Consider the following 72,089-nt stretch of genomic DNA (forward strand, 5'->3'; position numbering starts at 1 on the left):
ATTCAAGAATCTCGAATTCAAATTTGTTTAAGTATTGCGAACAGTGATTCCCTTGCAAGGCATCTTCATTGCCCTTTTGCCAAAGGGGAATGGCTGGGTCTTTGTTAGAAGTACAAATTGCTTTTTAATGCAAGGGATAAAGCCAAGCCTGGGCACCTCCTTAGAAATTCCTCCCCGCTTCCAGGAACACCGCTGCATGTCAATTTTAATTTTTGAAATTTAAACCGAGGGCTTTGTGTCTAAGCTCCATCTCATCGGAGGAAGCGGAGGAATAAGTCAAAAAGGATTAGGGACCCAGTGGGGATTGCAGATCCATAGCAATTAGACTTCATTTGGGTCTCAGACATTTGGTTTTAATCTCATTTCTGAATGATACAATTGACAAAGCATCGGAGATTGATAAGTGTATAACACATGTACTTGTTTATGGACTCCCCTCCCTGCACCCATTCCCACTTCCCTCTCACGTTCTCATTAGCAGGCTGGGCTGACTTTGAGGGTTTGGCTTGGGTGGTTCTTTTTGTTTCCTTTTCTTTAGCTCTCTGTGAGGTTTCCAGCTCAGGATTCAAAAAGGATGCAATCATCACTCATATTCAAGTGAGTGACAATAAAAACATTATTGAAATAAACCAGGACCGTAAAAAGGAATGTCAACAGGAAACTAGGCAGGGGGCATAATTGTCTTTCAAATGGGAATCACAGCTTTTAGCATCCTCCTGGAATTAATATATGCCAAAATAGGGACATCAGGCAGAGAAGCTGCAATGAAAATATATGTGTGCATCTGTGCGCATGCGTATATATATATATATATATATATATATGGACAAGGTTGTGACCATAATGACAGATTTTCCTAAGGCACTCAAGAAAATCAAGTCCATCGCTTTAGGGTTGCTCCACATCTACATACATTTGGTGTTCATGCTTGTCTACTTACAGACCACAAGCATACACTTTTGCATTTTCTGCACCAGGACCACAAATATTTGGGGGTATCTGCAGATGCTGTCCTAAAAAATCCTGGTCCCTCCCTCTCTTCTCCCCATCCCCCACCTTCAGCTCTCCTGTACATTCAAGAGACATGGAACTATTTCTGGGACTCATAAGGATTGATACAAAGTACCTACACCAAACCTCTAATCTGTACACATTTTTTTGTAAATTGAGAATTCAATCAAACTGATTGGTTTGAAAACAACTAAATGAATTCAGTTAAGCAAGTATGGACAAGTTATGAAAAGGTTATTTTCCAAATAACATGATGCTTGACTGAATTCAACCATTACAAGAAAAAATAATAATAAAACTCTGTATTGGAAGTTGGAGTTTGCTCTCAAATTCCCCTGTGCCAACATAACCCTAACAGGTTAATGGTTTCTGAGCTTACTCCTACATTTTACACATTCTGGAACAGATACACTGTGTCAGAGAATGGACTTGTGTCCACAAAACTCCCTATTAAAAGTGAAAAGGAAGATGAAAGCAATTATCTTCAACAGTAACACACAAAAAAAATGTCTAATTTACATAGCTGAGATCTTTGAGATAAAATGTTTTGGGGAGAATCTTACCCTGGTTAACATCTTGAAGCAAAACTAGTGTTGGGCTGTGTGAGTGAGTGTGTGTGTGTGTGTGTGTGTGTGTGTGTGTGTGTGTGTGTGTTATTCTAGGTAAGTGATAGACTTTCCTTTTCTACCCAAGTCACTAAAAAAAAAACCTACCCACAAGTACTCTACTATTGCCCCTGTTTTGCAGAGGGAAACCAGTTTTCCTAATTCCCTTCTTGATCATGTCACAAGCCAGCTATTTTTCCCTTTTACTCTCTCTCACTCTTTCCCAAGGAATAAGAAGGTAATCCCAGGCAAGATGACAAAGGTAGGGTCAAGTTGACAAAGACTGGAAACAATCCAGGCTGGCTACTCTTTCCTGGATTCCACAGTTATCTCAAATCTGTCATTCACACCCAGCAGGCCTCAGGAGCTTAATAGTATAGTTTATGGCGTAAAAATCCCTACTACATTCCATAGAATCACAGATTTAAAGCTGAGAGGGACCTTAGAAAACATGCCGTCCCACTCCCTCCTAAGATGGATTTCAAATAGTCACCTATTTGGAGAAATCGATTAAAAACAGGTGTTGAGGTAAGCATCCAAGAGACCCAGGAAGGTAGGACGAAACTCATCCCATCCTCTCTGACTTGCCTCTATCCCTGCCCTGTGGATCCGTTCCTCTCCTCTATAGCTCACATCACCTCCTCCTAAAAAAGAGGAGAAACAGTTGTGGGGTGGGGTGCAGTGGGCAAAACAGAGGTTGTTCTGGAGCCATGGCCTCTGTCCATGGATGAATACTGGAGTTCTGAGAATGGGGGCTAGCTAAATAATTCTGACAGAGACACAAAGGAGGCTGTTGTCTAAAAACACAATTTAATGTTTCACAGTTTGAGTGAGGCGCGGTTTGTTTGTAGGCTGAGTTTCTGTTGGTGTTTGTTTGGTTTGGTTTTGCGGACAAACACGGACATTCGCACAAGTATTTCATTTCACAAAGAATGACGCCTTGCAGAGCTCCTTACAAATAATTGTCGGTTTAGGCCCGTATCCCAGGCAAGGGGTCCCAGGAGATTCCACTTCCGAAGGATTTCAGAAACAAGTAAAGAAGGGGGAAAGAAGTTCCCTTTGCCGGAACTTGTCCAGTCTCAGCCATTTCTTTTACAGTTTCTGTAAGTACGTAGGTAGGTACCTTTGGATCCTACATTCCATCCCGGTCCCTTTTGTCTCCCTCCCCCTCCCGCAGCGACGAAGATCGAATCCTGAGCCAGAACTCTGGGGCCCCAGCAGAGCGAGCGAGTGAGTTTACAGACACTGATGGCAGGCAGGGGAGTGGGCACTGACTGACTAGGTGGAGAAGGAATGTGGTTTGGTTTCTGTCCCAACTGAAAAGTGACGAGTTCCCATGAAGTGAGAGGGTCCTGCAGAAAAGAGCTGCACCCCGAGCTCCTGCCGAAGAGGGAGAAGGGGGTGGGGTGCGCCGGTCCCCTCTACCCCTCCCTAATCGGGGTACAAAAGAAAGCCAGAGAAAGTGCTGTATTTATTGTTGTTACCACCATGCGCTTTGCCCCCGTCCAGCTTCACGTAGACCTCGTCCCCGGAGTCCAGGTGCAGCACCACGCTGTTGCTAGCGTAGTCGTAGTTCTGGTCCGCATCTTGGGCGATGGCGCTGGCACGGACCTGGGGAGACCGAGCCGGCGGGGGCTGCTGGAGTGAGGGGCCCCTTTGCCCTTCTCCCCGCCTCTGTAGCCCTCTCCCATTGCCCGTTTCTCTTACCCTGCGGTGCCCGCGGCTCCCCCTCCTACAAAAGACCTTCCCACGTCCCAGTCCTTAGTAGATTTTCCCCAAAACTTTGCCAACTCTTTCCGGGCCTCTTCTGCTTAGTTGGGCGTTTCGGGGATGGGTGTTGGAGGAGGAAAGGCGAGGGAAGCTCTGGGGTTCTAGGGGAAAGAGAGTAGAGAGCCCCGGACTAGAGGAAAAAGGAACCCTGCAGAGAAGGACTTCGGGACGGGAGGACTTAGTTGACCATTTCGCCAAGTCTAGTGACCTCAAGACGAAAGGGTTTCCCGACCACAGGGTATGGAGTTGGGGCAGAAGAAGGGTAGGAGGCGCCCAGCCCGCAAAGTTGCTTCATATAGGGGGATCATGGGTGTGCAGGGGCTCCAGGCACCCGCAAATCTTAGACTTACTGGAGACCCAAGCCAAAACCGTCTGACTGGCAAAATAGGGATCCCAAATAAGCGTCCCCTTACTGACCAAGGTCCAGGGCGGAGGCGGGCTTCACAATCCGAGGAACCGGGAAGGATGGGGCAAAGACCCCGGGAAGGGAGAAAAGGGAAGAGAGAAGAAAGTGGGTGGCAAGGGAGGGAGACTGACCTGCCCGTTCTTGCAGAGGTCTGCCCACATGCTGGTACCATCCCCTCCTCGCATGAGAATGTGGTAAGTGAAGAAGTAGATCCCTCGCACTTGGCAGCTGAACTTGCCCGTAGTTGGGTCGTAATGGTTGCCCAGGTTGGTGACCACGTCGTCAAACTTGAGTACTTCATAACCCTCGTGGGGGCTCTTCAGGCCCACGTAGAAAGCTATCTTAGGGCCACTGAACGCTGCGCTCAGTGCCCCGGTCACCTCGCCCACGTCCCCGCCGCCTCCTACTCCCCCACCAATGGCCCCGACGCTACCCGCGCCTGCCCCGCCCGCAGCCAGCTGCAGCCCGGGCATCCCGGGTTTTCCTGAGTCTCCCTTCTCTCCCGGGGGTCCTCTCGGTCCAGGGGGTCCTGGCTCTCCCTGGGGACCTCGTGGGCCCGGTTTCCCCGGCCGACCGGGCTCTCCTTTGGGCCCCTGGATGAACGGGGGAGGAGGATTGGCGCTGAGGTCCTGCATGACTTCCAGGGCAGCTGTGCTGGGACCTGGGGCCGCTTTGCCGCCTGGACTCCCAGGCCCTCCCCCGGGTCCCCCGCTGTAGGGGTCACATATCATGCGGCAAGTTCCCATCATCTCGTAGTGCGCCGAACTGGGAGGTGCAGCCTGCAGCAGTAGCAGGGGCACGGCGATAAGTAGCACCAGGGCCATGGTCAGCAGTACGCCGACGGCGGCCAGGCAGGCGCGCCTCCGCCTCTGCCAAAGCCGGGAGGCGACAGCGACCAGGTCCTCTTTTCCCGGAGAAGTAATGGTGAGGCGGCGCGGGTCACCCCGCTCCCCGCAAAGAGGGGCCGGCTGAGCTGAGTCGGGGCCGCCTCCCCGACGTGCGGATTCCCACGCTCCCCCTCCAGCACCGAGCCGCCCCGCTGAACTTCAGCGGGAGCGCTCCGGCCGGGAGCAACCTGACCGGCCGCACTGGAGATGCTTCAGAGACCTTTGGAGCCCAGCGGGCATGATGAGGGCATCGTGATAGGCGGCCGCAAGCCGGAGACGCGCCCCTAGCACACAGCGATCGAGGTTCAGGCTTCAAGTGTTTGCACTGGAGTCTGACGGGTGCTCCGAGGCTCTGCTTCAGCCCCTCTGCCTCTGCCACTGTACCACTGTACCTGCTCCCGCTCCTGGTGTGTGTGTATTTCCCAGTTGCTCTCTCTCCGTTACTCCTTTTTGTGTGTGTTTCTCTGCGCGCGCTCTCTCTCTCTCTCTCTCTCTCTCTCTCTCTCTCTCTCTCTCTCTCTCTCTCTCTCTCTCTCTGTGAAAGGGGGAGGGGGGGCGGGGACGACCCAGCCAGCCTGACGTAAGGAGTCTGGAGGTAGGCAGGCTGCAGAAGCTCCAAGGCGGCAGCAGCAGCATCACAAGGGAGATGGGTGTCTCATCATCACCACCACCGTCGTCAAGAACACCATCATCCATCCTATTCATAGGAAAAGGAGCTCTGTTTCTGACTCGGTCAACTTTGCCCAGCAGTGTAGACATGCCACAAGTGAGTATACTCCGCGAATGCATAGACTTACCAAATAATGCACTAAGAAGAGTATTATTCATTCATGCTCATCCATACACATTCACATACACCCATAGACAAATAGATGATAGTAGTCATCAGACCTGGATTCAAATTTTGACTCAGCTGATGACCAGGTTGTGACCCTGAGCAAGTCACTTCACTTCCAGGTTCACAATTCAGTTTCTCCATCTGTAAATTAGGGATAATAGTACTTAGACTGCCACTAATAGAGAAAAACATCTATTATTAATAAGTACATACAGTTAGGTGGCTCATTGGATAGAGTGCTGGGCCTGAAGTCAGGAAGACTTATCTTACTGAGTTTAAATCTGGACTCAGATGTCTACTAGCTGTGTGTCCCTGGGCAAGTTGCTAAACCCTGTTTATCTCAGTTTCTTTATCTGTAAAATGAGCTGGAGAAGGAAATGGCAAACCACTCCAGTATTTGTGCAAGAAAACCCCAAATGAAATAGAAAACAGTCAGGCATCTCTGAACAATTAGAAAACAGTCAGGTATCTCTGAACAATTGTTATGTCAAATGAGTTGTTAGTAGTGGTAGTGGCAGCAACTACCTGGACCCTAATCCATTGTGCTTACACCACACTCCAGTGACTCTCATCTCCACAGGGTTATGTTTCTAATTCAGGAAGGATGAAAGTGGTCTCCTGGCTCCACCAGCTGGTCCAAAAAAAAAAAAAAAGACAAAGATTTATACATAAAATCAGACTATAAACCTTTGTCAGTCTCTCCCCTGCCACCCCCCTCCCTAAAACATAAACACATCACTAAAGCTAAGAAATTGGAATTTTTTTTCTCTATAAGACTGTCTTTGGTATTCATTTTAAACTAGGATTTGTAGTTGGAAGAGATCTTACAGGTCGTCTATTCCAACTTCTTCATTTGAAAGATGAGGAAGGCCTAGAAAAAAGGTGTGGCTTACTGGAGGTCCCACAGTTAAGGGAGCCAAGCTGGGATTTGAAGTTGGGTCTGCTCATTACCATCTCAGAATGCTCCCAGTAAGGGTAGCCTTTGAGAAGGTCCATACTTCTCCCCACATCCCCAGGATGAGTCTTCTTTTCTAACTCCAAAGCCAAGAGTGATTTGTTCCCAGGAAAACATGGGAAAGAGAGAATAAGGTGAAGAAGGTTTAATTAAAAAGTACTGCCCTTTCACAAGAGTCCCTTTCCTCAGGTGCAGTAGAATACTCAAAAGATTTGTAAACAAAATTTGAAGATTTGAATGCAAATCTTGACTCTGCGGTTTACTACCTTTGTGACTTTGAGTGAGCCCTCCCTCACTCAAAACAAAGTCAAGTGCAAGTCATGTCATTATTTCTGTGATGGCATGGTCTTCTTCGGCAACGAAGGATGAACACACACACTTTGGGTGAATCACTTGAACTCTCTGAGACTCAGTTTGATCAGCTGTAAAAAATGAAGTCATTGGACTGGATGACTGACAATCCCTCTGAATGCTGATTCTGTGATCCTATGTGAACATTGTGGTTTTGGTTTCAATTTGAGAATTAACTTTTCCAAACTAGGCTGGTGATGATTTTCTTTTTCACTCCAGCTTTAAGAGAGAAAGACTGGTAGCATCTCTGACTGAGGGGGCTTCTGAAGCACCTCCTGGGAAGCTCTTCTAGCTTCCTCTATCTGACAAACAAATGAGCAGCCACCTCTGCCGGCACAGGCTACTCATCACGCAGTTAAGCCAAAGAGAAGGAAAGTGACACACATTGAGCTCATTCCCTGAGTCATAATGTTTGTTTCCCCTGCCTCCTCCACCATGTTCTGCCAGCATGGAATGCTTGACACACACACCCATCACCAGTGAAGCCTTTACCTTCTGCTAAGTTATCCACCATGAAAATCCCCTTCCTCTCAAAGCCTAGGATATTGGGATATTGTTTTTCATCAATGGAAATAACAATAATTATACCACCCCACATGGTGCTGTATATACATATGTGTACACACACATGCACGTATAATTTTATATAACATATATATGATGACATAGGAAAGATACAAACAAAGTGATATGAGAGATTTATCCAGTTAAAAGTCATTTATAGTTGGGGTGAACAGTGAAGATTTCATAGACGAAATTATGCCTGAGCTGGCCCAAAGGGAAGAAGGAAGGAAAATAATTTAGCAGATATATCCTATATGAGAGGTATGGGGTACTCAAAGAGACTAGCCCTTCTGATGTGAGAGCCTGCAGAGTCATTTCCAGCTGCTCATCCACTTGCCACCAAGTTCCAAGAAGCTGTCGTATGGGCAGTGGCTATATACCCTAGTAAAAACCTTCTTGGCAGACAGGCTAAACCAGGTTAAGAGTAACCTCAAACCTGTTGGTGAATTAGGGGGATGTCTACCCCACACATGTGAAGACTTCCCCCAATGGAATGGGGAATGAGTAAATGAGAACAATTTGTTACAATGGCCAGAAAGGCAGTTGAAATAGATGCTGTGGAGCACTTAGAGCTTGGTCAGGCATCAGAGACACCAAGGTCATCCGCTGCATTCTGGTATATCACCAGTTGTTGTCTTCTCACTGGACTTTGATGACTCTAGAAGAGAGTGAGGCTAATGTCTTCATGCAACTCTGTCTCACTTAAATCCAATTCACTCACAAGTCAAGACATCATTTGTGATGTCCTTGGTCCTCTTCGAAGGATGAACAACACGAACAACATCTCCAGAGTACAGTATAAACTCCATGAGGACAAGGACTGGATTTCTTGCAGGGGAGGGGAGGGTTGGTTGTTTTGGTTTTGTCTTTGTATTCACAATGACTAGCACATAGCAAATGCTTAATAAATGCATACAGGATTTTATTAGACTGGTTGTGTGGGTAAGTGGTAGGTCCTTAATAAAATTTGAATGGATAAATGAAGAAATCCAGTGAAGGATCCTTCTCAATTTTGTATGTCTAATAAGCAGCATGGTGCAATAGAAAGAAATAGAAGACTTGGGTTTAACTCTGAACTCTGCCCATTGTTATACACCAGGGGCAAGTTCCTTAACTTCTCTGAGCGTCAGTTCCTTCATTTGTGAAAGAGAGATAAAAAGCATATTCTACAGGGTTGTTGTCAGAAAAGTACTTTGTAAACCTTAGAACTTTTTAGAAATACAACCTTTTAATTTAAAATTTTAACTTATTTTTCTTAATTACATGTAAATAAAAATTGTTACTTTTTAAATTTTGAGTTCCATATTCTCTCCTTCCCTCCCTTTCCCCTCCTTGAAAAGGCAAGCAATTTGATATATATTATACATATACAGTTGTGCAAAACACAGAAAGACAACCTTAATAGCTTAAAACTATACTAAGAGTTTTGAACCACTCATATATGCTGCCATTTTCTCTTTTAATCCACATTTGTGATTTAATTCAACTCCTCAGTGAGGAAATTTCCCCTACTAGTGCAAATCAACGCCTTCTCTGAAACATCAAGTTTTAGAGATTTGTCCTACGGTACTGAGAGGCTTAGAGACTTGCCTGGACACAAAGTAATAGGTGTGTGTTTGAGGCCGGACTTGAACTTGGCCCTTACAAACCATTCCACTGTTATTATTCTCTGCAAATTTGTTGAGCATGCCTATTATTTTTTTCATACAGGTCATTTAAGGCTGGACCTGGAATTAAGAAGACCTGAATTGAAATACGGCCTTAGACACTTACTAGCTGAATGACCCTGGACAAGTCACTTAACCCTACTGGCCTCAATTTCCTCATCTATCAAATGAGCTGAAGAAGGAAATGGCACACCATTCCAGTTTCTTTGCCAAGAAAATCCCAAAATGAGGTCATGAAGAGTTGAACATGACTGTAACACCTGAATAATAGCAAACAAAAGTGTTTCCATGGATAGAGCAATGGACCTGGAGTCAGGAAGACTTGAGTTCAAATTTGACTTCAAATGCTTAACTAAGTGTACAACCCTGAGCAAGACACTTAATCATTTTTACCTCAGTTTCTCTTTCAATAAAATGAGGATAATCATAACATTTATCTTTCGGGGCTATTATGGGGATAAAAATGAAATAATATTTGTAAACTTTAAAGCACTATTAGCTATTATGATGATGATGATGATAAAGATAAAGATGATGGAGATGATAATGATGATGATGTAATGAGGATATAAGACAAAAATGAAATAGTTCCTGCCCTTAAGGAGTTTAAATTCTACTGGACACACCTAAGGACTTATTAGACCACACAGGAGATTGGATAAAATTAGATGAAATTGAGCTGGCCCTCAACTAAAATCATGAAGGAGGTGAAGTTTGCCTGATGCTCAGGTCTTGCCCTTTGAGTTCAACTCACCAGACCAACAGTGCAATAGACTGACATTTTTCTCGTCTATCAAACATTGCTTTCCAAGGGGCTGATAAACTAAACTTACACTGAAGTATCAATAACTGGTAAAGTTTAGTAATATTCCTCTATAGGAAGATTGGCATTCTAACTCTGGCCAAGCCTGAAGCTAAAGGAATAAAGTGTGTTATGGTATAACTTCAGGCATGAGCTGGAGCAGGGTGGGGAAGTTACCTTTTAGAGGCAATGGATGGAACTGGTTCTTTTGGAATCATGATCACTCTGACTGGAATGGGCCCACTCCTGGATGAAACAAATGACAATGGGCAATGTCACTTTAGGAGACTCTGATAATGAAACAAACTCCTTATTACTTTGGATCTGAATAGGAACAGAGCATTATAAATATTAAGGAGGAAGAGGTCTAAAAGACAATTAAATCCAGTGCTCTCATTTTACAGATGAGGAAACTGAGGCACAAAAAGGTTAACGTGCCTATGGTCACTATTAGTCATTAGCTAGTGGATAGAATGTTGGGACTGAATTCAAGAAGACTCATCCTGAGTTCAAATCTGGCCTCAGACACTTATTTCCTATGTGAAACTGAGCAAGTTACTTAATCCCGTTGGCTTCAGTTTCCTCATCTGTCACATGAGCTGGAGAAGAAAATAGAAAACCACTACAGTATTTTTGCCAAGAAGAATCCAAATGGGGTCACAAAGAGTCTGAAAGACAACTGAACAACAACAAATAAGTATCTGAGGCAGGATTTTAACCCAGGTATTTCTGACTCCAAGTTCAGGGCCCTATCCATTTCAGAATTCTGCCTGGTACTGAGCCATGAATAGTTTTCTCCTTACTGTTAGGAGATTTATGCTTGTCCCCTAGAAGAAAAGGAAATGAAATTCTATTAGAAGAGAGGGATTCAGGTGATACCTAAGAAAGAACATCCCTTTCAAGGTGAGAGATGTGGGAATGTACCTTGCTCTGACTCTTGATGGATTATCCAAAGCCTGTAGTGGTAGGATACAAAGAGTTCAGGTCAAGCCTATTTCAGCATGCCTGCCAGAGTATTCTCATTGGCCCTTCTCCTTCCCCTCAGGATTGCCACACCCAATTGTGCTCTGGGTCCACATAGGCCTCTGACTCTCCATCATATGCTATGATGAATTAATAACCCATGATACATGAGAGAGCACCCAGTTGCCTCGAATGCTTCTTAGACTTCAGACATAGAACACTGATGTCCCAGCGTAATGAAAGAACTTTTGTAGGTGATTTTGACCCTGTTGTCAATGACCTCTGATGAACTGTGGGAACAGGAGAGTTGCCAGAAGAGAGAGTGAGAGAGAGATTCTGTCCCAATTTGCAAAAATAGGAGGAAAATGGGCTCTTAAAACTATAAACTGATGAGCTTAACATTGATTACTGGAAGAATTCTAAAAAGGATCATTAAAGGAAGAGTAAGCACTTAGAAAGGGAAATGACCACAGTAAGCCTATATGGGTTCACTAAGAATGAGTCATTCCAAATGGTTCTTTTTTCATAGTTACTAGAGTAGTAGAGACATGGACTGGACCTGAGATTTAATTAGTTGATGGAATTCCCAGGTGAAGAAACTCCCTTTTCTGATATAAGTAGGTACCTTCTCTTCAACTGATAGTCCTGAAAAAATGCCTAGAGCCTAGAAGGACTTGCCCAGGGACAAAAAACTAGTAGGTATCAGAGACAGAACCTGAAGAAGCAGGAAGGCCTCCTGAGGGAGAGACAGGAGGCAGCTTGTGCTGGGCATGGGAAACCATGACCACCACCTTTCCTCTAACCCTGAGGAAAATAACCTCAGACCTTGTACCCAACAGCCTCAGAACAGTCAAATAGTTCAATATCAGAAACTGACAGGATTTTATCAGTGGAAATGTAATTAACTCAATGCATGTGTATGTTTTACAATTGCACCCTGAAGACCATGGGATATTTCTTTCTGCCTAAAACCTAGATGAGCTGTCTCCTTTAACAGGTTGTGAGCTCCTTGAAAATGAGGACTGTCTTACTTTTCTATTTGTATCCCCACTGCTTAGCACAATACACACACTAAACACTTACTGCACACTTTTTCATTTATTCATTCCTGGCTTTGTAGCTGGATCTGTATTCACGACATCATGAGGCTTCTTAGAGTGGTTGATGTAGTATGTTTGGATTTAGTGTAGACATGGTGTAAATGTAGTGTAATTAGATTTAAGAAGGGTCTCATAAAGTCTTTTATAATATACTTGGGGACAAGACAGAGAAATATGGTATGAATCATAGTATAGTGAGGTTATCTTGTTGAGTAACTGCATGCAGCAAGTGCTGATTAATGGATCAGGATTATCATGGAAGGATATCTCCATTAGTGACATTTGATTCAATTCAACAAACCCTTTTTTAGTCCCTAAATGGCCAAAACACTACCATAAGGATCTTTTCCTAAATTATCTTGTTTAGACTTCATGTGTTTACAGGTTGTAGTATGTAACCCCCTTAAGGGTAGGGATTGTTTTCCTTCCTTCACTCCTTCTCTTTCTCCTTTTCTCTTTCTTTTTCTTTCCCTCCCTTCTTCCCTCACTTTCTTTTTTCTTCCTTCCTTTCTCCCTCCCTTTCTTTTCTTCTTTCTTTCTCCTAGGACTTAATATTGTTCCTTGCACATTTATTTTGGTTGTTCAAACATTTCAGTAATGTCTAACTCCACCCCTCCCACTCCCACTCCCACTCCCCACTCCAGTCAGAGGCTGGACAAGGTTTGGATCTTTGCTTAAAACCCAGTTGGGATTTTCTTGGCAAAAATCCTAGAGTGGTTTGTCATTTCCTTTCCTATTTCATTTGACAGATGAGGAAACTGAGGCCAACAGGGTTAAGTAACTTGCACAGGGTCACACAGATCGCAAGTATATGAGACCCGATTTGAACTCAGGTCTTCTTAATTCCAGGCCCTACACTCTATCACACTGTGCCACCTAGCTGCCCATCTTTGCACATAGTAGTCACTTAAATACTTGCTGGATTGTCCTCTCTCTGCTGATTATTTCTAATTTATTTGTTACATAGTTTTTATACGTAGATGTTTACAAATTGTCTTCCCCAACAGATTGTGATAAGACAGCCCATCAATTTGTTGTCTTCCTAAATTGTAGTTTGCCCAGTGTCCCATTGTCAGTATTTATCTGAGGCAGGCCTTGAACTCAGAGCTTACTGACTGGGAAGCTACCCCTCTGAATCCACTACAAGAAGTAGCCTAGCACATTATAGCTTAAATGCTTAGGAAACTTAGTTGAATTGTCCCAGACTAAAAAACTCCTTGCCTAACTCCTACCCCCACCCCCAAAAAGAATTCCTCTCATTTTGATATAAGTAAAAGGAAAAAAAGTGATGGAACTCAGAATATTGCTGAATTCCTTATCCCCTCCCATCTCCTCCTTCTGGTCTCCATTCAAGGACCTTATATCATGAGAAAAGGCCTTTCCTCCTTCCAAAGAGCATCCTATTAGCAAAGATCAAGCCTTGTCCAGCCTCCAACTGGAGTGGGGAGTGGGAGTGAGAGGGATGGAGAAACAGATTCTTATCCGTGTCGGCAGGGACACAGTGACCTAAGGGGCCTGGCTTGGTTTCCTGATTCACCTGAGCCACCTCCACTCTTCAGGGAAATGAGAAAGCTCAGAGCTACAGCATTAGAGGCTGAGCCAAGTGCATATTCAAATTGGCGGGCTCAATCACCAGTGGCAAGGCACCCGATCCATTAGCTAAGAACAAGCAGTAACACGTTTTAAGAAGGAACGAGGTCACGGAGCCCCTTCAGGGCTCTTCTTCTCCCTCCTCCCCTCCCCTCCTAGCATTCAGAGGCTCAGTATTATTTTACTTCTGAAGAGGTTACTTCAACCTAAGATTCTACAAAAGCAGCTTCTGTAAACTTCTGTTGCGTTCTCCAGGGACTGAATCTTCTCCCACCCTCTCCCACCCCTCCATTCCCTTTGCAATCACTCCCTCTCCTGAAGGGCCCCAGAAAGGAATGGTTTGACCTTTTCTATCTAACACTTTCTCCCATTAATCCCAAAGCTGATCTTGGTGCTTTGAAAAGAGTCATCTCCTCACTGTCACCATCATAGCGCCGTCACCCTCCCCAAGTTGTCCTTATTTCTTTCTGTATTTTCATTCATGCACATGGCATTGCCCCTCTTTCCCTCACTCTTTCAAATACCCAATCTCCCTCCTCTTCATCCATCCAAGGTTTCAAAGACCTAGTTCAAAGTCCACCATGAAGTCTTCCCTGATAATTACAGTCAACAATGATTAATCCCCTTCTAGAACAATATAAATTATATATTATCTCTTATATTTTAGCACTTGGTTATAGTCTTTTATGTCATTTTCCCCAGTAATATTGTAAACTTCTCAGAGCAGAGACCTGTTCATATACGGTGAATCTGTGCTCCAGTGACTCTGTTCCACTAGACAAAGCTCTCCATCACCCCACCCCAGGCATTTTCAGTGTCCCTCATGTGGAGAACTCTCTCTTTTCTCATCTGTTCCCCCTGGTTTCCCTGGCTTCCTTCAAGTCTCATCTCAGGTCCCATATCCTGTAAGTAGCCTTTCCTGGTCTTACTTAACTTTAGGGCCTTCTCTCTGTGGAATATCCCAAACTTATCCTCTATATATCTTGCTAGTACATAGTTATTGGTATTTTGTCTAGTTGGTTCTGTGAATAAATGGTTGGGCCTGGAGTCAGAAAGACCTGTGTTCAAATGCAGCCTCAGACTACTACTGACTATGTGATACTGGGCAAGTCATTTAACCTCTGTTCCAGGTGATTTCTTCATCTGTAAAATGGGGATAATAATAGTACCCATCTCCCAGGATTGTTGAGAGAATGAAATGATATAATTTTAAAGCATTTAGCATCGTACCTGGTAAATAGTATGTGCTATGTCAATGTTAGTTATTATTTGCTGTCTCCTCTGTGAACTGTGGACTCCCTGAGAGCAGAGACAAATCCCTTAATCTCCACTGGCTTCAGTTTCTTCAGACTAATTGCAATTTAAGGGTTCTATCTCTAAATGTCCAACCCTATCATCCTTATTCCTACTCCCTGAGGGTGACTGAGGGGCCACAAACCCATCAGTGAGTTAGAGGAGTGTCTACCCCAAGCATGTGAAAACTTCCCCCAGCAGAATGGGAGCAATTTGTTCCAATGGCCATGAAGGTGACTGAAGCAGGTGCTGTGGAGGGCTTAGAGTTTGTTCAGGCATTGAAGACCCATGGTCATCCACTGCATGCCAGTCCATCATCCCAACTTTTATCTTGCCACTGGACTTTGATGACTCTGGAAGATAGAGTGAAGCTGATAACTTTGTGAAACTCTACCTCACTTGAAGAACAAACAGCAATAACTCTTACTCCTACATTATCTATCTCTTACTCTGTCATCTCTATCATGATAGAACTAGATTTTCCCACAGGTTTTCTCTTCCTAATAATCCTTCACTCAGGTTGATAATAAGATGAGTTCATGTTTTCCCAAATATACACTAACCCCAACCATCAGAAACTGCTCATGGGATTAAAAATTCACAATGGAAAATCCCCAGTGCATAATCCCAAAAGTATAAAATGAAGATCCATATGTGACAAGAGCATCACTCATGATCTAATTGTCACTACTCTGTCAGGAAGTAGCATGCATCATTATCTATGCTCTGGAGTCATGGATGCTCATTATATTCATCATGGTTCTTACAGCTTTCCAAGTTGTTTGGTTTTTATAAATTACTCTCCTGGTTCTGCTCATTGTATTGTTCATCAGCTTATAAGAAACCTTTAAAATTGTTCATTTTTATAGTATTAATGTTATAACTCACTTCACTCTGTATCAGTTCATGTAAGTCTTTCCATGTCTCTTAGAAATCATCTATTTCCTCATTTCTTACAAGAAAAAACCATTCCAGTATATTCAAATACTACAGTTTTTTTGGCCATTCTTCAGTTGATGGGCATCTCTTTAATTTCCATGGTTTTGCCACAATAAAAAGAGCTATGATAGCTACTTTTGTACATATGAGATCTTTTTCCTGTTTCTTTGATCTTTGTGGATATAGCTGGGTCAAAGGACATCCATTGTTTAGTAACTTTTGGTATATATTCCAAATTGCTTTCCAGAAGGGTTGTATCCATTCACAGGCCCAACAGTAGCACATCAGTATACCTGTTTTCCCATATCTCCTCCAACATTTGCCATTTTCCTTTTTTGTCAGCTTTACCAGTCTGATGGATGTGGGGTAGAACCTCAGAATTGTTTTAATTTTCATATCTGATTATTAGTAATTTATAGCAGTTTTACATGGCTTCAGATAACTTGGACTTCTCTTCAGAACTGTCTGTATTCTTTGACCATTTAACAATTGGTAAATAATTCTTAGTCTTATGAATTTGAATCAATTCCTTACATATCTTGGAAAAGAGACATTTATCATAAAAATTTGCTGCAAAGTTATTCCCCAGTTAGCTGTTTCCCTTTTAACCTTAGTTTTATTAGATATGTTTATACAAAAACTTTTTAATTTTGTGCAATTATTATTATCCATTTTATCTTCTATGATCTTCTTTGTCCCTTGCTTGGTTATGAATTTTTCTTCTATCCATAGATCTAAAAGGTAATTTTTTTCAATGTTTCATAAACTTATTTATTAATGCAATTATTTGTTTAAAATCTCAAAATCCAGCGAGTAAAATAAAAAATGTCTTGGTAAGGCATATATAGCTATACACATACATGCATATATACAAATATACAAATACATGTCCATATGTATACATTTGTGTTCATATGATATGTGTGTAGGTATACACGTACACACATAAAACTTATCAAGATCAGATTTATTTGTTGAGATACTTGCTAGATGTACACATATAGTTGTGTATATATAATATAAATATATACACACATAGATATGTATTTATCTATATGATTATATATAATATATATGTATGTGTATATATATGTATATATGGATATATACATATACATAATGTCATTATCTAATTGACCTTGTCATAAGGCTGGTCCTATATGTGATTTTTAATTGGTTTTACATTTTTATTCTTTATTTATTTTTAAGATTCTTTTCTTTTTAAATTAAATCCCTCCCACTCTCCTTCCCCATTCTCCAAGAAGGCAAGCAATGTGAATCATGCATGTGAAATCAAGCAAAGTGTATTTCTATATTAGCCATATTTTTTCAAAAAGAAAAATTTTTAAAAATGAGAATATTATACTTCAACCTGCACTCAGAATTCATCAGTTCTTTTCTGGAGATGGATAGCATTTTTTCATGGTGTGTCCTTTAAAATTGTTTTGGATCATTGACTTGATCAGAGTCACCAAGTCTTTCATAGTTGATCATCACTGCTGTGCACAATGATCTCTCAGTTCTTCTCACTTCACTTTTTGTTAGTTCATATTGGTCTTGCCATGTTTTTGGTTTTTTTTTTTCTGAGGTCACCCCCCTCATCATTTCTTATAATACAACAGTACTTCATCACAATCATATGCCACAACTTCTTCAGCCATTCCCCAACTGATGAGCATCCCCTTGATTTTCAGTTCTTTGCCTGCATTGAAAGAGCTGCTATAAATGCAAGTGTACATATAAGTCCTTTTCCTTTTTTTCTCCTTGAGATACATGCTTAGTAGTAGTATTGCTGGGTCAAAGGGTATGTACAGTTTAATAGCCCTTTGAGCATATATTCAAATTGTTTTCCAGAATGGTTGGACCAGTTTACTATTCCAGCAGTAGTTCATTAGTGTACCTGTTTTTACCTCATCCCTTCCAGTATCTGCCATGTTGGTACCTCAAAGTTGTTTTCTTTCACATTTCTCTTATCAATAGTGATTTAGAGCATTTTTTTCATATGACTATACATAGCTTTAATTTCTTCCCCTGAAAACTGCCTGTTCATATCCTTTGACCATTTGTCAATTGAGGAATGGCTCTTATTTTTTTTAATTTGACTCAATTCTATACTCAGTATATATTTGAGAAATGAAATCTTTATCAGAGAAACTTGCTATAAAATTTTTTTATACTACTCAATTGTTTATGGTACCTTTTAGCAAAATGTAGCTTCCCTGATTATCTCTTTTAATTAGGTCTGTTTTAGCTTTTGCTTTGTCTGAGATCATGATTGCTACCCCTGCTTTTTGTACTTCAGCTGAAGTATGGTAGATTCTGCTCCAGCCCTTCAGTGTAACTCAGCATGTGTCTTTGGTTTCTAGTATGTCTCTTGTAATCAACATATTGTTGGGTTCTGATTTCTATTCATTTTGCTATTTGCTTCCATTTTATGGGTGAGCTCATCCCATTCACATTCACAATTATGATCATTAATTCTGTGTTTCCCTCCATACTATTTTCTTTTGCTTCTTCCACTCTCTCTCTCTTCATCCCATACTTCCTCAAAAGTCTATTTTACTTCTAACCACTTCCTCTTTTAATCTTCACTCCCTTTTATGACCCTCCCCCCTTTCTTTATCCCTTCCCCTTTCTATTTTCCTACTAAGTTACATTTCTATACACAACTGAGTGTGTATATATTCTTCCCTCTTTGAACTAATTCTGATGAGAGTGGGGTTCAAGCATTGCCTGCCCCCCTCCCAATTTTCCCCTCCATTGTGAAAGCTCTTCTTTGCTGTTTCTTTTATGTGTGAAAATTTTCCCTATTCTGCTACTCCCACCTTCTACCAGTGCATCTCTTTTTCTCACCTTTTCTTTTTTTTATTTTGGAGATCATAACAACATAATCAACCCATAATCAATCATACCCTCTATCTATGTAAACTCCTTTTAGCTGCCTAATAATGATGAATTTCTTAGGAGTTCCATATGTCATCTTCACATAAAGGAATGTAAATATTTAGTTTAATGTAAACAAGTAATTTAACTACATTAAGTCCCTTATGATTACTCTTTCATGTTTATCTATCTATACTTCTCTTGAGGTACACCTAGGTGACTCAATGGATAGAGCACTGGGGCAAGGAGTCAGGAAGACTCATCTTCCTGAGTTCAAATATGGCCTCAGACACTAGTTGTGTGACCTGGGGAAAGTTATTTAACCCTGTTTGCCTCAGTTTCCTCATCTGGAAAATAAATTGGAGAAGGAAATGGCAAACCATTCCACTATTCCAGTATGTCTCTCAAAAAAACTCCAAATGGGATGGCAAAGATTGGACACAACAAAAACAACTCAACAACAAGAAACTTCCCTTGAGTCTTCTGTTTGAATGTCAAATTTTCTATTCAGCTCTGGTCTTTTCATTGGGAATGTTTGAAAGTCCTTTATTTCATTAAATATCCATTTTCTTCCCTGAAGGAGTACACTTATTTTTGCTGGGGAGGTGATACTTAGTTGTAATTCTAGCTTCTTTGCCTTCTCAAACATCATCTATTAAAGCTTGTGTGATCCCGACTGTGATTCCATGTACCACTCTTATCTCTTTCTTTAATTCTTCCAGTAATTCTTGTTGGGCTTGGATCCAATTAACATTTTTGAGACTTTTGTTTTGGTAGTTTTTTCATATTGTTGTCTTCTGAGTTTATGTCTTGGTCTTCCCATAGTAGCTTTTTTACGGTCAAGCTCTTGTTTTGTTATTGTTTGCTCATTTTCCCAGCCTATTTCTTGATTTTGAACTTTATGTTAAAGTTGGGTTCTGCTTACCTGGGGAGTGGGGAAACACTGTCCCAGGCTTCAAGTTTTTTCATGCTGCTGTTTTCAGAGCTAGTTCTGGAGGTCTGCAAGTTTTGGCTCTTTTAAGGTGATCTAATCCTGAGACATGTATCTTCACTGTCTTCATATTCTTCCCTATCTTTGCTCTGCAGCTGTACATGTTAGCTTTCTTCTTTACCTTGAAACTGTAACCAGGGCTCCTACTCCCTTGTTAGGGAATACCAGCACTCCTCTCTGCTTTGGAACTGTGACCCATTGCTAAGATCAGGAACCTCTTCACAAAAATCATATTCCCAGTGATATGCTGTCCAGCAGTCTCTGAAGATAGATCTGAGGACATCCTTGAAGAAGGAGAACATTATGCAGGACCTGCTTATAGGAACCACAACAGCTCTCCATTTCTGGAACCTGGGAGCCCAGATCAGCTGGATATTGTTCCTGACAGATTGTGCCAGCCTCCTCCTCATTTACCTGCTTTTCTATGTCTGGGTACCTTCGTCTACATCTTCTTCATGCATCTTCTATAGTGCACACCCAGTAGCCCCCTGCTGGCACATATATCCAGGCCCCTAATAAAGACTTCTCTCTATGGTGTTAATGCCAGTGTTGCTTGGCTGTGTAAAGTCCCCTTACTAGAAAGGAGTTCAGTGTCAATAAGCCAAGATTTAGTTTATTGCCTCACACTTTAGTGTGAGCCTTGAGCTCAGGGCAGTCAGTAGACTGGAACAAGGGTAAGAACTGGTACCTCCCCTCCCCTCTTCTTTCTAGCAGGGCAGGTGGACCAGGTAGGAGATGGCAATTGGGGAAGACTAGAAAAGCTACCTTTTTCTGTATACTCTAATACCTTGCCAGCACAAAACAAGGGTGATTTTGTTTTTTTGGCTGTTTCTCCTGGCACATAATTGGCTGTTTCTCTTGACTTGCACATAGTGAGTGATTAACAATTATTTGTTGACTTGAATCTCTTTTCTGCTATTCTCCAGATCCAATCCCCTATTCTCCCTCCTCTACTCCTAATCCCACACCATGACATTGTTATAATGAGGAAGACACAGCTGATTGTGTCCAACCAGGCAAGGCCAACAGTTCCTTCCACAAAGCTAGCTAGGTTTCCTCCAACAGGGATCAATTATTATCACAGCCAGAAAGAAGAGGAATAAGCATTGGACTGAAAATATAGTCACAGAAAAGTTAAGGGGGGGGGGGAATCCCCCTAAATTTAACTGTTTGAGTCAACCAAATGAACAAGATGTAGATGGAGATCATGAAGTGAATGAACCAAACTAGGCTTGATGGGCAGGCACCTATGGGATATGATTTGAGGGGTACCAGGAAAACTTCTTTCCCCAGAATATCTCCAAAATCTCAGTACAATAATCAGTCCTGTGGATGAAGGCATCATCTCCCCCTAGGCCCTAGAAAAATGCAAATATTGAGGCAGTATGGTGTGATACAAGGAACACTGGACTTGTAACAGAACACTTAAGCTCAAGTTCCAGTTCAATCAATTGCTAGCCTCTGTAAATGTGGCAAGTTACTCATCACTTTGGGGCTCAGTTTCCTCATCTGTAATTTGAAGGATTTGGACTAATCTCTAAAGTCCTTTTCCACTCTGCTGAAAATGCTATATGTGGATCCATTAGCAAGTCTAACATTGAAATGGATTTATCAGATTAGTTTGGAAACTAAAGATCAAGGTCCCAAGTGGCCAAAGGCCATCTATTCTGATGAGTGGAGAGGGCATAGAAAGGCCTAGAGCATAGAGCATGGGAATTTATTGGGGAGACAGGAAACCTGAGGAAAGTGTCACCATATTGTAGGAGAAAGGGAGGGCTGGGGAGTCAGAAGGCATCTGGGAAGAGGGTATGGTCAGCTGGATGGTGCAGTGGATAAGAGCACTGGACCTGGAGTCAGGAAGACTTGAATTCAGATATGACCCCAGACACTTATTAGCTATGTGAGCAGGAGCAAATCATTTAACTTTTATATGCCTCAGTTTATTTAACTGTGAGATGAGGATAATAATAGCACTTACCTGCCAAGGTTGTAAGGATCAAATGAGATAATATTTTAGTTGCTTAGCAGGGTGCCTAGTACATAGTAGGAGCTTAATAAATGTTTGTTTCCTTCTGCCATCATGCTTCTGCCCTGTCTCCTCATTCACCTTCCAAATGGATAATCCCTCAAGGCTCCCCAGAAGCCCTGTCCTCTTTAAAGTCCCATCACTCTATGATTCTACTATTCTCCTCCTAGGAGGGCAACTGGGTCCTATCTGAGCCAGAAGCTGAAGATTCCATTATCACTTTCATTGAACCAACTCTAATCTAGGAGGAGGAAGAGATGGTTAGGAGTCCCCTCCCCCATGCAGGTGGCTTGGGGATTACATTTCTATTTCAGAAAATAGAAATCTGTCCAAATTCCCTGAAAGTAAAGAGGAGAAACTAGGAGACAAGATTTGGCTATAGTGACACCACAGATGTTAACAAATCAGGCTGGCACCCCTCTCCACAACTGCCTCTGTCCCAGGCACTCTATCATCCTGGCCTTGTACCTGCTGTGTTCAAAACGAACATGCATACCTCCTCCAATCCCACAGGCACTGTTATCTGCCCTGTACCACATCTGCTTAGAGCCCAGGGAATGGACTGATGACTGATTAAGCTAATCCCTGCTAATGTGTTAACAGGAAAGGGTTAGAGAACAAGACAGAGGCATTGTTTCTGGGAGAAGGCTGCAAAAGTGAGTCTTTTCTCTGGTCCCCAAGAAAGGAGTGACTGGGAGTGGAGTCAAAAAAACCTTGGTTCCAATAAAATTGTGACTCTGCTGAATACTACCACCTGAGTGACTTTGGGCAACTCTTCAATCTCTCCGGGTCCCAGTAAATTGTCTGTAGAATGAAGGGGGTGGACTATATTATCTTCCAGCTCTGCAGTTATGAAGAGACAAGAAAATGTACCTCTTTCCCTTCTTTGCAAAGGTGGGATACCATGGGTGTGGAACATTACATATACTGTCAAACTTATTTGATATGTTTATTATACAGCATCTCGCCTTTCGTTACTCCCAATTCAGCATTCAAAGGTTTCAAGTTGGGACCCCAGAAGGAACATTACTTTTAGGTTCAAGGTACTCCCAAAACTATATAGCCCATGGGTCCTTTCATTTTAATTTTAAATGCACTTTCCTTTAATAGTCAGTGGATACAATTAGGGCAGCTGGGTGATGCAGTGCTAGGCCTGGAGTCAAGAAAACTTATCTCCCTGAGTTCAAATCTGACCTCAGATACTTAGTAGCTATGTGACTGGTTAGGTCACTTAACCCTGTTAGCCTCAGTTTTTTCATCTGGAAAAATGAACTGGAGAAGGAATTGGCAAACTATTCCAATATTTTGGCCAAGAATATCCCAAATGGGGTCATGAAGAGTTGGATGTGACTAAAACAACTGAACAAAAACAGACATAATTAACTCAAAATAAAGCATTTACTCAAATCATGGTTAAAAACAGTAATTGTACAACATTTCTCTGATAAATCCGGGTTTCACTCTGCCACAAATACACAGTCAGTGGGAAGAGTAGACACAAGCATAGAATGTGTTGATACATTTAAGAAGCACATATGGCCAGGGTGCCTCATGCCCCTGGAGTTACAGGGCTCTGATGTTCTTTCTTTTGTCATGGTGTCTTCACACTGTGAGTTACAGCATCTCTGCTGGATAAACTACTCACCTGAGCTCCCTGACCCTGCTCCTCTCCACAGCTCAACTCCCTCTTGTCAACTGTAATTCCCAAAACTGGGTCCTGCTTTGTAAAGGTCATTAAGGGTGTGGCCTATCTTTGACCAGTCAAGAGCTAGTTACTTTCTAATTTACTTCTTCATACTTCATAGAGGGATAACAGAGAATAGATGTTTAACAAATTAATGTCTTGTTGTCTCTATCATCTCCCTTTTGCATATTTTCATAAATAAGGCTTGATCTGAGGTGTCTCAGTCAAGTATCTCTCATTCCCACCACCGCCATGACAGTTAATTTTGCCAAACTGCTTTTCTCCCTTCCTTTTAAAAATTTTTATTAGAAGGGATGGTGCGTGGATAGAGAAGGGGAAAAAGGAACACTTGGAAATGAAGGTTATCTTAAAAAAAGACATTACTAAAGATTCTTCTGAAGTTTGAGTTGAGTAGCAAGGTTCTGTTTCAAGTTCTAGTCTGTGTCCTATCTGGTACCTTGGACAGGGCTTTGAAGCCCCAGGTGACCATCTATGCAGTCTAACAAAGTAGGAGCTCAAGAATAGAATGTTAGGGCTGGGAAGACCCTAAAAGATCATCTAGTTCAACCTTATCATTTTACAGAGGAGTAAATTAAAATTTGAAAACAAGTGACTTGCCTAAGGTCATACAATGTGTACAGTGAAAGAACCAGGACCAGGCTCATCGATTCATGCATCTAGAGCTAGAAAGAACCTCAGAGACCATCTAGTCTAATATCTTTCATTTTGAAGAGAAGGAAACTGAGATCCAGGAAGGCCAATTTGCCCAGGGTCACACAGGTAATAAATATTATTATAGTCTAGATTTCAATCCAGACCGGAACTCAGGTCTCCTGATTCCTAGTATACCTATTTATTATTACTATCATAACACATTGAGTTTTAACTTTAATGGTGTCGATTTTAGTCACTAGTGTAGTGGCTCCTCAAATTACCAGGTAAGCTGTTCTTATTTTACCTATGCCCACAGGACCAGCCCTGGTGGCAAATAATGATAATGAACCAAAAGATGACTCAGGGGTGGAGCTGAGAAACAAAGCAGAAGATTCTGAGAGACAACACCTTGCTCAAAGAAGTGTAGGGTTGGTAGATCAAGGTCTAGAGTGAAAGATTGCTTCTAATGTTTCAGAACCCAGTCTCCTCACTCCCAGTACAGGGGGTTTTCTACTTCTTGACACTGTCTTATTGAGAAGGAAAGAGGTGCTATGAACTTAAGTTGAAGTTGGAATCATAGGAGATTGTTTTAAGACCAGAGATATCTATTGAATTTCCCACTTTCCATTGAGAACTTAGTGTAGATTCTAAACACTGTGATTATTTGCTTTTTATCTTTGTTCCTTTCTTTTTTGCTCTTCCTTCATTTTTATCCTTCTTTTCCTTTCTTCCTTCTTTTTATCTTCCTCTTGTCATCTCTTCCTTCCTTTCTCTTTCCTTCTTTTCTTTTTTCATCTTTCCTTTCTTTTTTCTTCTTTCTTTCCTTTTCTTCTTCCTTCCTTTATTTCTTTCCTTTTTCCTTCCTTTTTTCTTTTTCTTCCTTCCTTTCTTATTTTTCCTTTCTTCCTTTTCCTTCTCCCTCCCTCCCTTTCTTTCCTTCTTTCTTCCTTTCTGTATTCTTTCTTTTTTCTTTCTTTTCCTTCTTTTCTTCCTTTCTTATTCCTTGCTTCTTTCCTTCTGCCTTCCTTTTCCTCCTTTCCTTTTTCCTTCCTTCCTTAATTTCCTTCTTTTCTCCCTTTCTCTTTCTTTTTCCTTTTCTTTCTTTCTTCTTCCTTCCTTTTCCTTCTTTCCCTCTTCTTTCCTTTCTTTCCTTCCTTTCTTCTTCCTAGGTGCCTTTATTTTAATATCACTTCTAGATATAGCTGGTATTCACCCAGTGGGCCTTCAGTGAACACATCTAACAATACATGCAACATGTGCACCCACATCTCCAGCGATATGAGGAAAAATCCATCCCTGTACCTTTTCTCTGTGGCCAAGATTGGCCAATATCATTACACAGTACTCATCTTCATTTCAGTGTTCATTTACATTATTGCATTCATTGAGTATATTGTCAGGGTTTTGATTACTTTGCCTAATTTTTTTCTCTGAATTTTCTATAGTTATTGTGTCTTACAAAGTAATTTGTTCCACTATATTCATATCAGTAAATAAATATTTATTAAGGCCTACTATGTGCCAGGCACTGGGCTAAGTGCCACAATTAATTCAACTATTCTCCAATCAATGGGTAAACACTTTGCTACCATTACTGTAACCACAAAAAAAGACACTTTATTTTCAAAGGATGGGTTTTTGGACATGATAAATATGGGGGCAGTGAAGAGAAAAGAAAGTGGAGGAGACTTCTAGGGCTGAGGCAGAGAAGCACTTGGCTGAGCTCTCCCAACATTTCCCTGCACACAACTATAAAATAATGCCTCCAATTGATCCTGGAGTGGTAGAGCCAATAAAAGTTCAGTGAGACCCTCTTCTAGCCTAAGACAACGTAGAAAGTTGGCGAGAGAGTCCTGTGACATGGAAGAGAGGGCTAAGCCAGAGCCCAGGTGCATGAAACACCAATGGTGTTAGTAAGTGGTGGTGGCAGAAGTAGCAGCAGTTTTGGCAGCTTTCAAGCCAGAGATGGTAAGGGTGACTGGTCAGAAAGAGATTACATGACACCCCTGTGCTTGCAGTGGATGCAGGACCAGATGCTGTTTCTCAGCTTTGTTACCTATATCGATTTCTGGGTCATAGCTCAAGAGCAGGCAGGAGCACTTTCTCTCAAGAGAGTGGAGACCCTGAGGGGCAGTATCACTTCCAGACACACAGGGATCCTCAGGAACAGTAACAATTACAATCCTAAGGGATCAGGGGTCCTTCTTGGGTAAGAATCAGAGCACTGACCAACAGAGCAGTGACCATACCTCTTCCCAGATCACACCACATTGGAAGCACCAAAAATTTCCAAAGCCCCAGAACTAGCTCTGAAAACAGCAGCATGAAAAAGCCTAAAGCTTAAGACAGAGCTCCTTCCCACCCCACACCAGGAACAGAGACCAACATTAACATAAAGTTCTAAATCAAGAAATAGAGTGATGAAATAACAAAATTTGTCTAGAGGAATAAAAGTTCAGGAATATCAAGGAAATCAATCAAAAAAATGTTAAGGAAGGTGGCTTAGTTGTACCACATCTCATACTAAATTACAAATCAGTAATCATCAAAACTATTGTACTTGCTAAGAAATAGAGTGGTAGATCAGTGGAATAGACTGGGTATACAATACATAGTAGTAAATAACCATAGTAATCTAGTGTTTGTGTTTGATAAACACAAAGATCCAGACATTTAAAACAAGAACTCACCATCTGACAAAAACTACTGGGAAAACTGGAAAGTAGTTTGGGCAAAAACTAGGTATAGACCAACATCTCAAACTATATACCAAGACAAAGTCAAAATGGGTACATTATTTAGACATAAGGAAGCATGGAATAGTTTCTCTGACAGATCTATGGATAAGGGAAGAATTCATGATCAAAGAAAAGAGAGAGAGCATTATGGGATGTAAAAGGAATAATTTCAATTACATTAAATTAGAAAGGGTTTGCATAAACAAAACTAATGCAGCCAAAATTAGAAGGATAGCAGAAAACTGGGAGAAATGTTTTTGCATGAAGTTTCTCTGATATGGCCTCATTTCTCAAATATATAGGGAACTGAGTCAATTTTCTAAAAATAAGAGCCATTCCTCAATTGATAAATGGTCAAAGGAGAGGAACAGGCACTTTTCAGAGGAAATCAAAGCTATCAATAAATGATGAAAAATTATCTAAATCATTACTGATTAGAGAAATACAAATTTAAAAACTCTTTAAGAGACATCTCACACCTCTCAAATTGGCTAACATGACAGAAAAGGAAAATGACAAATACTGGAGGGGATATGGAAAAATGGCTTACTACTGCTCTATGGGTGGAATTGTAAACTGATTCAACCATTCCAGAAAACAATTTGAAACTATGCCCAAAGGGCTATAAAACTGGGCATGCACTGGTAAATTTGTATCCCAATGAAATCAAAGAAAAGGGAAAAGGATCTGTTTGTACAAAAATATTTATAGTGACTCTTTTCTGATGGCAAAGAATTGGATATTGAGGGGATACCCATCAGTTAGGGAATGGCTGAATAAGTTATAGTATGTGATTGTGATGGAATATCATTGTGCTGTAAGAATGATAAGCAGGATGCTGTCATAAAAACCTGGGAAGACTTTGTATGAGCTGATGCAATTTGAAGTGAACATTATACACAATAATAGCAATACTGTAATAATTATCAACTGCGAAACTTAGCTGCTCTGATCGATACAATGATCCAAGAAAGTTCCAAAGGACTCATGATGAAAATTTCTATCCACCTCCAGGGAGAGAACTCTGAATACAGACTGAAGCATACTTTTAATTTTTTCTTTATTTTTATTGTTTTATTTGGTTTTTCTTTTGCATTGTGGCTAATATGGAAATATGGTTGACATGACCTTACATGTATAATTTAAATCAAAGTGCTTCCCTTCTCAGGGAGGGAAGACAGGGTATGAAAGGAGAAGGGAGAGAATTTGGAACTCAAAATATTTTTTTAAATGGGTGTTTTTAAAAAATCATATGTAATTAAGACATATTCAACAAAATAAATATAATTTTTAAAATAAAAAAAAAAAAGATGGTTCTCCCTTTGGTGACTTTAATCTCTTGCCTTTATTTCTAACTGGGTACATGAAACTATATGGTACAGTTGAAAGAGCTAGACTTGGAGTCCAAGGATCTGTGTTCAATGTTTTCTGCATCTTACTCCCTGTATGACCTTGATAAAGTCATTTCCCCATACTGGACTTTGATTTTCTCATCTGTAAAATGAGAAAGTTGGACTAGATTATAATCTAGGAGGAGCCTCCTAGCTCAAAATTCTATGGTTCTATTTTGGTGTATATCCCCTTCTCCACCACTGCTACCATCACTTTCCCTCCCCCATGCCTTTTCCTCTAAATTTCTTTCCCTTCCTCTCTTACTTCCTCTCACTACCACTACAATCCCCCCCAAAATGAAAGAGGGAAAAAATAACCCAGTTTTTTTTTTCCCTATAGCAGTCCCTGAATAAACATGCAGTTGCACATTTGAGAAGCTAAAAGGAAACCTTTTCTGATCCTTCATGATTCCAGAAATGCTTTTAGAGCAGGGTATTTGGCATTGGTGGTTTCATGGAGCAAATGTGTTAGAGATGGGCACAGGACACAGAATCATTCATGACCTATTCACTTGGAAGTCATCATTGGCAAGAAACACATGTCTTCAAAGGAGAGTCCCAGAAGGCTGATGGGCAATAAACTCCCACAGCTTCCTTCCCTCTTCCCCCTTGCTCTGGGTATGGGATGCACTGATTCAAAGCAAGAAGGGACCAAGGGGTCACAGCTTCTCCATGATGATAGTAGGGATTTGTGGAGTCTGATCCAAAGTGAAGAATTATATCAAAAATAGGATAAACTAAGTTTACAATTAAGTTCCTTTTCTAGAGCTGGGGTACTATGGATTCTCATAATAGACTGGACAGAGTTAACTTTAGCCCTAGCAGTAGTAGATGTTTATGCAATAAGAATAACCAGAAGATTGCCCTGTCCCTAAAAATGCTCTGGTTCTCAGCTAAAATTATTGAGGACAGCAAAGTGGTACAGTGGTTACAGGTGCTGGACTTGGAGTCAGAAAAATCTGAGTTTAAGTCCTGCCTTACACATTTACTTACAGGGTGATCATGGGCAAGTCACTTACCTTGTGTCAGACTTAGTTTCCTCATCTGCAAATGAAGATAATAATAATGGCACCTACGTCACAGTTTGTTACAAGGACCAAAAGAGGTAATATATATGAAGTGCTTTGCAAACAAAGTACCACACAAATATTAGTTATTACTGATTTTGTTACTTTTCCCAGAATCCTAGCAATTAGAGATTGCTCTAGGTTAATAAGCCCTTCTTTTAAAATGAAAATGTTCATGGGAAAATTAGAAATTGTCAGCCATTCATACTCTAGAATGAATTAGCCAGAGGAGTTCAGCTTCTTCCTGACAACTAGTTGAGATCAGATGGTTACTGGGAATGTTTAGGAAAAGGGGAGGTGAAGGGAAAAGGTACTTTTGGAGCATAGGGCTAGCTTGGATGAGTTTTCGAAGGTAGGGGCAGTGGAGAGACTTTCACAAGTAATGGTGGAAAAGGCACACTGACTACCCCACCCTGCCCCAAAATAAAATTGGTTCACTCACCTATAACACTGACTCTTCGGATAGCCATGACTCACGGAAAGGTGTTCACACTCTTCCCAGAAATCAGGAAATCTCTCCCTGCTGTACCCAGACGATAAGGGGCAAGTGCAACAAAGGATAAAAAGGGAACTTGATGGAGGGAATTAGAGGAAAGGAGTAATCAGACTGGGATTGGGGTAACTAGGAAAGGCTTCTTAAATAAGATGAGTTTGGAGCTGGATTTTAGAAGGGGGAATATGGATAAGTAAATAGGAGAGTAGTTTAGGTGCAAGGGATTATATGAAACTGCTTGAGAAGAGGGCCTATTTCATCTACTGCCTCCTTTATCCTTCCCCACCTTCACTCTACATAGATATATACACACATATATGTACATACATTCATGCTTACATATGTGTGTACATATATCTCCTATCTCCTGCCTCAGGAAAGAAAGAATAATCATCTCAAGGTCACAGAGAATCCATTCTCCTTCAATGGGTAGAGGTACAGAATGACTTAATATGTAATCCCTTAGGATTCTCAGGCAGTAAATGTCTATAAGAACAGGACAAATCAGCAATGTACCTCATTATTATTGAAATAATAATAATCCACATTTATATAAGCAACTTAATATTTACAAACTCTTTTCCTTCACAACTCTATGAGGCTTACAATACAGACATTATTGCCACTTTTGCAGATGAGGAAACTCAAAGACAGAGAAGTATAAATCCCTGGCCCTAAGTCACAGAGCTGGTATGTACTGAAGCTGGGATATGAGAACCCATTGTACATCCAATGATTTCTACTATACCATTCAGCCTCTCTTTAATTCTTTCAACAAACGTTGACTTCATACTTATTAAATACTAGGAGCTGGGGACACAAAAAATAAAAACAAAACAATTCATTCCCTCAAGGAGCTTATATTCTATGGAGGGAATCCACATAAGTAAATGAGAGAAAGCCTGAGAAGACTGAGGGCAAGTTGAGATAACATAAAAGGTGCCTCCTAAGCTCTACCTGGGAGGAAAATAAGGATTCCAAGGATAAGGAGGGAATGCATTCCAGGAAGGGAGGAGAGCCTGTATAAATGCATTGAGGTCAAAAGTGACCTGTTGAATTTACAAAACAGCTAGTAGGTATTTATCTGGAAATAGTATGTGAAGGGGAGTAATATGAAATAAGTCCACAAATGGAGTTTTCCAAGGACCTTAAATGCCAAATTGAGATTTCTACATTTTATCCTAAAACCATTAGGGAGCCACTACAGGTTTTTGAACAGTGGTCTGACATGATCAGACCTGTGCCTCAGAAAGATTATTTCTGAAGCCTTGTAGAGGAGGATTAGAGAAAGGAGACATACTAAAAGCAGGGAGACCAATTAGGAGGCTTCTGCCATAGTCCAGGCAAAAGGTGAGATGTAATTAGCATCTGAACAAGGCTAGTAGCTGTATGAGTGAAAAACAAGGAAGAAAACACCAGAGATGTTGTGAAGAGTGAATCAGCAAGATTTGACACTCGCTGAAGACAGAGGATGAGATAGGGGAAAGAGTCAAAGATGATTCTCAGGTTTTAAATCTGAGGGACCAGAAGGATGATGCTGCCCTATGTGGAAACGAAGACATTTAGAGAGGGATAGTCTTCAGGGGAAGATGGTGAGTTCCAATTTGGACATGATGAGTTTCAGATGATGAGGAGACATCCAGGTGAAGATAATAATATTTTTATACTTTTTTTTATGTTTTTTTTTTTTGAGGCAATCAGGGTTAAGTGATTTGTCCAGGGTCACACAGCTAGTAAGCGTCTGAGATTACATTTGAACTCAGATCCTCCCAACACCAGGTCCAGTGCTTTGCCCACTAAGCCACCTAGCTGCCCCTCTACAGAGCTTTATGGTTTACATAGCACTTCCTATATACTATTTCATTTGAGCTTCATGAGAATGAATATTTTGAGGGAAGAAAAAGATAGACCAGGACAGAGCTCAGTTGAGAGACAACCATGCTTGCAAAATAAGGTATGGAGACTTCAAGAGGACAGCCAGGTAGGAGAGGAATCAGGAAAGGGAAGCATCACAAAACCCAAGGAAGGAGACTTCAAGACAAGAAAGTAACCAACAGTGTCAAAAGCTTCAAAGACATTGGATGTTATCAGGTTTTTAGCAGTTAGGAGAGGTCAGTGGTAATCTTAAAGAGAGCAGTTTCAGTAAAGTGATGTTGTCAGAAGCCAGAGTTGGATCAAGAGGTGAGTAGGAGATAAGGAAGCAGAGGCAATCAGTGTAAATGACTTTTCCTAGGAGTTTGCCTGTGAAAGGAAAAAGAGCAGGTGATGATACCATAAAGACATGGAAAAGTCAAAAATAGATTTTTTTTCTCACCAGTGGATATGTGAAACTTGAATGTGCTTTTTAGGCAGAAGAGAAAGAACCAATAAATAAGAAGAGATGAAAAATTGGTGCAGGAGAGTGGAAGTGATGAAAGGTACAAATACCAGTAGGAGGCAAGAGGGGACAGTATCCTGTATACATGTGGAAGGGTTGACCTTGGTACAGAGACAGGCCTCAGAAACTGAAACAAAGAAAGAAAGAATGTAGAATGTTGTTGTTTAGGAAGTTTGAGAAAAAGAAAAGGGAGAAGATAGCTCACTATAAATGTCCTTTATTTTCTCAATAGATTCTCCACAGAAAGTTATAGAGAAGGAGTAGCATAAGTGACTTGAAAAGAAAAGGGGAAGTTTTGGAACAACCACTGTGAAAAATACAATAGTCAATCAGAAAAGAATAAAAGGATCATGGTACAGCAGTGAGGACCTAGTTGAGATTGGATAACATAAAGTTGTAGTGGATCTAGTGGGTTCAATTGTTTCCCTTTCACCAGCATTGTTCAGTCACATAAGAATACCTAGGACTAGAAGAGGTAGATGGCAGAGGCAATGGAGTTTGGTTGAGGGGAGGAGGAGGTTGGCAAGGCATAAGAAACTAGGACAAAGGGCAAGGAATTCAAGGCATTTAATAGTCAAATCTAGGATAGAGACTGCAAAGGAAGAGAAGTGAAGCCAAAGCAGAAGTTTCAGAGTAGAAGAATAAGGAGATGACTGGAGGTGGTATTTAAGAGAAGTGAGGCCCAGTGACACATGGAAATGTAAAAGGTTATGATCAGAGAATTGAAGAGTTCATGATCATGGAGACAACGCAGTTTTGAGTGATGATGATCACTCAGGTGAGACCATCATTACGGGGAGCTAAGGCAGAGTGAGAAGAATTGAGAAGATTGTCACATGAACCAGATGAGTATTTTTAGGGAACAAATTTGAGCACTACTTGCCACACAGGAAAACTGAAGCAAGAGACTGAGTTGTAAGCTGTCTCTTCTCTTTAAAAGTTCACTGAATCATTAGTTCCTCTGACTTAAGCTACCAATGAGGGGCTGAATCAGTACAAGTGGTCAGCCAGAATGAAGAAGGACACCTCTGCTCATGTTCTGTGGGATGTCCCTTGTTACATGTTGAGTTTCCCAAATATGAGAATAGGGATTGAGTTCCAGAGGAAAACTGTGAACCAAGTACTTAACTCCTTGGAAAAAGAGTACTTAGAAGCTGGTTGATGACCACCAAAGGAACTGGACAGGATGCTATAAAGAAATTAATGAAGTTCAAAGGAAATGTCATAAAGTTCAAATGGTAGCAGAGGAAGGAACTAGAAGTAGCAATTTAGAGGAAGGAGTGTGCCTACATATTTTTCTGGCCCAGGATCTACAGGGAAAAAGAGGAAGGACAGGGTATCATGAGTTTAAGAAGATAGAAAGAGTATGAGTGGATGAGGTCTGGGATAGAAGGCAGTTTGCTATCCATACCACAGAATGGGTTCCAAAGAATACAAAGCAAGATTAAGGAGAAGGGGGAAGGACCTGGGTAAAGTACAGCCGAGCTAAATGGGAATGAGCACATGGGGAGAGATAGAGGTTTAGACCTTGGCAGGCAGCACAGCCCTGAATCACAGGGATTAGGGGAAGAGGTAGGAAATTTGCTATCCATGGGATAGGAAAAATGCGGGTTGAATTCCAGGGTCCTGTTCATTTCTCTCTAAATTCCAGAAAGGAAGAAGCCAAACTGGTAAGAATATTGAACTGGTTATCTGGGTCAGTACCAGAGGATCAGATCCTTACTGACCTGCCTGAATTCACTATTGACATTCATTCCTTTGTCTCAGTGAAAGATTGACAGGGAATGAGGTGAGCGGGAAAACAACATATATCCAGAAGATATTCTATCTGGTGTATGCTTTCATTCCTGGCTGGGTTTAGTGTCTGAGACCTCGGTCTTCAATAAAGTCTTGGTGGCAAAGGGCCTGGTGAATAGGGTTATTGCACACCACTGATATTATTTTCTCATATGGTGGAGAAGAACAGAGAACAGTAGGGGATGCCCTCCTACATGGCAATAGGTAACAGTTTGAGAAAGTCTCCATATCTAGAGAAGGCACAGGGCTAGATCACACCCCCTCCCTGTTGTCTGAGGGTAGCCTCAGGAAGACTTCACAGAGTGCTTATAAAGGAGCACTGGGAAGCACACTTGAATGGAAGAGCTTACTCAGTAATATTGAACAAACTAGGCCTCTCTGTCTATTGGTTTATCAATATCCTTAAGCTATTTGTATCAGTGAACAGTCTAAATTTTATACAAGTCAATTAACAAAAAAAATATGTTGCAACAGTCTAAGTTAGTTTTGGGTATATGATATAGTGACAAAGTCCATCCATAACTATCATTGTTTCTGAGTTTTTCTAGGATCTATTTCATCTACTCACCCAGAGGCCATAATATTCTTAAACCTAGAGACTTAGCATCCCCAGGTAACAGGAAGAAAGGAGCGTGGTGTAGTAGATAGAATGCTGCATCTGGAGGTGGGGAACTGGGAATTTGACTCTCCCATCAGAAATTTACTAGAAACTGACTCTGGTTAAGTCATATAACATCTCTGGGCCTCAGTTTCCTCATCTATAAAGTGAGGGTTAGACCCAATGACTTCTAAGATTCCTTCCAGTTCTAAATATGTTCCTGTAAGAATATATTCTAGACCCAGTGTCCTATAAAATTCATGAATCTGTCCTTTCTCCTTTGAGCCAAAAATTAGGAATGATCTCATTTGGAAAAATCTGGAAGATGAGGAAATAAGGGAAGAACAAAGGAGTTTGAGGTAAATTAAATACTTAGCATTACAGAAGTTAGAAGGAACCTCAGAGACCACCTAGTCCAACTCATAAAATCCAAGGAGGTTAATGACTGGCCCAAGATCATAGAGTTACCTTTGTGTAGTAAGGAAAACTCAGAGACAAAACAATTGACGGTCTATCTCAAAAGTAGCAGAGCAAAAATGAGAATCTGACTTCAGATTCAGGGTTAGGTTTTGTTTTTTGTTTTATTTTGGGGTTTTTTCCTACCATGGCAAATGGCTGTTGCCAACATAATCGGTTCAATTGACTTTGCATATTCATGCATTAGGCCCTGGATTTTAGATAGAACAGAGGGCCACTTTTATATGGTATGTGATTGAAGGGCATCAGAGACTACCCTAAATCATCTCCCTCCTGCCCTTGGAGACATAAAAGGACCACCTACCCTGGACACTCCATTGTCAGAGATTCTTCCTTTCAGTTTAAGCATTGCCCTCTCCATGGAAACTTCCTTCTAGGAAACTAATTCTTGAAAATACCTACTTGAGAGAATAATATGTTTAGTTCTCAGAATGTGAAGAGAAATGGGGAGAGAGAAAAAAAGGGAAGAAGGAAAGTACCCAAGACAAACCACAGCCTACATAAATGTTCTCAGAATTATCCCCAGGTGAACCAGGGGTTGTTTTGATTTTAAGTCATAGGCTTAAAGGTAGAAGGAAACTCAGAAGTCATCTCATTCAATCTTCTCATTTTATAGATGAAGAAAGTGAGGCCCACGAATGTTAAAGGACTTGCCAAGGTCCCCCAGGTAGTAAAGAATCAGAGAGGCAGGATTTGAACCCAGGTCCTCTGACTCCAGAGCCCATGATCCTTCTACCCTGCTAGATATTGCCAGCTCTTTTGTATGTATGCAGACCGAGTTGGATACCTCACCAGGGTTAAGACAGTGAAACACATGATGCAGAAGTGGGAAAGAGTGAAGATCCTGCCCACTTCCCCTACTCTCCCACTGCTCTCTCTCCCCTTCTCTTCCCCCAGCCTTCCATGCTGCTCTCTGAGACTTTGACTGCCATGTCTCTTTTGGTCATTGCCATGTCTCCTTCAGCTGGTAGTCAGTTCCCTGTTCCTCTGTATGTATTAACTGCAACTCTCCAGGGCTGAGAGACACAGCCTGGGTTGACATAAACATAGAGAGGGCCTCCCAGGAACATGCAGAAGGCCATGGCCTCTGTCCCAGAAAAGATGGAATGGCACACGTTCTTGTAACGTGTGAAGAATGAGAAAAGGGACCAGGAGGCTTTGGCATTAGTGGCAGAGTTGCTGCTTCTATCACTAGAAGATCCTGCCTCTGTACATTTCCTGAGGGAGAAGGGGCTGTCATTGGGTTGTTAACCCTAACATACATGATCGGCTAGTTCCTTGACAACCTGGGCGTTGGGCACATCTATTTTTTTTTTCATTTTGTTTCTTAATTCTGAACTTAAACACTCCTCCAAAAATTAGTATTTCTGTATGAAAAGCAAAATACAAAAATACTTATTGTGTATACAGTTATGAATCTCCACTTGGTTTTCAGTTGGGTAGATTTAGAAACTATCTTGGAGCTGTCCTGACATGCTAGTTCTCTTCCCTCACCTTTGTCATTCTGTGGTTCAGGAGTGTAGAGAGTGAAAATATTGACTGCTGGGAGTGAGAAGGCTAAGGGTAGTTAGTATGAGCATTCCTATGTCTTCACTGTGGGTGAGCCTGTGTATGTATGTGGGAGTGGTGTGTGCGGAGCAGGGCTGGATTATGTTTACTTTTGCAGGCCTATATATTTGTTGGGGAAAGTAAGGGAGATCATTGGTAGAGCATTTCTTTACTCTACTTAGCTAATCAATTCATTGTATCCATTCAACTAATTTGGTAAATGAACTCATTCCAAGGGGAGAGATTTACAAGGTAATATGAATATTTTAACCAAGACCTTTTGGAGAAAGCATCCCCTCTTTGTTTCCCAACAGAGAAGGAAGGCATTTCAATAGAAAGCACCATAGTTGGCCACTGGAGGAGATGTTGGGCCTTTCCAGTAACAGGGAACTTTATTCACCTAACTCTTCCCTCTTCTTAAAATGCATAAGCAGTAAGCAAGGGCAGCTAAGTGGTGCAGTGGATGGAGCACCAGTACAGGAGTCAGGAAGACCTGAGTTCAAATCTCACTTCAGACACTTAATACTCACTAGCTGTGTGACCTTGGGCAAGTCACTTAACCCCAATTGCCTCATCCTGGGTCATCTCCAGTCACCCTGATGAATATCTGGTCACTGGATTCAGATGGCTCTGGAGGAGAAGTGAGGCTGGTGACCTGCACAGCCCTCCCTCACTCAAAACAAAGTCTAGTGCAAGTCATGTCATCATTTCTCTGATGGCATGGTCTTCTTCGGCAATGAAGGACAAACACACATAAGCAGTAAGCATGTATGCACAAAGATGCATGTGTACAAAAGGGAAAGTTTACCATTTGAACAAATGTTACCCTCTGTATGCTTCTTAAATAGCATTTGACAGTCATTGACCTGGCTTCCAGAGGCTTAGGTGGGGAGGCTGTCCCCGGATTCCCTTTAGAAAGGAGACCGGCAGATAAACAAATACCTCCTGAGTCCAGGAGAGTTTTCCCAGCTCACCCAAAAGAAAACCCATAGAAGTATACCTAGGTACTTGCATAGGAAAACCATGAGAGGCAGGAGCATGTGGCAAAGAGGAAACAATACCTTTCTAACTTAATTCCTACAGATATAATAGTGGCCACAGCACAAATGGCCCTTACCGTTAATGGATGCTTCCAGCACTAGGTGATTTGTCCACAGGTCTTGGCATGCCTAGCACATAGGTGATATCAGCCAAGGTGAGCAGACTCAGAATGTGGTTTTTCAAGAGAAGAACATGAAGCAGAAAAATTAGAGCTAGGGAGAAGTGAGAGGAAAAAATGGTCTTGAAAGCAATGGCAATGCTAGACCTTATTCCATTCCTACCACTTTTAATAATAACTCTCCTTGGCCACATCAGTGTCAAGCTCCAACTGTTCTGGAGGCCAGAGCTATGAACATGAATTTTGCCCAGAAGGCTAGTGTTGAACTTTTGGGGCATTCCTATGGAGACTCTCTGCAGATTTCCAGACTTCACGCACTTCTTTGTAGGGCCCGGAGGTTTCACTAGTGCCGAGTGACACCACTTGTCCCAGGCACTGAAATATTAGCCTTTGTTCACCAGAGATGTGGTTACACCCCTGCTGGTCCCTTGTTTGGGATTTGGAATCAATGGATAGCTCAAGGAAGTGGAGACCTTGGGACTATAAGTGTAGTGTGAAAAATGAGGGATAAGAAAGTATGTCAGAAGTTTTATTCTTTGTTATTTACCTTGATTTTCTGTTATAAAAATTTTTCTATTATTTATTTTAAGTAAATTGCTATTTAAATAGTATATAATTGCCAAATTATTGTAATAATTATTATTACACTGTAATATGTGAATAATTTCTGGTTAATCATGGGAAAAAATTCAGAGGGAAACTAAATTGAGAGGATATGAAAATAAACCAGGTGTTAAGAATCTTAGAGTAGCTTCAGGAAGCTACAGAAGCATACAAAGTTGGAACTGACAAGGGTGGGGAACCTGCAGCCTCCAGCAATATATAGTTGTCCTCTAGGTCCTCAAGTGTGGCCCTGTGACTAAATCCAAACTTCACAGAACAAATCCCAAAGGGATATTGGATTCAACCCCTCCTTTTACAAAGCAACCACTAGGAGGTGATGGTGGCTGCTCCCGTGGACCTTTCTAAACATCCAGGCTTGTCTGCTGGGCCATTCTCACTCTTGCCCATGCTCCACCATACCAGACTGAAATGCTGAGGTCTGGTTAGCTTGACATCCAGGGGATGTAGATTACTGTGAAGTTACCTAACAAGAAACAGCTTTTCTTGAGTGCCAGCCTCTAGCAAACCCAACCTCTTCTATGAATTTGCTATATTTCACTGAGCCCTAATCATATGACCTTGGCATGAGTCAAGGTAGGAGAGTTCTCCCCCCTTCCCTGAAATAGACAGGATATTCTCAGCTGCATATGTTTGCTTTATTCTTGGCATAGAATCAGTGAAAGCAATAAGCAATCCATCAACAAGTGTTTATTAATTGCCTATAAAGGATTCAAAAACAAAAATGAAATGTAAGAGATGTACCTATATATAAGACTGTCCAAAAGCATAAACAAGAATGGTATGGATAGCTATGATCTAAGGCAAGAGGGTCTCAACTTTTTTATTCGTCATAGTTACCTTCTGGTAGCCTATGAACCTTTTCTCTGAAGCTTTACAAAGAAATTCAAATAGATTGAAATATAATTATCAATTGTTTTTATTTTTTTCTTAGACAATCAAGGTTAAATGACTTGCCCACAGCCACATAGATAGTAAGTGAGAAGTATCTGGGGTCATATTTGAACTCAGGTCTTCCTGACTCCAGGGCTGATGCTCTAGCCACTGTGCCACCTAGCTGCCCCTTAAAAAAAAAAAAAGTTCACAGACTTTAAGTTAGGAGCCCTCTGATCTAAGGTCTCCCTTGCCTCTCTGAAAATAGGAGAGCCAAAGGACATCTTTGCATGACCAGCCTACAAGATGAAATCAGGGAAAGGGGAGTTTCAGGACATCCAAGGCTTAGAAATCTCTTCTCAGTCCCAAAAGGGCTATCAATCTAGAAATATTTCCATCTGCCAACCTTGAAATAGAGCTAGAGGCACAACAGAGTCAGTACAAAAGCCACTTCCCTGATCACTCTTAAGGAGGAAGGTAGTACATTCTCAAATGACTCTTCACCAAATGGTAGTTACACAAAAGATCATCACAAATAACAAACAGTGAGCAAACAAAAATTAAAGAAATTCCACAGATTGGGATAAACCAAAGAACATACCAGCGAATGAGCTTTAAGAATATGCTGATGAAATTCTTCTATGCCAATAGGACTAATGTGAAAATGTGTTTAATAGGAATGTATATGTAGAGCCTACATCAGATTACATGCTGTCTTGGGTGGGGGGAGGGAAGAAGAGGGAGAAAATTTTAAACTTATGGAAATGAATGTTGAAAACAAAAAATAAATAAATTGAAAAAGAAAAGAATATGCCAGTGAATGAGATAAGATCTCAGCAAAACCAAGAAGAAAGGGAAAAGGACCAGGGAAGGTTCAATTCTCAGCAATCTCAAATCTCAAGCAAATCCTGGGATGTGAGGGGAATGACTTCCTATGCACATTGTTCGTGCTGAAGTCTTCCTCTCTCTCTCCCCTACCTCCCCAAACCTCCATAAGTGTCTGGAACCAGACACTTAGTAAGTCACTTACATAGGCATGCATTGTCATACTCCAGATTTTCTCTGCCCATTAGGAGTTGCAAGTATCTCTGCCTACCCAGCAAACTGCACTGAGCATTACTTACCCCTACCCTGTCGAGGTGAGTGCCAAGTTACAGAAACAACATATAACAAAAGATCTGCTGCACTATTCTGACCTCCCACCTTTTGCAACCACTTTCCAGACCCAGGGAGTTCCCTGATGGTATGTGAGTTGTTCAGAACATGAGAGTTTGGAAAAACACAGTTCATTATGTTAAGTGCCCAAAGTTACTTCAGATGTGACCAGGCAGAGGAGTATAAATAGCACAGAAAGTGACTCACAAACAGTAAGTAGGGTCAATCTTTAGAAAAGACTCAGGAACATAGGACCTGAGATCTGAAGGACTTAAGAGACAGAGGTTCCCACAGAGGACTTTCACGGAGACAGAACTTACCCTGGTATGTCCTTTTCCTGTTCTCAATTGTCCTGTCCCTGGCAGAGACCCCTCATAGCTTCTCAGCACTGACAGCTTGTCAGACAGGATGAGTGAGCCCAATGACTAGCCCAGATAAGTAGGAACCTGCTGATACTACACTGCCCTGGCACCAGCGTCTCTGGCCTTGGTACAGGTCACATCACTTCCTTTTATATATCTTCTCTTGCTGCCTCACCATGCCAAAATCCTACTGCATCACGCAGCAGAGGAGGGGCAGACAGGAAGAGAGGTGTTAAAATTCAAAAGAAATATATTCAGAATTGAATTAGCCTGGCATTCAAGGCCTCCATCTCGTGTTTTCACCATACCCAATCAGCCAAAGAATCATAGATGTGAGAGATGAAAGGAATCTTAAAGAGATCTTCTTTCTCAATTGATCCAGTCCCTACCCATTAGCTGAATAAGGTATAATCATCTCCCTCTTATAGATGAAGCCCTCGAGTGCTGAACAAGGCTAGTTGCTGCTCTCAAGAGATGTTTACAGAATAATACTCACAGCACAAGTAGAGAACAGTACGAGACAGAAAGTAATCAAATGTCCTAATAAGTAAATATCACAAATGTTTTCGGAGTTAAGAGCATGAAGTGAACCAGTATAGGTGGTAATAGAGAAGGAAGTCTTCATAGAGGTCAAATGAGATACGATAAGTGCTTTGAAAACTTTAAAGTATTGTATAAAGGCAAGCCATACTTAATATGATCATCTCCATTTGACATTATAATCAGCTTGTTCTTTGCTGCTTCTATGACTTAACATGTGTGATCTCCCACATGCCTTCCATAGAGGCAGCTGGTGGCACAGAAGACAGAGCGCTCAGCCCAGAGGCAGGGAGATCTGAGTTCAAATCTGGCTTCAAGACATTTACTGGCTGTGTGATCCTGGGAAAGTCACTTAACCTCTCTCTGCCTTGGTTTCCCTAACTATAAAATGGCTATAATGATAGCTATTTACCTTCCAAGGTTGTTGTGAAGATTAAGTGGGATAGTATTCATAAGGTACTTCGCAAACGATGTATACATATTCATTCTCTTCTCTCCCTCCATACCTAGAAATACAGTCTCTTGATTCCTTCACCTACTGATATCCTTCTTTTCCTTCAAGGCCCAGCTCAGGTATGAAGCCTTCCCCAAAGTTCTCCACTTACCACCTCGAATTTAGAGAGCTTTGTCCTTATCACATTCTACTGCCTCATACGTATCACCTTCCCTCACCTGCTTCTTGAAGGGGACAGTTTATCTTTGCATCCCCAGTACTTGGCACAGTGAACACCGTAGGTACTTAATAACTGTAAGTCAGTACCCCCATGGCCCCTCTGAACTTTGGGCTGGTTTCATCTACATGTGAAAGATCCAGTTAAGACGGGAGCATGAAACTTTGGCCTGGGACTTGGCAGTCTTTTTTCCACCCACTTATCCAAACAGGAGAAGAGAAGAGGCTTAGGGCTTGAAAACTGGGGATCTCTGAACCCCAGAGCTGTTAGGTAGTTACTAAGTAACAGACGTTACCTAGTTTGTAGCCTATCCTTTAAAGACTGAAAATTTTTGCTTCCTACCCTTGATCCCATCAAAATCCCATTCTCCTGAGTCTGACCTCTAATCATCCCAGTCCCATCAAGATCCTCCTTAGAGTCCTCCTCAAGACCCTCTATGGACCCTCCTTCCAGACTACTAGACCACCCCCAGAACCCTCCCACAGTTTTTCTGTATATAAGATCCTTCATGGAGACAACTCCACGAAGGTGCTCAGATTCAATCTAACTCAGATTCTATCTGGCCAGCTTGTGATACAAGTATCACAAATGATGAGGCTTCTTAAGAGTCAGCCCAATATGGTAGATCTTAAATAAACTTTGTTTTTCTTTGGCTAAAATAAAATAAAATAAAGACTGAAAATTTTGCACTCATTTGGAATACTCTGCAGAAGCTAGAAGGAGGTGTCTGAGTGGAATGCAGGTAGAGCAAGAGTAGAAGGGAAGTGTATGTCCCTGGACCAGGAAAAGGAATCTGAAAGAAAGACAACCTGTGAGCCTCAGTTACCTGGAAGGACCCTGCTCTCTGTCCTAAGCAACATGTTACCTGGTCCTCAGACTCTCCTGCTAAGGAGATGAGAGGCCACAGCAGCCAAGACTCTTAGGAAACAATTCAAGTGAGATTATTTTTGCTGACTCCCAGGCAAGTGTTTTTACCCTTTCTAAGAAAATACCTGGAACTACAAGTTGACAAGGCCTGGAAGCCTCTGCTGTTTTCTTGAGGAAGAGAAAGCCAAGGGTTTCAGCTGAGCCAGATGCTGGAGGCAACAGTCCAACAAAGCAGCATCTAGCAGAGATTGAGTCCTGTGAAGCAGCAATGGGCAGTACCTGGCCTGACATAGTGCCCAGTGGAGACTGACCAACAAGGACTGTGGACCATCAGGGAGCAGACTCCACAGGGGCATGATGATGTGATCACTAGATATCAGTGGCCCTGCAGTGTGGAAGCATGAATTTCTCCGCTTGGCCATAAATGCTCCCTATATGGCATGTGTATCTGTGGGAGATTTATGAGGGAAGTATTTCATTATAATTTTTTATACTCTACCATTTCTTTAAATATATTGCTTTTAATTAATTATGACTTCTGATATTAAAGGTTAAAAAAACAAATGGGAGAGGAGAGGAAGGTTCATGAGCTTTGGTTTTAGGGGATGTGCCCCTATCTACAAATAATCTTGAACCTGGTATAACCATGTCCTTCAGGACCCACCTGGAGAGCTGGATGGTGTCCCCAGGGAATACATAAATGTTTACTGAATTAAGTTGAACTAAGTGTAAATGAATGGAGGAGATGTGTCCTGGGTCATGAAGGCTGGCATATTTCAGTTGGCAGAGAGGAGGGTAGAAGGCATGAGCAAGTGTGTGGAAGCAGAAATAAAAATGGGGTGTAGTGTGATAGCATGGAGGAGGGACAGTGAGGAGATGGACCTGGCTGGTGCAGAGAATGAGAGAGCTGGGGTAGAGGGGACAAGGCAACAGTGAGGGGGAGAGGGCTGTCTAGGTCAAACTGTATAGGTCAGGTTGGCCTGATTGTGAGGGGCCTTGGACTAATTGCTCACTCAGTCAAGAGGAAGAAAGGAAAGAGCTACAGTGAGGCAGGCCAAGAAATGAATGAGCTCCAGTGAGCTCATTTGTCAAATCCAGAGTAAATCCTTGCCCTCATTAACAAGGAAACATGGAGATGATCCTCCACAGAGGAGAGTGGAAGATTTCATGCTCAGGGACCTCCCCCTGCATGACCTGGTAAACTTCCAGTCCCGAGAAGTATCCAATCCATACTCAGCAGGTTCAAAGAGTTCAGTTATTGTAGTTATGAGATTGGGGATAGGGGGAAAGCAAAGAGGAAACAAACATTTATTATTAAGTACCTACTATGTGCCTGGCCCAGTGGTAAGCACTTCACAAATATCATCTCTTTTGATCTTCACAACTTTGCTAGGTAGATACTATTATTATCCCTATTTTACAGTTGAAGAAACTGAGGCAGACAGCGGTTAAGTGACCTGTTTAGGTTCATACATCTAATAAGTCCAAGGCCAGATTTGGACTCAGATCTTCCTAACTCTTTGTCTACACTCTGTCCACCCTGCCATCTAGCTGATAGGGAGATGAACTGTTCAGATTCAAGGAACAAATTAGTGAGGGGATAGTGTACCCTTTCATTGGTAGCCTTTTGCTACTAATCAGAAGTTCCCAGAGGTACATGGGGTTACGTTTGAGACCCAGAGGCAAAAACATGACAAAGAATCCCAGCCTGCATTTTTGTGCTTTATACTTTCCAAAGAACATTAACTCTTACTATTGAATTTCGTCTATACAACTCATCTTTAACATAATCTAGATCAGGAATTCTTAACTGGGGGCATCTACAGATCCCCAAGGGATCTGTGGATAGACTTCAAGGGGCCCATGAACTTGGATGGGAAAAAATGACATTTTTATTTTCATTAACTTCTACAGGAAACTTAGCATCTCCTTCAATTATGATTTTAAAAGCATTCTGGGAAGGGTGAGAATAGATTGCTAAAAGGGTCTGTGGCACACAAAAAAAGATGAAGAAATGTTCTAAGATGACCTCCGCAATGGTTTTCAGCTCTGATTTTCTATCTTTAAAGGTGAGACAATCTAACAAATGAGGAAAAACTAAGTCTGAAGAAATAAATTCTATTTGGAAATCATCTAGTCCAACCTCCTTACTTAAGAGATGAGGAAACTGAGGTCCAGAGAAATTATCCATTTGCCACAGACACATGGGTCCAAAGCATCAGTGATGATTAGATCTCAGGACTTCTGATTCAAAATTTTAAGTTCTTTCCCTTATACCATGCCAGCTCCTGCCAAATTCCCAATCTTGTGCTCCTCTTGGAACATCAAAGTCTAGCTGCCCATACTCATCTTCAGTCTCGATCCTTTTTATGTCTCCCACAAGACCTCTAAAGTGCTATGAGAAAAGTTTGGATGGCTGCTCTCTGGAGTAACCTTTGGTTCTGAGACTAGGGCCTTTCAGGTCTTTTCCTCCGTGTGATACTGCTGTCACTATTTTCCTGCAACGCCTCCATGTTCCCTTAGGCCACGCCCTTTCCTCCCCTCTCTCTCCTGACCCTGACTATTTGGAGAAGGTCTCTTGGATGGAAACCCCTTCCCTGTCCCCTGAGGCCATTCCCTAATAGCCTGTTCTTACAAACTCAGCTTTGTTTCTTTCAAGATGGAGGGCCTCTGATGCACGCCATAGGTCTTTCCCCAAATTATTGCTTCTTTTGCAAGTGATCAGAGTGAGTGGGCATTGGAAGGAAATTCCAGGGAATTGTCTATTCATGTAGCCTGGAGGCTGGGAGTGGGAGGGAGGCATGGACATTGAATGGGGGACTAAGGGATCTCCTCACAGAGGTGGTGGTGGGAACATGACAGCTCAGGTTTACCTTGGTTTAAGCAGTTATGATATGAAAATACAGGTCACCTCCACAGATAAATTAGATGGGTGAGTCTTCTCTTCAGAGAAGAAGTTTTTTGCTATTCAAAGGAATTTATATCGTAATTCCTTTAAATAAAAAGCTCCTTAGTTCACTTAAAATAGAAGATGATTTCTAAAAATGTAATTGACCCAGAGATGCACCTCTCTGAAGTCATAAGTGGTTGAAACTAGAAAAGACTGCAATCCAACTACTTCACTGAATATGAGAAAATTAAAAACTAAAGTGACTTCTCCAAGATCATTTAACTATTTTGTGGCAGAATTAGCACTCAAATTAAGCATCATTAATTTCTCCTACACAATGCTTTTCCACTACACAGTTGCCCCGTTGTGGGACACAATATATTCTGTGGCTAAGCCAGTGTCATTCCCATTCCTAGATGTCCCACAGAAGTTTGGTCCAACTCTCAGACTCTCTTTTTCTCTAACTTTAAATAGGAGCCAAAATCTAATGTTATACCAATAGGAAGAAATCATCCTTTCTTGAAACATCAATGTCTCAAGCTCCCCAAAGCCTATCACAGGTCACGGGGACCAGCCTAATGGGTTACCTGTAAGAGGTCCAAGCAGGACTGTCACCCTCTCTCTTTTCCTGGTCATAGAATCAGACTTCTAGAATTGAAAAGGACCTTAGAGTTCATCTAAGTATAAGGGCTCTTAGCCTTGTTTGTGTCATGAACTTTTCTGGCAGTCTGGTGAAGCCTATGAAACCCTTTCCAGAAAAATGCTTTTAAATGCATAATATAAAATACATAGGACTGCAAAGGAAATCAATTAGATTAAAATAGCAATGTAATTTTCCCCATCCAACCCTCCCCTCAGTGTAGATTACAACATCCCAGTCACCCAGTCTCTTACTTGTACCTGTGATGAAGACGCCGCTATCTTACAAGGCAACCCTTGTCATTGTCTGAAAGATATTATTAGTTCTTCCTGACTTTGAGCTGAAATTTGCTTCCCAGTTACTTCCACGTTGCATTTGTTGCTGAGTCGTTTCCGATTCTTTGAGACCCCAGTTGTGGTTTTCTTAACAGAGATATTAGAGTAGTTTGTCATTTCCTTCTCCAGCTCATTTTACAGCTGAGGAAACTGAGGCCAACAAGCCTTAAGTGACTTGCCCAGGGTCACACAGCAAATAAACGTCTGAGGTCAACCTAGCACTCTTTCTACTGCACTACCTAGCTGCTTCCATACATTGGTCCTAATTCTGCCCTAAGAAGCTAGCCAGAATAAATCTAATTTCTTTCCTACTTTACAGTCCTTCCAACATGTGAAGACCCTCTCCCACCAAGCATGTCTTCTCTTCTCCAAATGAAACATCCCTAGTTTTTTCATTCTTCTTATAAGTGACCTACACCTTTTAATCTCCTCATCTCTCTAGTCAGACATCTGAAAGAAGGATACATGTAGAAACTGAAACCAGTTGTGGGAGTGACATTTGAAAGATACTCTCTCTAGGAACATAAGCAAAGTCAGGGTCAGAAAACATGAAGTTTACTCATTTCATCTCCTTTGTGGCTACCATATGACCAGCTCTGCAGTTGCCACATGGGAAGTAGCCAGTGGGTTTCAAAGTGTTAGGTCAAACACTTCTGTGATCCTCTAACAGTGAGTCCCCACTGGTTAGCTTGTCTTCCCTGTTAGATTGTAATCTCCTTGAGGGCTGAAACTGTCTTTTGCCTCTTTTTGTGTCGCCAGAGAGTAGCACAGTGCTTGGAACATAGTAAGCAGTAAAAAAAGCTTATTGATTGAGTGACGCTAAGATTAAGTGATCAGCCCAGAGCCCCTAAGCCATGCTTGGGCATTTTCTGCACACATGATCACTTTGGGACTGGATTCAGTCTGAAATTTTTGCAAGTAAAACAATTACTCCCTAAAGCAAAAATTCCCAGCATTTTTTTATGCCTCAAAACCCTTTAAAAAAAAAAGTGTTGTGAATCCTCATGGTAATTCATATACTATTCATAGCATTCTGTAATTATTTACTGTTTAAAGTGATATTACAGAATTTTCAGCTCAAACTCCTTGAACTATCAACATGAACCCCCAAAAGGAGTCTCACAACCACTCAGTGGGAACCACTGCTCTACATCAAAAGTCTTTCTTCAACCTTATAGGATAGACAAGACCAGTCCTCAGGAAGTTTGTGTTATATGAAGCTGGTGTTCATATAAGATTGGGATCAGTTTCTTTAAGCAGACCGTGTTACAGTGAAAAGAATATTGAATTTGGAGGAAAGCAAGAGTTATTAATCTGGAGTGAATTTCAGGGTATTCATGAATTTGAATGGGAAAAAAAAGGTTATTTTCACTTACATCTAAGGAAATTCAGCATTTCTTTCAGTTATCTGAAAAAAACATCCTTTGGAGTGGGAAAAAGTCCATAGACTTTACCATACTGCTAATGAGGTTCAGGATACATGCACAAAAAGGTTAAAAAACTTTTAGAGTAAAGGAAAATGAATTTCTTGACTGCCACCAACTCCTATGGGATGTTGGGCCAGTCACTTCACTTAACTTCTTCATTTGAAAAATAAAGGGGTTAACTGAAAACAAATAAGTTAATAATGATTTTTTAAAAAGAAAAATAAAGGGGTTCACTGAAAGCAAACAAATTAATAATAATTTTTTAAAAAAAGAAAAAGAAAGGGGTAGACAAAGTGACCTCTTCAGGTCCCTTCCAGACCTCAGTTTAAGTCTGGTCCTAGACGCTGGTGAGAAGTGGGACAAAGGGTTGAAATCAGTCCCCTCACTCCAGCCATTGCCCACTGCCTTTGCAATTTTGTAAAGTTCCCAGAAAGATTTGAAAGGATACAGAGACCACTAGGAGTGAAAATATGTTTTTGTTTGTTTGGGGTTTTGGGGGGGATGAGGGGATGTTTTGCTTTGTTTTGCATCATTGATCAAATAAGTGTTTATATTGCAAGATCCCAAGTCTGGCAAAAGAAAAAGATTTAGAAGGATAAACAACAGTCTAAGGGCTTCTCTAGCTTGCTTGACTTTTGCTCTACTTCCCACTAGGGACCAAAATCACTTTACTCCTTTCTTTTATTCCTCCAGAATGTCTTCAAGGTGCCCATATAGCTCCTACAAGAAGCAAAGGTCTCATTGATTCAATGCACCTAGGACGTAGAATCTAGGGTAGCTCATTGACGCACTGGATAGAGAACAGGGCCTGAGGTCAGAAAGACTCATCTTTCCGAGTTCAGATCTGCCCTCAGACACATACTAGCTGTGTGATCCTGGGCAAGTCACTTAACTCTGTTGACCTCAGTTTCCTCATTTGTCGCATGAGCTGGAAAAGAAAATGGCAAACTACTCTGGTATCTGCCAAGGAAAATCCCAAATGGAATTCTCACAATTCAAGGCTCCCACAATCTCTCACAGTGGATACTCCCTCAACCAGAGCAGATCCTCACCCATCCACACCATCTCATCATGCAACACGATGCTTATTCCAGAAATCCATAAACTCATAATATGAACACTAAGAATACTGTCTGTAGATGGTCTAAAAATGATATCAATCTACAAGCCTTTTGAAACTACTCTGCACCAGGTACTGTGATTCCTTTGGAAGATGCAAAGACCAAAGTGAAATAGTCCCTTCCCTAGAAGAGCTTGCATTCTAATGGGGAGATAGCCCACATGTAGCTAGGTATATATACTACACATACCAATCAATTACAAGGTAACTTTGGAGGGAAATGTACTAGCAGGTGGGGGAGGAAGCACTTAAGCACTTATTAAGTGCCTACTGTATAACAGGCACTATGCTAAACATTTTACAAATATTACCTCATATAATCCTCACAACAACCCTGATAAGTGCTTTTATTATCTCCATTTTACAGTTAAGGAAACTGAGGCAGACAGAGGAGTGATTTGTCCAATGTCCCACCGCCAGTAAATGTCTGAGGCCATATTTGAACTCAAGTCTTTCTGACCCCAGGCCCAGTGTTCTATCCATGGGTCCATCTAGGTGCCTCAGGAGTGGGTCTAGGACAAGCCTGAGGTGGAATTTGAGCTGGCCCTAAAAGGAAAAGAGGAACTGTGGGAGGCAGAGGTGAAGAGTGAAAACATTCCAGACATGGAGATCGGTGCAAAGACATGGAGTTGGGAAATGGAGGTTTGTACATGAGGAAGTACAGTTATGCCAGTATGGAGAGACAATAGAGTTCATGGAGGAGAATAAATGAATGAAGAGATAGGGAAGGTAGGAAGAGGCCAAGCTGTAAAGAGTTTTAAATACCAAACAAAGGAGGTTCTATTTAATCCTAGGTAATAGGGAACCACTGGAGTTTGTTGGTGGAGAGAGGGTGACAAGATCTGACCTGTATTTCAGAGAACCATTTTGGCAGCTGCATAGAAAATGAATCAGAGTGGGTAGAAACTTGAGACTGAGAGATCAATTAGGAGGCTATTGAAATAATCTAGGAGAGAGGGGATAAGGGTCTGAACTAACCAGCTGCATGAGTAAGTGGAGAGAAGGGGATTGTGTGCTCTAGAGACAGAAAGGACAAGATTTGCCAATTGACTATACATGTGAGGTGAGTCAGGAGGAGGGGTCAAGGATGACACCTAGATTGAGAAGCTGGGTTATTGGAAGGATGGTGGTACCCTCAACAGGGCCAGCTTGGGAAGCTTGAGGGAAGTTTGGAAAAAAGTTGGATTTGGTAAAGAGATAACAAATCCTATATTTGATGTGTTGGATTTGAAATGCTCACAGGGTGTCCCGTTCAAAACATCCAATAGGTCTGAAAATGGAGGCCTAGAGCTCGAAAGAGACTAGAGATGGATATGTAAATCTGGGAGTCATCTGCATAAAAAGAATATCTGATGAGGTCAAGCCAAGTGAGAGAGAAAAAAAGAAGAAGGGCTCCAGAACATGTGATGCTTAGCCCCCTCTGCCCCCTTTTCTGTCATTCACCCACCATCAATGCAGAAATGGAAGAGTCCCACAGAAACGAGGGACATTTTATAAGCCCTTCACAACCTGGTTCCAACCTACTTTTCCAGCCTTGTTAACCATTACTCCCCTTTCCCCATTTGAATTGGCTTCCTTGCAATTCCTCACTCAGGAATTTCTTATCTCCAAGCTTTTTTTGCAAGCTTCTTCATAGCTACACCTAGAACAGAGTTCCCCATCCACCTCTACATCTTAGTATCTTCAGTTTCCTTGAAAGTATGACTTAAATAACACCTCCTACTTGGGACCTTTCCTGATCGCCCCCTCTCCCATTAGGTATTTATTGTTCAGCAACGGCCAACTCTTGGTGACCCCATTTGTAATTTTCTGGGAAAGAATGGTTAGCCATTTCCTTCTCCAGCTCATTTTACAGATGAGGGAACTGAGGCAAATGAGGTTAAGTAACTTGCCCCTGGTCACATAGCTAGTATCTGAAGCAGAATTTGAACTCAGGTCTTGCTGATTCCAAGCTGGTGCTTTCTCAACTGTACCACCAGCTGTTGTACTTATTTTGTTTGCATTTTGTTATATTTGTATGTGTATATATTGTCTCACTGTACAGATTGTGAGGTCAGGATCAATTTCATTTTTTGTCTTTGTATCACTCCAGCACCTAACAGGATGCCTGGCATATAATAAGGATTTAATAAAAATACTTTTTGATTGCTAGATTCATGCATTTTCTTGGCCAAAAGCTCATCCAGCAGTCAGTTACTTTGCAGTGAGTCTATCCACATTTAGCTGCAGGTGTGATCTGTTGCCAAGAGAATACTCAAAGTCTTTCCAAGCTGACAAAAACTACCAGAGTTTCTATATACTCACTAGCATGAACTTAAAGAATGCAGGGTCACTTGTTGGAGATTTTTGGAGAAGTGCACTAATGTAGGGGATAGGAATTGCGCATGTGAATTCATTGGTATAGGAAACTCCCATGTGAGGAAACTCTGTTCTAAAAGATTTGAGAGAGCATTGTTAAATTTTCAGTGTGAGCATTTGAAACTCAGAAATCAGCAATCTCTATAAATCAGGGATTGGTTTATGGTTTTATTGATTATGTAAACTCAAGGAAATGTTTATAATGCAGATTAGACTCAAAAGTATTTGCATATATTCTCCTCCCCACTTAGGAAGCCTGGTTGTTAAAGATTTATCAACACATCCCTGATAAGGGCTTGAACCATTAGGCTGGATATATAAGTGGAGAGGAGGGGATTGTATACACTACAAACACTGCTTGAACTCCCCAGGAATGCATGCCATAGAAGGCTTAGGGAATGAAATCATATTCAGAGCAGGGGTCTGGTACTCTAGGCTAAAAATAATAATAACTAGTGTTTCTATAGTGCTTTAAGATTTGCAAAGTACTTTATATCCATTATCTCATTCAATCCTCACAACCCAAGGAAATTCCCTCTAGGAATGCAGGGATCCAGAGTACTAAGAGGTGAAATAATTTGCTCCTGTTCGTACTGCCAGTGTGTGTCTGAGGTGGGACTTGATCCCTAGGTCTTTCTACCCTGGAATCTGGTTCTCTATCACCCCTGAGACTTAATACATAGTGATTAAATATATTTCCCATCCCAGAAGCCTCTTGCATTTCAGAAGAAGTTCAAATGATTATATCAGCAAGGACCCTGACATACGCAGGAGTACCTGATGTGCAGGTTCTTAGATTTGCTTTTCTAAAAGGAAAGCCACTTTGATTGGGGTCAACAATTACTTTAATTAAGCACATATATCATTCACTTAGTTCAGGGGAAAAAAGTCAGCACCCTGAACTTCAGAGAAATTACAGAGAAACAAAGATCAACCAACAGACGGGGCTTCCAACTGTCTGACCGTAAGCAATACATACATCACAGATCAACAGACAGATCCAGCTGTCTGACCATATTACCAGAGAGAGAAGCACCAATATCTGGGTTTTCAAATGGGATGAGGGGGAGGGCTTCTTAGCTGAGCCTGGAGTCTCCTCTGGCCAAACAAACACTTCCAATGAGTAAGCCCCAAAGAAAAACTTCGCCTCAGAGTATTTATATATTTTTCAGAGCCAGAGGGCATCACAACCCTTGAGAACCAGTGCTTCATTAGAAAATTAACCAAAGGTGTGGGCCTCCCCTAATCAAACTTCCCATAATGGGCAGACCCATCTTCTGGGGAAGATCTTTAACTCTCATTAGCTTTACAATAATGTAGACAATTCTTAACCAAAAGGATTAAACAGCCAATAGTTCAGGAGCATCAGTAAGTGAGATTTCTGGAGAAAGACTAGAACAAAAGAATAGACTTTCCTAGCATCCCTGTCTTCACACTGTAGACAGCTGCCTACTCTATTTACACAGAAGGCTGGCTCTGTGTATACTTATAAGGATAATTCCCTTGGAGAAGGTCACAAGTATTGAGTTTCTCGAGGAACAGCTACTAGCAATCATAAGGTAAGGCACTAGCAATCATATTCACTTAAATTTTGATCAGCAAGCCTTCTTGGCAGGAGGAATGGAAAGAGAAATTCTAAGTTCATAGATGTAGAGTTGAAGGAATCTTAGTCCAAGCCCTTTATTATATAGATAGATTTTATATAGTTTATAGATAAGGATATCAAGGAACAGAGAGGTTAAATCATTTGCTGGGGTCATACAACTAGTAAGTGGCCAAGGCAGGATCTGGATCTAGGTGTTCCTGACTTCCAAGACCAGTAGCCTATCCACTATATCATGTTGTCTCTCCTTCCAGGTCATTTTTTTCTGGCCTTCATCCAGGTGCTATCCTTTAGAGACGCACTTTTCCCTTGAGTCATTAGAAACCACAAACTTCTCCCTTGAATGCTTTACTGGGTGGGATTCTCAGGGAGATTAGTGTCACACAGCCAAATTCTCAGGCCTCTAATGAAAGTTCCAGCTGATAAAAACAAGTTGACAAATGGGAATATGCATAATTCTTTGAGTGCTAGCATCAGTTTGAATTTTCCTGGGCTTGAAAACCAATAAATGTTAATGCAATAGCCCAGCCTTGTGCAAGATACTGTAGGGGATATAAGACAGACAGAAAAACAGAGTCCCTGACTTCAAGTAACTGGAGTATAATATAAATAGGTTTTGGTTCCTCATGGTTAGGGGGTTACTTGGGAAGTACCCAGGATGGAGAGACAGAACACACGATAAGCCCCAGCACCAATTCCTATTTGTTTCGGTAGGAGTATAGTCCTAATACCAAGTTCTCTTTTGCAGGTGAGGAAGCGGGGATCTAGGGAGATTGAGTCATTTAACCAGGATCACACAAGTAGCAAATCTTCATTTCCATTTCTTTTTTTTTTTTATTTAACTTTTAACATTTATTTTCACAAAATTTTGGGTTACAAATTTTCTCCCCTTTTATCCCCTCCCCCCCCAAACCCAAGCATTCTAATTGCCCCTGTGACCAATCTGCTCTCTCTTCTATCCTCCCTCTTTGCCCTTGTCTCCGTCTTCTCTTTTGTCCTGTAGGTCCAGATAGCTCTCTCTACCCCCGAACCTGTATTTCTTATTTCCTAGTGGTAAGAACATTACAGTTGATCCTAACACTTTGAGTTCCAACTTCGTTAGCTCCCTCCCTCTCCACCCCTTCCCTTTGGAAGGCAAGCAATTCAATATAGGCCAAATCTGTGTAGTTTTGCAAATGATTTCCATACTAGTTGTGTTGTATAGGACTAACTATATTTCCCTCCATCCTATCCTGTCCCCCATTACTTCTATTCTCTTATGATCCTTTCCCTCCCCATGAGTGTCAACCTCGGATTGCATTCTCCTCCCCATGCCCTCCGCTCTATCCTCCCCCCCACCCTGCTTGTGCCCTTGTCCCCCACTCTCCTGTATTGTGAGATAGGTTTTCCTATCAAAATGAGTGTGCATTTTATTCTTTCCTTTAGTGGAATGTGATGAGAGTAGACCTCATGTTTTTCTCTTGCCTCCCCTCTTTATTCCTCCACTAATAAGTCTTTTGCTTGCCTCTTTTATGAGAGATAATTTGCCCCATTCAATTTCTCCCTTTCTCCTCCCAATATTTCTCTCTCACTGCTTGAATTCATTTTTTTTTTAAGATATGATCCCATCCTCTTCAATTCACTCTGTGCACTCTGCCTCTATGTATGTGTGCGTGTGTGCATGTGTGAGTGTGTACTCCCACCCAGTACCCAGATACTGAAATGTTTCAAGAGTTACAAATATTGTCTTTCCATGTAGGAATGTAAACAGTTCAACTTTAGTAAGTCCCTTATGATTTCTCTTTGCTGTTCACCTTTTCATGCTTCTCTTCATTCTTGTGTTTCAAAGTCAAATTTTCTTTTCAGCTCTGGTCTTTTCATCAAGAAAATTTGAAAATCCTCTATTTCATTGAAAGACCATTTTTTCTCCTGAAGTATTATACTCAGTTTTGCTGGGTAGGTGATTCTTGGTTTTAGTCCTAGTTCCTTTGACTTCTGGAATATCCTATTCCATTCCCTTCGATCCCTTAATGTAGAGGGTGCTAGATCTTGTGTTATCCTGATTGTATTTCCACAATACTTGAATTGTTTCTTTTTAGCTGCTTGCAATATTTTCTCTTTGACCTGGGAATTCTGGAATTTGGCCACAATGTTCCTAGGAGTTTCTCTTTTTGGATCTCTTTCATGGGGTGTTCTGCGGATTCCTTGAATATTTATTTTGCCCTCTGGTTCTAGAATCTCAGGGCAGTTTTCCTTGATAATTTCATGGAAGATGATGTCTAGGCTCTTCTTTTGATCATGGTTTTCAGGTAGTCACAGAATTTTTACATTGTCTCTCCTGAATCTGTTTTCCAAGTCAGTTGTTTTTCCAATAAGATATTTCACATTATCTTCCATTTTTCCAATCTTCTCGCTACGTTCTGTGATATCTGTCTTTCTCACAAAGTCCTTAGCGTCCATCTGTGCCATTCCAGTTTTGAAAGAACTATTTTCTTCAGTGAGCTTTTGAATCTCCTTTTCCATTTGGCTAATTCTGCTTTTGAAAGCATTCTTCTCCTCATTGGCTTTTTGAACCTCTTTTGCCAATTGAGTTAGGCTAGTTTTCAAGGTGTTATTTTCTTCAACATTTTTTTGGTTCTCCTTTAGCAGGGAGCTGATGTGCTTTTCATGCTTTTCTTTCATCCCTCTCATTTCTCTTCCCAGTTTTTCCTCCACCTCTCTAACTTGATTTTCAAAATTCTTTGTGAGCTCTTCCATGGCCTGAGCCCATTGGGTGGGCTGGGACACAGAAGCCTTGATTTCTGTGTCTTTGCCTGATGGTAAGCATTGCTCTTCCTCATCAGAAAGGAAGGGAAGAAATGTCTGTTCTCCAAGAAAGTAGCCTTCAATAGTTTTATCTCTTTTCCCTTTTCTGGGCATTCTCCCCAGCCAGTGACTTGACCTCTGAATATTCTCCTCACACCCACCTCACCTCCTGGTCCTCTCAGCCAGCGTTTGGGGACTGAGATTCAAATGCTGCTTCCCGCCTTAAGGCTTTTGGTGGGGGCAGGGCTGCTATTCAGTGTGAGAATTAAGTTCAGGTGGTCAGGTTGGGGCAGGGCTGCCTCTCAGGCTCAGTTCCCTCAGGGGGTTTATGTACAGACCTTCCACAATGGATCCAGGCTCCCGCCCGCTTGGGGAGCCCTTGTCTGCCGCCGCCTCTCAGCTTCTATCTCCCGGGGGGGGGGCCCGAGCCATGGGGGCACCCCACTCCCCTCTCGACCTGCCAAAGAGACTCTCTCACCAACCCCCGTCACCTGTGGGTGGAGGGGCTTGTGCCGCCGCTGAAGATCCCGTCCCTGAAGCCTGCTTGGATCTGTACCTCTCAGAGCTGCGGCCGCCACAGGTCTAGGCTGGGCTCCACATCTGCAGCGCGACGGACCTTTTGCGAGAGGTTTGCAGGTCCCTCTGTGGGTGGAGGGACCCTCGTGGCCGCTGGAGATCCCGTCCCCGTAGCCCGCTCTGATCTTTTCCTCACGGTGTCATGACCACTGCAGGGCTGCCCTCTGCTCCCAGTCCCGGCGCCCAGTCCGCAGCGAAGGACCCCCCGCGAGAAGTTTGCAGGTCTCTCTGGAACAGAAATCTCCCTCGCTCCAATATTCCATGGCCTCTGGGTGCAGAATTCACCGTGAGTTGGTCCCCTCTAGCTGTTCTGTGGGTTGTGGGTTCGGAGCTATGTGTATGTCCATTTCCATTTCTACACACACACACACACACACACACACACACACACACACACATCATACCTAAATTTCTGAGGAAACAGATGTAGAATCAACAGGACTTGGCAACCAGCTGGATATGGGAAGAGAAGAAGAGGGAAGAGGCAAAGATGATTTTGATCTCCAGTAAGTGGGGCTGCCTAGCAGTTCAGAGGGTTCAGTTAAATGGATGTTATATGAAAATGCAGTCTCTCAAAAAGCCTTAAATAGTCCATGTTGGAAAATATTAAAAAAGAAAGAGGAGAAAGGGAGTCCTGCAGTATATTAAAATGTAATAATTATTCAAACTTGCTAGTACTAGATTTAAAAAATAGAAAAACTGATCTGTGAAATAGATGAAATAATCCAGAAATAGAACAAAAATTATACAGCAGCCTAGCATTTAACAAATTTAAAAATTCAAAACAATGAGAAAAAAATTGCAAGAGATAGCACATGGAGCATTGGACTTAGAATCAGAAAGTCCTGGGTTCATCTTTCACCATAGATCCTTACTACCTGTATAACCACAGGCAAGTCACTTAATTTCTCTGTACCTCAATTTCCTCTTCTGTAAAATGAGGGGAGTTGGACTTGATAGCCTCTCAAGTACCTTTGAATTCTAAATCTATGGTCTTATCAGTTATGATCCTATGAAATTTTTATTTAATAAAAATAGTTGAAAAAGTTCTATTGCAACATCATGGAGAGCTATCAGGAAGGAAAGGACTCACTATCCTAGTGAAGCCAGTCCATGACACTAGAGGGAGACCCTGCCTTCATTGAGTATGCAAAGACTCAATTCACACATATTGCTAGGACTTCCCCTTTTGCTGCTATGAGTTTTGTATTTTTGTTGCATCAGGGACAAACTGAATGTGGAAGGAGAAGGTCCTTTCCCTGGCTACCTAGGCTCAGATGTAAGGCTTGGTTCACTTCTTTGCATGCTCTGTTACACATGTGTTCTATGTTTCATTGTTTATTGGGAACAAGTTGCTTGCAGGGGGTGACTGTGTATCCCTAAAAGAGTGCTAAAATGGGCCAAATTCTGATGTTCTCAGAACTTCTAGACAGGGATAAACATGAACCATCACAATTGATTTTATAAGGAAGTTTCCTAATATTAAATTCAGTCCGTCTGCCAAGAAGAGAGGGGATCCAGGAACTCCACTTGTCATAGGAGTTATAGAACTGTGACCAAAAGAAACAAGATTAGATCCACACCTCACACCATATGCTAAAATAAATTCCAAGTGGGTTATGGATATAAATATTTTTAAAATCATAAAAAGGAGAAGGTAATGGAATGTTATCTATCACAATTTTGGGGTAAGCAATTCTCATCTATCCAACAAGGATTGTCAAACAACATGAGTGACCCTCTCTTGGCCTCAACATCATCTTATTGGTTCCCCTTTGCCAGGAGAGGCAAGTGGATGCTCAGGATAAAACTTAAGAAAGATGAGGCAGAAATCCAAATAGATTGATTATGATGATGCAGAAGCCATAGGAGCAGAAATATATAGGATGCCAGACTCTGGTCACACCTGGCTGGCACCTTTAGACACAATGTCACCTGGTTCAGAGCTGTACTATTAGGTGGGGTTCATTTTTACAGCCCAATATAAGTTATTTGGTTATTTGAAGCCTCCCTGAAACAGGACATTTCATCTTTTAAACCCTCTCATTTGAAGCCAAAAATCAATTCCCTTACAATTGTGTAACATGAACTCTCCTGACATTCTGGACTAATTCTGTTTTCTTTGTCTGAAATAATGAGCATCTCTTTTTTTAGGAGAAAAAAAAGCTATGAGAAACTAAGTAAATGAATTTCATTATAAACAAATATAGAGCTTTTATTTGACAAAATCAATGCTCCCAAGACAAAGAGAAAAGAAATAGATTGAGAAAAAGCTTTGTAATCAACATTTCTGATAAAACTTGGATATCCAAAACCTTTTAGGAACTGATATGCACTTATAAGGATAAAATCCATTTGCAAAATCTAAGTTTATAGAAGATATATTAGCAGTTTTGTTTATAATAGTAGATAAGTGTGATATAATGTTAGTTTACCTTAAGAGATGACAGAGACAAAGAATGGTTAGGAAATGCAGAAAGACTTACATGGAATGATACAGAGAGAGTAGTAGAGTCAAAAGACCAACCTATACATAGAAGTATTGTTGTTATTCAGTTGTTTGCAGTTGTGTCTGACTCTATAGATAGGCGTGGTTCGCCATTTCCGTCTCCTGATCATTTTACAAATGAGGAAACTGAGATAAATAGGGTTAAGTGACTTGCCTAAGGTTATACAACTAGTAAATGTCTGAGGCCAGATTTGAACTCAGGAAGATGTCTTAATATCACATTGCTTAAATCATTTGCATATTTTTGTTGAACAAACCATTGTGGGTTAGCACAAAGTTCTAGGTTTAGACTCAAAGGACTTGGTTCATCTGTGTGCCACTGAGCAAGTGTCTTAACCCCTCTCTTAACAGTTTCCTCATCTGTAAAACTTACAGTTTGAACTAGGTGACCTCTGAGATATCCTATCTTCTAGCTCTAAATCTATGATTCTATGATCCTAAAGATTAAAGTTTCTAATTTCACCTCAAATGTTTTTCAGTTGATTTTGTTTGTGTAATTGAAAACTGTTTTTGTTGAGGCTCAAGTTTATAATAAAATTATTTTTATTTTTAGAAATAGTAAACATCCCTTATTGAATTAGCAGAAGCTGAGAGTAGGAACCTAATGTCTTGATTTCCCGATCAATCCCTCGGGGACCTGTTTAGTCCCTGGGACCTCCACACTTTGCAATACCTGCTTGGCACTGGCTCCCATTAAGTCTTGCAGGACTCTCTCACCTGCACAAGAAGTGATGACATCACCATTCTCCAAATCACAAAGTCATCTTTGTCTCTTCCTCCATCCTTACATATATTTAATCAGCTGCCAAGTCACTTTGCTTTGTCTCCTTCCCAGGTATCTTAATGTAGTGGAATGAGCACAAAATTCAGAGGTGAAGGATTGGGTTTCAAATCCCAGCTAGGTTATTTGTTCTTTCTGTGACATGGAGCACCTCTCTGGACCTCCATTTCTTCATTTGTTAAATGAGGTAGGTGGAAGTTTGAACTAAATAATCTCCTAAATCCTTTCTATTCCTAATGCCACCACCAGAGTGCAGTCCTTCGTTACCTCTCACTCGAACCATTGCAATACTCTCCTAACTTCCCTCCTTAGTTTCTTTCTTTCCTTCCTATCCTATCAGCCACTGTCGGAGTCCAAAACCCATTGCCAATTGAGAGTAAAGTCAAAACGCATACCCTGACATTCAAGATCATCCATAAACTAGTTCTCATCTACTAACCTCACCTCACAGTATTCCCTTTCTCATTCTTTATGGTCTGACCAAACAAGAATATGTTCCCTGAACATATTCTTTGCTCACACCATGGACTATGCCTGGAAATCCTGCCCATCCTTTTAATATTCAGTACAAATGTCACCTCCTCTATGAAGTCTTTTTTAATCTCCTTCTCACTCCCAACCTGGAAATGTTCTGTCCATTCCTGGAACTCTTCTAGAACCATGGTACCCAACACTGTAATTTGTGCTCATGTCAAAGGTTGTTAAGGACAGATAGAGCAGATAGCCATGTTTAAATTTTCCTTGAATCTGCCTCAGTGCCTTGCACATAGCATGTACTAGATGTTTTTTGTTAATATAATAATAATAGCAAGCATTTGTATAATGATTTTGTTTTACAAATCATTTTACATATTGTCTCATTTAATCCTCACAATAACATTGTGAGGTAGGGGCCATTATCCCCATTTAACTGATGGAGAAACTGAGACTAAGAGAGAATAAGTGATTTGTCCAAGGTCACACAGCTATCAAGGGTTTAGAGAGGAACCATTGAGGTCTTCATGATTATAAGTCCAATATTCTATCCCCTATGACCCCTAACTGTCCAGAGGCAGAATTCTCTTCAGTAATAAAGAGGTCCTATACAGGTTGCCAGGTTATTCTGAGTATATAAGAACTATAAACATTCTTAATTATTCCTGCTTGACCTTGAACAAGTCACTTAACCAATTTGTGCCCTGTTCTCCTACTCTACAAAAAAAAATTCTACCCTATAGAGTTTGTAAGGTGAAAGTATTCTGGAAAATAAACAAAAAGCACTATACACCTAGAAATTGATGTCATTTGTTTTATCATTTTCCCAACCTCCCCCTCCTCATGTCACATGAGCATATAGATGAGCTCTCACAGTTCCCAGATGCTGGCAATCTTTCTCTCTTTTTGAACCAGTAGCTATGCTCCAGCACTGACAAGGTGTGGTTACACTTGAACATTAAACGCCTCCTGGCTATTTCCCAATTTGTACTTGAATCTGAAGCTTGAATAACCCTTTTCCTTCTAATGCTATAGCTCATGAACCCCCACTGATGTGCTTCTCTGTCACAATCAACTTGTAGATACAATTAGCTCTTAGCAAAAGCATTTATTAAAACAGTATAGTCAGAACAGTAGTTACACACACACAAAAATAAACATTATAAACCTGGGTATCATACTCCAACAAATACACAATTTCCTTGGGAAAAGTGAACTCAAGTTTATAATACAATGGTAATAGGAGCAGGTATAGGATATATATGCAACAAAGACAATTCACAAATCCAGGACCTACAGAATCTGGGGGTCCTTTATCTCTTTGTAGAGCATGAAACTCTAAACCATGATTCCTTGAGTTCCTCAGGGCTTAATTATTTAAAGCTCCCAGAGGTGGGGTTAATTTGTTTTCTCAGGCAATTGCTTTGTCACCTTTATGACTCATTCAAGGGACTAACTGATTCCTAAAAGGGAGAATTCTTGACACTTTAGAGTCAGGAAGAGGCAGAGATCCCTCTGTCACATGTTAATTCAATATCTGTACCCCACTGCCATGTGAGCCCATTTCCATCCTGTGTGACATCATGTAACTACATCTATTGAGCTGTAGGGGAAGAAAAATCACATTCCTGCTTTCTCTTACATCAGTCTTCTTCAGAAGTACCCCAAAAAAGTGAGTCTCAGATAGTGAACTGGATTTTGAATCAGAAAAACTCCCCTTCATGAGCTCAGACATTTACTAACTGTGTGATCATAGGCAAGTCAATTTAACCCTATTGGCCTCAGTTTCCTCATCTGTAAAATGAGCTGGAAAAGGAAGCAAACCACTCCAGTATCTCTGCCAAGAAAACCCCAAATGGGATCACAGAGAATCAGGTATAGCTAAAATAATCCAATAACAACAGAAATGCATAGACTTTAAAGTTGAAAAGCATTTTAGACATCAGCTAGTCCAACCCTCTTAGAATCATAGAATCATAGTTCTAGTAATAGAAGAGATTTTGGACATCTTCTAAACCTGGGCATCTTAACCCTTATTTTGTCATAGACCCCTTTGTCAAGTTGGTGAAACATATGAACAAGCCCCTTCTAAGAATAAGGTATGAAATAAAATTCTTATGATTACAAAGAAACTAAAGTTAATGAAATTAGAAATGGTTTCTTTTTTCATCCATATTTATAGATTTCTTGTTCAGAACCTCTAGTCTAGGCCAATCCCTTCATTTTATGATGGAGAAAACCAAATCTCAGAAAGAGAAAGTTCCTTGCCCAAGGTCACACAAGCAGAATATTAGATTTAGATCGGAAAGGGTTCTCAGAGGCCATCTAGCCCAAACCAGTCATTTCATGAGGAAGGTGATACCCAGAGGAATAAAATGACTTGCCCAAGGTCACAAAGGTAATCAGGCAGTCCCATCCTCCCACTGGGGAGTTCTTCTCAGAACCTCCATTTTGAACCTCCATTGTATTCTAAGTTTGAGTCCACTTTTCCCAAGGAAGCTGTGTATTTATGAAAGTGTGATCCCCAGGTTTATGAGGGAATTTTTTTTTTTTTGGTAACTACTGCTCTGACTATACTGTCTTAATAAATGCTTTTGCTAAGAGCTAATTATATCTACAGGCTGACTGTTACAGTGAAGCACATCAGTGGGGGCTCATGAGTTATAGCATTAGAAGGAAAAGGGTTATTCAAACTTCAGATTCAAGTACAAATTGGGAAATAGCCTAGAAGGGGTTTAATGTTCAAATGTAACCACACCTTGTCATTTTTGGAGCATAGCTACTGATTCAGAAAGAGACACAGATTGCCAGCATCTGTTGCCCAGAAAAGCCATTCTTTCACTCCTCTCCAAGCTCCACGCTTGACTCTCAAGACTTCGCCATCATAACTTTGTTGACTGACAACAAAACCCAAAACATCAATAATTTAGAAAGAAGTTTATGAAGTCTTCCAGAAGAGGGGAAACTTAATAGAGGGACTCTTTCCTCCTGCATGTCTATAAGTTACAAGATTCAAACAAAGGAACAAGGAAACAGTAGCTGATTGACCAGCACATAAGCAGTTTTCAGATAAAACTAGATGTATAGGGAGAGAAAACTCCTTATATTAATCTTCAGATTTGTCCCAGTTTTTAGTCAGCATAACCTAGGTCTTGCTTGAATTAAGCATTAAACAAATCTGATCTCCAAGCAACAGGTCTGGTTTCTCAGCCATGCAGCGCTACATTCAAACAATGCAATAAAGTTTTTCTACACGTTCAAGAGGGTACCTTTTCCTAACTCCTCTTCCTTTAAGCTCCCTTTTATGTCCTCTCTTCACTCATTAAAATGAAAAGCTCTTTGAGGGTAGGGACTGTCTTTTTGCTTGTATTTATATTGCCAGCTCTTGGCACAGTGCCTGGCATATAGTAAACCCTCAGGGACTTGAATTGACTAGTGATAGAACTGAGGACTCTGACCCTAAACCCAGCAGTCTTTCCACTATGCTGAGATTAGAAATCAAATCTCTCCTAACTTCAAAAGTACTGCCCATACCATGTAGCAGAAGTGCCCAGCTTCTCTCTCCAACTCATGTCATGATCCATCTCCTGCCTCCTCACCCATGCCTCCCCCACCCCTATCACACACCCATTCCAGGCAATGTGGGAGTGATGGAAAGAACACCAGCCTGAGAACCAGGACATCATGGCTAGTTTCCATTCTTCTTATTAATTGTGTAAACTTAAGGCATGTCATTTCCCCTCTTTCTCTGCAAATTTCTCTATCTGTAAAATGACCTAGATGGTTTGTTTCTAAGGTCTTTTGTAGGACTAGTAGTCCATGACTTAAGTGATCACTTCCCTCTTTGAGCCTCAGTTTCTCCAGCTGGAAAATGGCAGTGTTAAATAAGATTGAACTAGATGATTTCTAAATAACGGTCTATGGCTCTATATGACCAGAGTCTTGGCTTCTGCTTATATGGAGTTATGCTGATATACTGTGGCTATGAGGCTAATAACAGGGGCATATTTCCCAGAGTAAGTGATTTCCTCCCTCTCTTGTCCTGGTCATTCATCAGCGGAATACAGTGTTCTATCTAGCCTGAACTCTAGAGTTTCCAGTTAAGTCACCTTTCATGTTAGTCACATGTTCTTCTTAATTTCAAGGAACACTGAGTCCAGTTCTAATCTGGGAGAAAGTCTCAGCACAGGTCCAAGGAATAACAGAGGAAAGAGAGGCACCAGTTTGGCAGCCTTGGCTTGGAATCAAACCTCAAGGCATCTTCTTTCAACTGATGTCAACCTCCCCTAGCTACCCCTTATCCTGCCCCCCACCAAGGGACCAAACTGCCAGGGGATCACAAATGGCTTACTCCCACGTGGAAGCTTTTGTCCCTTTCTGGAGGGTGAGAGGTAGCAATCCCTAGCTCTTTATACTACACCTTCTCTCTGCTCTGTGGATGGCAGCTGTCTCAGCCCATCAGGGCTCCTTGCCACAAGCCTGCTTGCCTGCCCTTGGGCCACCAGGACTCCCCCAGGTGATTCGACCACAGTAGCTCACCCTCCATCTCTGAACCCACCTCCCCTCAGCGCCAGTGGCACAGCTGGGAGGAGAGGGCTGAACTGATTCTGTCAGGAAGGCTTTGTCTTGTCTCCAGGGCTCATTGGGTGAAAGGGGAAGAGATAAATGCATCTGGACAGCTTGGATTCTTAGCATTATCTGTCAGATATACTGGCCTGGGCTTGGGGAACAAATTTCCCCAGGACAATCATGCAAGCAGCTCATCCTAATTGTGGCACTGGGTTAGTCAGGAAAGGAAGGTCTCAGTGTTCTGAAGGCATTGGGGGGGGAGGGGAGAGGGGGAGTTTAGGAATAAGGAGGGGAGAGGGAGGGACGACATAGAGAGGGAGAAAGAGGAAGAAGAGGAGACTGATCTCATCTTTCTAAAATTCCAAGTTTGAGAAGCTTGAATCACATGCTTCTGAGTCTCAAGAGTTAAGGTTTTTCCCCATACTATGCTTTTAGAACTAAGCTGAAATCTTGTAGCCTGCAGCTGAACCTACATATAGACAGGACAGGCAGCTCCCCACAAGAAGTGATTGAAGGAACACTGAAATATACTGTCTGTCACCAAATCTCTCCCTAAGCAGCCCACAGTTCCAGAAATTCCTAATATTATCCACTCCTTTGATGGCCCCCATTAAAATGTAAATATTAGGTCTTTTTAACTTTAAAATCAAGAACCTTTTTCTGGGTTATTGCATTTGTTGTTTGCCTCTATGTCCCCAATGCCTAAAACAGTGCCTTGTATATGGTAGGTACTTAATAAATGTTTGTTGAAGTGAATTAGTATAGCAGATTAGGTTCCTGTCCCTGTAGCAGGGACCTGAAGGTGATGGGATGTAGAATGGGTATATGTTGATGAGGGTGGGAAGAGTGAAGAAGGAAGAAAAGGTTGAAAGTAGTATGTTTGAGGTCCAGCCTAGGTAAGTATGAGCTGGCTGGGCTGAAGGTTGAGACCTAGGGGTGGCAATAAGGCGATGTGGATATTAAGGGTTAGCAAAGCTACTCTGGGAGTTTCCCTTTCCTGAGCCTTCTGCTACAAAGATGATTCCAACTCGTTTCCCCAGTCTGTATAGACTGATCCAGCCATATTTTCTTTCTCATTCTCCCCTGTGAGTAAAGGCATGCTTCTGCTAATCAACTGACCAGAGTAAAGAGTGAAGTCTATGTCCATGAAACATAGGTAGGCTAGTATAGCTGGGCCCTGGATGTGTAGAGTATAATGTATAATGAATAATGTACAAAAAGACTGGAGAGATTGGAAGGAGACAAGTTGTAAATGACTTTTAAGTCCTAAGCAGGGAGTTTCCTTGGAACCTAGAAATAATGGGGAATGATGAGTTTAGGGAGGTGACATGGTCAGACTGGAGCTTTAGTAAAAATCACTTTGGCCATGGTGTGGAAGATAGTTGGGACTGTCAGTTGGGCAATAAATATTTATTCAGCAGATACTGTGTGCCAGACAGTGGCCTAAGCACTGGGGATGCAAATATAAAAAAGAAAGACAGTTATTACCCTCAAAGAAAGTGAAATCTAGTGGAGGAAGATGACATATAAAGGAAGCTGAAGGGGAGTGGGGAAGAAGGTACCCAGAGTAGGGGCATGATAGAGAATTCCAAAGGAATGCAGCCAGGTGGAAAATGAAGAGGTGTCGGACCTGGGCAGGCTCCTTCAACAGAGCTTTTCAGAGGAGTTCTCCATTCCACCCTCTAGGCAGAGAAATAGACAGTATGGAGGGCACTTCAGAGATGGGAGTACCAAAGCTGGTGAAATCTCAAAGTAAGACAACGTCCCTGGGAGTATGGTAGAGAAGACCAAACAAAATACCTTAGCCTGGAAGACCAATCACAATGCTATTGCGGTAATCCAGATAAGAGATGATGAAGGCATGAACTAGGGTCATGACTGTGTGATAGAAGAGGTACAGATTTGAGAGATGGGGTAATGAAAGAAAATGAAACTTTTGTTCACTGACCATATAAGGAACCACCAAAGAACTCTCCCAGTTTGATGTAAGTTCCTTGAAGCCAGAGACTGGTTTTGGCTTGGTTTGGTTTTCTCTTTGTATCCCCAGGCTTAACCCAGCGTCTTGAACTAGTAGTAGTTGATAAAAAAAATTCTTATTAGATTGGGTTGGATTGGGAGTCTCTAACCTCATTACTGCCACACTCCAGCCCATGGAGCTCCATTCCCCCTTTTCTGTCAAGGAATGGGAAGGAAGATGGTGAGGATACTTGCAAGCATAGACCAATAATGTTCACAGCACAGCACTGTAATTCTCAAGAAACCCCCTCATAATACCATGGGCTGATCACATACAGGATGGAGATGGGCAAGGCTTATCGTGGCATTAAATTACATTGGTCTAGGTTGAATCAAACGCATTTCTCAGACTAATGTATTTCCCAACTTGAGCCAAAGCAAGACCTCCTTGGAGTTCTTATTCCTGTTCTTGCTCTGTTGATTAGTGCCTAGAGACTGCACTAACTGATGATGCTGGGAGGCCCAATGCTGTAAATAAGATGTCAATACAATGCAGTTCAGTGCAAAGAAATGTAAGAAATGTAATGCAAAGTAATGTATTGTCAGGCTCAAAACCTTTGCAGCCTGCACTAATTGAGGTCAGAGGGTGGAGGTAGAGAGGCAGATTTTAAAAGCCACTAAAGGGGCAGCTAGGTAGTGCAGTGGATAGAGTGGCAGTCCTGGAGTCAGGAGTAACTGAGTTCAAATGCAGCCTCAGACACCTACTAGCTGTGTGATCCTTGGCAAGACATTTAACCCCATTGCCTGAAAAAAATAAAGCCACTAAGCCAGTCCTACCTCTATCCATTCTTCCCATGACCTGGAATTCTCTCACTCCTGGCTTCCTTCTAGTCTTACATGCCATAGCTAGTTCAGTCATTTCTCAAATGATGAGGATCCCCTCACTTTCTAATATCTTGCTACCACGACAAAAGGTGCTATAAATATTTTTGCAAATATAGGTCCTTTTCCCTTTTTTATGATCTCTGTGAGATGTAGACCTAGTGGTATTGCTGAATCAAAGGGTATGCACAGTTTTATAACCCATTGGGCATAGTTGCAAATTGCTCTCTGAAATGATTGGGCTCAGTTCACAACTCCACCAACAGTGCATTAGTGTCCCAATTTTCCCACATCTTCTCCAACATTTATCATTTTCCTTTTCTGTCATATTAGACAATCTGAGAGGTGTGAGGGGGTACCTCACAGTTATTTTAATTTGCGTTTCTCTAACTAAAAGTGATTTAGAGTACTTCTTCATGTGCCTATAGATAGTTTTGATTTCCTTATCTGAAAATTGCCTCTTCATATCCTTTGATTATCAGTTGGGGAATGACTCACATTCTTATATATTTAACAAAGTTCTTTATAAGAATATATATTTACATATATTTTACAAAGTTCTTTTTTTTTTAGATTTGAGACCTTTATCTGATATGTTGTCTATAATTTTTTCCCAAACTGCTTGCCTTTATTTTGAATAAATTTACTTATGTACCTACTGTCTCTCCTGATTGAATGTAATCTCCTTGAGGGGGGCAGCTAGGTGGTGCAGTGGATAAAGCACCAGTGTAGGAGTCAGGAGGATCTGAGTTCAAATCTCACCTCAGACACTTGACACTCACTAGCTGTGTGACCTTGGGCAGGTCATGTAACTCCAATTGCCTCATCCTGGGTCATCTCCAGATGAATATCTGGGCACTGGATTCAGATGGCTCTGGAGGAGAAGTGAGGCTGGTGACCTGCACAGCCCTCTCACTCAAAACAAAGTCAAGAGCAAGTCATGTCATCATTTCTCTGATGGCATGGTCTTCAGCAATGAAGGACGAACACACACAATATCCTACTTTCTGCAAGAAACCTTTCTTGACAGTCTGTCTCCTCTCTGACGTTGCCTCCAATTTACTTTACATTTACCTTGTTTGTACATAGTAATCTGCAAGTTGTCTCTTCCATTAGAAAATTAGCTCCTTTAGGGAAAGGATTATTTTGACCATTCTTTGTACCCCAGCACAACACAGAGTCTGGAACATAGTAGGTGATTAACAAATGTTTCCTGGTTTAATTTGGGGGGGGGGGGTCTATGTAGAGCTGGTCACATCTTAATAGCCCTTTGATTTCTCCCAGAGATCAGCAGAATCTATACTACCAAAAACAGGGTGCTACCTTCCCCAACCATCAGTGACATTTCTCTTAAAACTCTCTCCCTTGGTCCCCTTTGCTTCACTTTGGAGTTGTGTGGTTTATCCTTTATTCTCGAAGAGGACCATTATATCAGCAAGATGATGCCATGACTTGCAAGTCAATTGGATTTGTGAGGAAGGGCTGTGCAAAGTCACCAGTCTCACTTTCTCCTCCAGTGTCATCTAAGTCCAGTGGCCAGAGATGGATCAGGATGACTGGAAATGGCCCACCTCACTGTGAGGTAGGAGTAGAACAAAGGTAAGGAGACAAAGAAGATGAAGACTGAATGAGGTTTCAGAAACAGCAGAGATTTCTTTTTCTCTGGATACATTGAGTGATAAGAGGTAAGAGAACATGCCAGAGAAAGGTCTAGCTTGTCATCAAAAGACTTCAATCTAAGTCTAAGCTTGACAGATTTTGCCATCTGAGTGACCTAAAGCAAACCATTGCCCCTCTTTGGGTCTCATTTTTCTCATCTGTAAAATAAAGGATTAGACTCGATGATCTCTAGGGATCCAGCTCTGAAAATCCCATGATGTCTAGTAAGTCACAATTTCTCACTGCCCCAATTTTTTCATCTGCAAGAAAAGGGAATAATATACTATACAACTCACAAGAATTTTGTAAGAATTCAGTTAATATATGCACACATGGGAAATATGTCCCTTAGAATGACCTCTCCAGGTCTGCTCTATATTTCTCTGATAGGCACATGGGTAAGAAAATCTGCCATTGCTGCAACACTGACCCCTAACCAGACTTCCAAAGATACCATCATGAAAAAGCTAGGCACTGAAGCTATCCTGGTTGGTGAAAGCCCATTATAGTTATTGTCTTGTTTTTCTATGGGTATCCCCAAAACTTAGAACAGTGCCTGATACACTGGAAGTGCTCATTCATTCATTCATTAAAATCTGGTATGCAAACAGTGTTAGATTATCACTGCAAAGCAAGCCATGTTGGTTGGTTATACACACTTTGCTTGGTAGCATGCAGACATAGACTTCTTAGTCTTCCAAGTTTTCAGCCTCCTCTAGTCTCACAACAAAGGGGAAAGAGAGTCTGCCATTGTTTTGTGGGTGAGTTACTAGCTTCTATTAATCTTTTAGATGAAACAGGGATCAGGATCTCTGAACCTACCAATTCAAAACTCTGGCTTAGACAGGAAAGCCTAGGAAGGCATATAAAACTTCTGAGGGTGGGATGCCATCTCCCAGTCTGTTTCTCACAATCACTCTCATTCTGCCTCTCTACCGCCTTCCTCCCCGCCGCCCTCCTCACCCGTCCCCCCCAGCTCTAGGACAGACTCTGATCTCCAGAGCGATGACCCAGCCAGAGTCTGGGTCACTTCTAAGCAGAGTGCCAGGGAATAAATCTGAATGGCATCCAGGCCTCAATCTGTCCGGGCAGCAGCCAGGTGGAAAATCATTTTGCTAATCATCAGCCTTCAGAGCCAGGTTCACTGACTCAGCCTTTAGACACAAAGAATGAATGCTTCTAAGCCCAGGGGACACTTATCTTCCTACATTGGGTTCATCCCAAAAGGATCAGCAAAAATGTGTATCTAATGGTTCCTGAGATATACATTGAAAGTACCTCTAATCACTTGCCTACTTTGTGAGAGGTCAAATAGTACAAAAGGTCTGAGAAAAAAAAGATGAAAACCAGAGTAGTCTTCAGGAGACCTGGGTTCAAGAGAGTTTTGGTACATATTTAACAATCAGCTCTCTGGAAAAGAAATGAACAAAAAATGTACTTTTAAATTTAATCTGCATTTTTAACATTTTCCTCCATAATTCTTTTAAGTCTAGGTAATCAATAAAATAATAAAACAAGCCCTATTTCACAGTGTATTTCCATTTCTGAGGCATAAATGCTCACATTTGAAAATTTAACAACTGACTTTGGAACTGCTTGCAGAATACTCCTGCCTGGGTTCCAGCCCAGCTATGTCATTTACTAGCTGTGTGACTTAGGAATCATGAAACTATAGCGGAAAAAAATTGCAGGCTTTGAAGTCAGAGGACCTAGGTTGTAATTCTGCCTCTGATGACTTTGGGCAAGTAACTTCAGCACCCTGGGCCTTGGTTCTTTTATCTGTAAAATGAGGTGGGGCAGACTAACTGGTCTCTGAGGTGTCTCTAAACTCAAGATCTAGGATCCTTACAGATTTCATTTTTCTTAAGTCTTCCTCATCTTCATATGAGGATAATATAGCCTGCCCACCTTAACTGGCAGAAGGGTTTGTGGTTCCCATAGTACTTGGCACTTAATAAATGTTCATCGAATTGAGTAGATGCAAAAGCTCTTTGAAAAGTAAAAATGAGGGGGGGTGGGGTATGGAGCCAAAATGGTGAACAAGACAGACTTTCTAGGGTGCTCCCGCCAAGTCCAGCCAGATACCTGTAAAAAATGGCTCTAAATAAATTTTGGAGCTGCAAAACCCACAGAATGACAGGAATGACAACAAATCTCCAGCCCAAGACAGCCTGGAAGGTCACCAGGAAGCGTTTATCACATCAGGCTGGGAGCAGAGTGCAATCCAGGGTGGGCCACACTGGCACAGACAGAATCTGAGAAGGCCTTGGGGAGACTGAATCTCTCACACCTGTGGTGGTTTCCAGACTTCACAACCTGAAAATGCTGAGGATAAATTGGAACATCAGTGGGAAAGGCCTATGGGACCAGTGCGGGAGAGTGGAGTGGTCCTGCCCCAGCCCCAGGGCAGAAGAAGGGGGAAGGGGTGGAAGAACCTGCAGCAGCCACAGCAACAGCAGAAGCAGCTGCAGTCAGTTTGTGAAGCTCTAGATACACAGATTGCAGGGTAATGAAATGGCTGACAGTACACCCCACACCCCAACTGGAAGCAGAGAACTACCTTGACAAAGAACTCAGAAGTCAGGTAAATGACTGGGGAAATGAGCAAAAACAGAAAAAAGAATCCAACTATAGAATCTTACTTTGGTGACAAGGAAGACCAAAGCATGCAAACAGAAGAAAACAAAATAAAAGCTCCTCCATCCAAAGCCTCCAAGAAAAATATGAATTGGTCTCAGCTCATGGAAGTACTCAAAAAGGATTTTGAAAATCAAGTAAGAGAAGTAGAGCAGAAATTGGAGAGAGAAATGAGA

At 41.5% G+C, this 72,089-nt stretch overlaps 1 protein-coding gene across 8 annotated transcripts; it reads right to left on the bottom strand.

Annotated features, from left to right (window-relative positions):
- Positions 1-2,405: 2,405 nt before the first annotated feature.
- Positions 2,406-40,744, bottom strand: C1QL2 (complement C1q like 2). 8 transcript variants are annotated; one of them, XM_072613309.1, is made up of 5 exons: positions 40,594-40,744; positions 10,034-10,102; positions 6,068-6,148; positions 3,924-5,658; positions 2,406-3,227 (listed from the first exon to the last, which is right to left on the bottom strand). In XM_072613309.1, exons 4-5 carry the CDS (start codon positions 4,614-4,616, stop codon positions 3,048-3,050), a joined length of 873 nt encoding a protein of 290 aa, XP_072469410.1. In that variant the 5' UTR covers positions 4,617-5,658; positions 6,068-6,148; positions 10,034-10,102; positions 40,594-40,744; the 3' UTR covers positions 2,406-3,047. The 8 variants fall into 8 exon arrangements, 7 of the variants coding, with proteins under 7 accessions (XP_072469410.1, XP_072469408.1, XP_072469409.1 ...); XM_072613307.1 differs by having other exon boundaries at positions 6,043-6,148; XM_072613308.1 differs by having other exon boundaries at positions 3,924-5,376; positions 5,571-6,148.
- Positions 40,745-72,089: the final 31,345 nt, after the last annotated feature.

This window comes from Notamacropus eugenii, chromosome 5, assembly GCF_028372415.1.
Source record: "Notamacropus eugenii isolate mMacEug1 chromosome 5, mMacEug1.pri_v2, whole genome shotgun sequence".
Taxonomy (NCBI): Eukaryota; Metazoa; Chordata; class Mammalia; order Diprotodontia; family Macropodidae; genus Notamacropus; species Notamacropus eugenii.

Coding starts and splice junctions, on each gene's coding strand:
- C1QL2 (XM_072613310.1), bottom strand. CDS start 4,616: ATGGCCCTGGTGCTACTTATCGCCGTGCCCCTGCTACTGCTGCAGGCT. Junction 3,228..3,923: donor ACCTCTGCAAGAACGGGCAG/GTCAGTCTCCCT, acceptor CGGTCTCCCCAG/GTCCGTGCCAGCGCCATCGC.